At 46.7% G+C, this 72,089-nt stretch overlaps 2 protein-coding genes across 2 annotated transcripts; one reads left to right on the forward strand and one right to left on the reverse strand.

Annotated features, from left to right (window-relative positions):
* The first annotated feature begins 10,898 nt into the window (after positions 1 to 10,898).
* Positions 10,899 to 15,006, forward strand: LOC147974692 (uncharacterized). The gene is made up of 2 exons (XM_087517701.1): positions 10,899 to 11,175; positions 14,645 to 15,006. Exons 1-2 carry the CDS (start codon positions 11,021 to 11,023, stop codon positions 14,718 to 14,720), a joined length of 231 nt encoding a protein of 76 aa, XP_087373827.1. The 5' UTR covers positions 10,899 to 11,020; the 3' UTR covers positions 14,721 to 15,006.
* Positions 15,007 to 19,839: 4,833 nt separating this feature from the next.
* On the reverse strand, positions 19,840 to 30,560 carry LOC147974693 (uncharacterized). Its single transcript, XM_087517702.1, has 5 exons — positions 30,206 to 30,560; positions 28,555 to 29,947; positions 26,760 to 27,145; positions 25,566 to 25,626; positions 19,840 to 20,864 (listed from the first exon to the last, which is right to left on the reverse strand). Exons 2-5 carry the CDS (start codon positions 29,869 to 29,871, stop codon positions 20,322 to 20,324), a joined length of 2,307 nt encoding a protein of 768 aa, XP_087373828.1. The 5' UTR covers positions 29,872 to 29,947; positions 30,206 to 30,560; the 3' UTR covers positions 19,840 to 20,321.
* Positions 30,561 to 72,089: the final 41,529 nt, after the last annotated feature.

A 72,089-nucleotide genomic window follows, 5' to 3' on the forward strand; every position in this document is an offset into this window, starting at 1 on the left:
AAGTTAGACGTCCTCTAATTGTTGTTGCAAGTTTTACGTGGCTGAAATAGGGTTCTAGCAAGAACGTTTTCTTACCTACGTGAAAGCCACAACGTGATTTGTCAACTTCTATTTACCCTTCATAAGGACCCTTTTCATCGAATCCGCTCCAACTAAAATGGGAGAGACAGACACCCGCCAGCCACCTTATGCAACTAGTGCATGTCAGTCGGTGGAACCGGTCTCACGTAAGCATACGTGTAAGGTTGGTCCGGGCCGCTTCATCCCACAATACCGTTGAAGCAAGATAAGACTAGTAGCGGCAAGAAAGTTGACAACATCAACGCCCACAACAAATTGTGTTCTACTCGTGCAAGAGTACTACGCATAGACCTAGCTCATGATGCCACTGTTGGGGAACGTTGCAGAAAACAAAAAATTTCCTACGGTTTCACCAAGATCCATCTAGGAGTTCATCTAGCAACGAGTGATCGGATTGCATCTACATACCTTTGTAGATCGCGAGCGGAAGCGTTCAAAGAACGGGGATGAGGGAGTCGTACTCGACGTGATCCAAATCACCGGAGATCCTAGCGCCGAACGGACGGCACCTCCGCGTTCAACACACGTATGGTTAGCATGACGTCTCCTCCTTCTTGATCCAGCAAGGGGAAGGAGAGGTTGAGAAAGATGGCTCCAGCAGCAGCACGACGGCGTGGTGGTGGTGGAGCTGCAGTACTCCGGCAGGGCTTCGCCAAGCTCTATGGAGGAGGAGGAGGAGGAGGTGTTGGAGAGGGAGAGGGAGGCACCAAAGGCGTGGTGTGAGAGGCCCTCCTTCCCCCACTATATATAGGGAGCCTAGGGGGGGCGCCTGCCCTAGGAGATGCAATCTCCTAGGGGGGCGGCGGCCAAGGGAGGAATCCCTCCTCCCCAAGGCACCTAGGAGGTGCCTTCCCCTTTTAGGACTCTTCCTTTCTTGATCTTCTGGCGCATGGGCCTCTTGGGGCTGGTGCCCTTGGCCCATATAGGCCAAGGCGCACACCCCTACAGCCCATGTGGCCCCCCGGGGAAGGTGGCCCCACCCGGTGGACCCCCGGGACCCTTCCGGTGGTCCCGATACAATACCGGTGACCCCGAAACTTGTCCCGACGGCCGAAATAGCACTTCCTATATATAATTCTTTACCTCCGGACCATTCCGGAACTCCTCGTGACGTCCGGGATCTCATCCGGGACTCCGAACAACATTCGGGTTACTGCATATACATATCCCTACAACCCTAGCGTCACCGAACCTTAAGTGTGTAGACCCTACGGGTTCGGGAGACATGTAAACATGACCGAGACGACTCTCCGGCCAATAACCAACAGCGGGATCTGGATACCCATGTTGGATCCCACATGCTCCTCAATGATCTCATCGGATGAACCACGATGTCGAGGATTCAAGCAACCTCGTATACAATTCCCTTCGTCAATCGGTATGTTACTTCCCCGGGATTCGATCGTCGGTATCCCAATACCTCGTTCAATCTCGTTACCGGCAAGTCACTTTACTCATACCGTAATGCATGATCCCGTGACCAGACACTTGGTCACTTTGAGCTCATAATGATGATGTATTACCGAGTGGGCCTAGTGATACCTCTCCGTCATACGGAGTGACAAATCCCAGTCTTGATCCGTGTCAACCCAACAGACACTTTCGGAGATACCTGTAGTATACCTTTATAGTCACCCAGTTACGTTGTGACGTTTGGTACACCCAAAGCACTCCTACGGTATCCGAGAGTTACACGATCTCATGGTCTAAGGAAAAGATACTTGACATTGGAAAACTCTAGCAAACGAACTATATGATCTTGTGCTATGTTTAGGATTGGGTCTTGTCCATCACATCATTCTCCTAATGATGTGATCTCGTTATCAATGACATCCAATGTCCATAGTCAAGAAACCATGACTATCTGTTGATCAACGAGCTAGTCAACTAGAGGCTTACTAGGGACATGTTGGTGTCTATTATTCACACATGTATTACGATTTCCGGATAACACAATTATAGCATGAATAAAGACAATTATCATGAACAAGGAAATATAATAATAATGCTTTTATTATTGCCTCTAGGGCATATTTCCAACAGTAGAAGCCCTCCGTGATGACGGCCCTCTTCCGGCGGAGCTCCGGAACAGGCCCCAAGATGGGATCTCGTGGATACAGAAAGTTGCGGCGGTGGAATTAGGTTTTTGGCTCCTGTTCTGATCATTTGGGGGTACGTGTGTATATATAGGAGGAAGGAGTACATCGGTGGAGCACCGAGGGGCCCACGAGGCAGGGGGCGCGCCCTAGTGGGGGGCGCGCCCCCCACCCTCGTGACCACCTCTTTGATCCCTTGCAGTAGGGTCCAAGTCTCCTGGATCACGTTCGGTGAGAAAATCACGTTTCCGAAGATTTTATTCCGTTTGGACTCCGTTTGATATTCTGTTTATCCGAAACACTGAAATAGGCAAAAAAACAGCAATTCTGGGCTGGGCCTCCGGTTAATAGGTTAGTCCCAAAAATAATATAAAAGTGGAAAATAAAGCCCAATATAGTCCAAAACAATATGGAGCAACCAAAAATTATAGATACGTTGGAGACGTATCAGGTTGCTCCCACAGAGCCCCTTGTCGACGAACCAATCTCAGTTGCTCTTCCTGCGTCCGAACACCAAGAGCGCTAGTTAATTGTTCACGAGCCTAGTACCACAGAGGTCGACCCCAGTGCAGCTGAAGACATTGGTCCCCAAGACAATGTAGAAGATGATGAAGTCCTTCCTCAGATCGAGCACAACATGGTATCATCGCCTGTTCTCACGAACAGCGAGCTCATCAGAATTGGTCGTCCTCTGACGCCAATTGCTCAGGATGATTCATGGGCTGATCGCCCTCAAGACTCCCCCCGTCAAGCATCCCCAAGTACTCCCCCACCTCAAGCCACCACTCAGGTGCCTAAAGTTGATGACTTTGTGGTCCAGCCGACTCTCTCTCCAAAGGCGTCGCCCACACTCCGCAGGCTTCACAAAGGACCAAGGCCACAATTCACTCTGTCGAGCGTTCTAGAAGGAGAAGAGCAACATAACTTAGTGGCACGACAAGTGTTCCCTGACGCCACTCGAACTGTGAACGTCTCTGAGTCCGAAGCAAAAGTTGCCGAAGACATTCCGGCTGCATCAGCCGATGAACAAGAAGAACCAAGAGAAGAAGAAGAACGTGTTGCTACACCCCTGTCCAACCCTGAAGTTGTTCTCGAGGAGAACGAGTCTGTGCCCGACCCTCCAGCTACTCAAGTGGAGGTTGAAAACACTGAGGCGGCCACCCACAACACTACTGAAGCCAATGACGTTGTCATGGCCGAAGCTAATGTGGCGCCTGAAGCTAATGTGATGCCAGAAGTGAATGCACCTGAAGCCAATGTTGCACCTAAAGCAAATCTGCATCTCGAAGACAATGCCTCTGCTCCTGTACCACCTCCAAGACCTCACACCATTGAGCAAGCATATGATCGTGGTCAGCTTATTACTGTACGCTGGCCCATTCTGGTTCCTCCGCCTGCTCCCGGACCTCAGTTTGACTATCATGTGGAGCACAGGCCTCAGGTCCAGAAGCCAAAGCCAAGGCTGCCAAGGTTTCTAGGTACTGCAACTTCACTAGGATCTTTCAATGCAAATGGCTTCATTGCACACAACACTTTCTTTGATAGTGACAAGAACCCCTACTCCAAGCCAAGAATTTCATCTGATCGGTTCTGGAGCTATCAGCAGCGCAGTTACTATTCATGTGTTCTCGATGATCAAGGACGCATCTTTCCCCATATATGCGTCTAGACAGTGAAGCTATTGTTGGACTGCCCTACTTAGAAGAAGCTCTTGACTATTTCCGTGATGCTGGTCTCCTGAACTTTGTGACTGATAAAGAGCATTGGAATGAAGAGCTTCTGCTACAATTCTATGCTACCCTCCACATTCGCGGCTACAACAGGGATCCGAAGACTTGGATCATTGAGTGGATGACAGGCGATGTACACCATGAAGCCAAAGCCCAAGACATCATTGAGCTTACTGCCCTTCCCACTCCTGATGAACACTATGAACCAGGTTGTCAGCTTCACCGCAATGCCTCGGAGAGCATTTTTCACAAGCTAGAGCCCAACATGAGCCAAATGTTGAGCATGATGAAGCCACTGCCCCAAGACGTTGAATATCTAAAGGAGTTCTTTGTTGAAGACCTAGAGTATCTACCCCGCACTATTTATCACATTATCAGGCGAACTCTCTGGCCTGTCAAAGGACATTCTCCTGCAGCGAAGCTTGAAGGAGCAATGAAGACATTGGTTTTCTATATCTTCAATGACATCAGCTTCAATGCTCAAGACTTCTTCATCAGGCAATTGGCTGCATCTAGCTCCGATATATTTGGTCTGAAGTTCTATGCTCGCTGGGTAATGCGCCTCATCAAGCTTCACTCTGCTATCAACTATTAGCCTTCTGCGCGCAATCATCTCATATTATTGCTAGAGGTTGATCTCTCTGTCGAAGCCATATACCCAGAGCCTGCCAAGGAGCCAATTTATCTTCACAACGTCGATCGTCAAAGTTTCACCCAGCCCATTGAAGGAGTTCAGGCCATCACTCGTGTTTATCCTTTGGCTGACAATACACGTGCCCCTCGTGCCCAAACTGAAGCCACTAAAAGCATAATTACCCAAAGTCCTCAGAAGCGATCTCGTGTTCTCAATAACCGAGAGCTTCTCGTCACCGTGCATCAGTGTAACACCCTCGATGCGACTATAGCTCCCACGTGTCGAGGCACGACTTAGAGACATAATCGCATTGAAGGCATATGTCGCAAGTTAGGCAATCTAAATGCAATGAGATGAACATGCTACAACACCCAAACATGACAACAAAATACATGGTAGGGATGCATTCAAGATGCTTAACAAAAGTCTAGCACTAAGCTACGGCCAATTCATCCATTAACAGGTTTAAACAATCATGGCAAAAATGCATATGACAAACAGATCTCAGACTTCCAAAATAAAAGAGAACCCAACATGCGACACATGCCTTCAATGCGATTATGTCTCTAAGTCGTGCCTCGACACGTGGGAGCGATAGTCGCATCGAGGGTGTTACAATCAGAAACGGGATAAGCATCATGACTGGCTCAAGCGTCAAATGCAGAGCCTCTTGGTGGATGTTAATTGCATCCGCAACCTTGCCACCAAGAATGCATTTGTCACTCATGAAACCTGTCGCCGGTCGTGGAAGAGTCTGACATTGCTGAGCTCTGAAGATGATCTCCAACAGGATGGCTTCGCTGAGAGATTCAAGTTTGATTCCACTCCTCCCAGGAATGCTCACCTACGTCGGACTCCCTCACTTGAAGACTCTGACTACTCATCCTTAGCGGCAACTGTCAATGCCAGAGTCATTGATGACCAAGATGATGCTACTTCACCACCTCCAACTTCGGCGCGCATCAACACTGCACCAAGTTCTTCTGCACCACCAAACCTCAACGACGACCCTGCTGCTTCACCTACTCCTCATGGGAACGCGTAGAGGCTCTCTGTCTTCAAACCTTTTTGGTCATTACTGACAAAAGGGGGAGAAGCATATGAGTTGATAGTCTTCAAGCGGGTCCATATGGGTGGTTGCTATACTTTTGCTACATTTGTCAAGTGCTTACAACTCTCGCTTTTGATACATTTGGTTCTTTGAGTTGTAACACTTAAACTTGATGGTCGTCTGCTACCTTTGCTGTCAACTATGTGATGCAATGATAAATTCCGCACAAAGTCATTTTGCATACGTCCATTTTTCATTATGCATGTCATTATCTTCGTTATATCTCTTCATGCATGATGAATTGTCTTCATAAGTTGAAGAGGATCTCCACAAGTACAACCTGCCATGTGCATTTGCATTTGAAAGCAAAATACTTATATGCACATCTTCAGGGGGAGCCTTTTGCTACTTACGAAGACAATACCTCAATCCTTTACAATTTCACATACTTTTATCCCCGTTGAAAACTTCAACCAGTTTGTCATCAATCACCAAAAAGGAGGAGATTGTAAGTGCATCTAGTGCCACCCCTAGTTGGTTTTGGAGTATTGACGACAAACCTGGTTGAGGGACTAATGTGTTTGTGAGAATTGCAGGATAACACAGGTAGTAGTCCCTCATTGATTCGGTTTACCTACCGGAGATGACCCCTAAAAATGTGTGAAGACATTGAAGATAATGGTGGTATGTGAAGATATTCACATTGAAGACTATGACATGAGAAGACATCACATGAAGTCTTTGGAGCGTGAAGACATAGTTGTTTCGTAGTTTCATTTTTCTTCCTTGTTGAGTCATAGGAACCACCGTACTGTTAAGTGGGGTCCAAGTGAACAAAGTCAGAGTGACTAAAGTGATGCTCAACCAAATCCTAAGTCTTCGAGCAAAGACAATGAGAGCAAATCTTATCCAGAGTTGGATGAGTCAGCTTTACTTGTATCCCAAGTCAAGTTGCCGCGTGTGTTTGAAATCTGACCGTTGGAACACGTGTCGGTTCCTAAGTGACCCAGGGTCATTTCAGACAAATCAGGTCGGGTTGCCTAGTGGCTATAAATAGCCCACCCCTACACCATAAATTGGTGGCTGCTCGGAGTTAGTGCACGACTTTTATCGTTTGAGAGCAACCCACCTCCGAAGCCTTTGAGAGAGAAATCCTTGCGAGGACAAAGCCCTAAACACCCAGAGCCAAAGAGTGTTAGGCATCACTGAAGTCTTTCTGTTTGTGTGATCTGAAGACTTGTTACACTTGAGGATTATGAATCCTCCAGCCGGTTAAGCGTCGCGTTCTGAGGATCCAAGAGTCATTGTGGATCGCCGGTGAACGAAGTCTGTGAAGGTTTGGAAGTCTACCTTGAAGACTTACCTGAGTGATTGGGCGAGGACTGGGTGTCCTTAGCTCAAGGGGAATAAGGTGAAGACACGATCTTCTGAGTTGAATCTCGGCCTCCCTAACCAGACGTACAGTTGTCACAGCAACTGGAACTGGTCCAACAAATCCTTTGTCTTCACCAAGCAACTGGTTCTGTCTCTTCTTTCTCTTTTACATACAGCTTGTCTTCGTGAAGTCATTGACTGCTTGCATTATCTGTTTGACTTCACTATGTGACTACTTGTCCTGATTGGCTTCATACTATCTTCCATCCTGATCCTTACTGCCTAGCTGCTAATAGTCTTCGTGCTTTCACTTCATTGAATACTTGACTATGGCTTGCCTAGTGTAGTCTACCTTCCGCTACATGTTAATATGTTCATTTCTATCGTTTGTCTTCGAAACTTCCGTGTTTTGAAGACTTTCATAAAAATTGCCTATTCACCCCCTCTAGTCGATAACTAGCACTTTCATCCATAAACCTCGGGGTGACAATAATCGGGATACTTTCCGGTGATGACCGTAGTTTGAGGAGTTCATGTTTTCACTATGTGTTAATGTTTTGTTCCGGTTCTTTATTAAAAGGAGGCCTTAATATCCCTTAGTTTCCTTATGGCCCCCGCTGCCACGGGAGGGTAGGACAAAAGATGTCATGCAAGTTCTTTCCATAAGCACGTATAATTATTTACGGAATACATGCCTACATTATATTTATGAACTGGAGCTAGTTTTTGCATCGCCCTAGGTTATGACTGTTATATGATGAATATCATCTAATGAATCTACCGATCCAATGCCTACGAATTTCCTACATATTGTTCTTGCTAAGTTACTACTGCTGCTGTTACTATTACACTTGCTACAAAATCATTGCTATCACTGTTACTGTTACTATTGTTGTCACTACTACTATAAAAACTTTCATATTACTGTGCTATTCATCACTTTACTGTAGATATTTAATTTTCAGGTGTGGTTGAATTGACAACTCAACTGCTAATACTTGCAAATATTCTTTGGCTCCCCTTGTGTCGAATCCATAAATTTGGGTTGAATACTCTTCCCTAAAAAACTATTGCGATTCCCTATACTTGTTGGTTATCAAGACCTTTTTCTGGCGTCGTTGCCGGGGAGCATAGCTATATTTCTTTAGTCACTTGGGATTATTATCTATTTGTCACTATGAAGAATCTGAAAGATATCAAGACTAAGATTTTTCCCTCTAAGACGAGGGGAGGTAAGGAACTGCCATCTAGCTCTGCACTTGATTCACCTTCTATTTTAATTAGACTCGCAACACCACGGCAATGCTATTAATCCTGATATGTCGCATGTTATTGATGATGCTACTTCTATGAATGCTACTCATGATGATGCCAATGTTGGGGATATCGCTTATCGGAAACTTATCGGTCGACCCATGATAAGGGGTAAATCGGCCAGTTTATCAGCATATCGGCTGATTTATCGCCATATCGGCTGATTTATCGGCCGATTTATCTTATCGCTCTGACAGTGGTAAGCGATAAATCGGCCGATTTATCGGCATATCGGAAGATATCTTGAACAATGGATGATGCTAGTACCTTGTTTGATAATAATATGCCACTAGGTGAATTTCTTGATGAACAATTGCTAGAGCTAAAGATATGGAGCATGTTGAAACTGATGAAGTGCTTAAAACTGAAAATCTTGAAACACCTATTAGACCTAGCTCTCCTAGATATGAATTTCCTAAGGTACTTGAATGTTATGTTATGGATGAGGAGACAGCTAGAAATTTTCTTGCTTGCAATGATAGAGACAATCTTAAGAATTATTATGCAATCTTAAAGAAAAATCTTTGAATGCTAGAATGAAAATGTGATCCTAAATTTGCTACTTCACCTATCTTTGTTGATGACAAGGATTATGAATTCTCTGTCGACCCAGAGTTAATTACTTTGGTTGAATCTGATCCTTTGCATGGCTATGAAACTGATATTGTTGTGGCACACCTTACCAAATTAAATGATATAAACCGCTTTAGATCTTTTTTGTTTGCTTTCACTTTATCTGCTATTATTTAGTGGGTTTCTATGTTTTTCTTTTTCTCTTCTTTTTTGTTTTCGTTTTATTTTCCTTTTTCCTTTTTTCCTTTTCTATTTTCTATTTTACTCTTTATTAATTTAAAATTTTCAAAAAAATGTTCAAAAATTCAAAAAATGTTAATAATGTGAAGAAAGTCACTTCTTTGCAAAAATATTCGAAATTGAGATTAGGTTATTGTTTTTAAAAATGTTCAGTTTTTTAAAGAAATGTTCGGGAGTTTCGACAAAAAGTGTTTATATGTTTTTTCGGAAATCCAGAAATTGTCCACATTTTTCAAAAAAATCTTCGAGATTTCTTTAAAGAATTCAAAAATTGTTTGGAATGTCAAATATTTGTTCACACTTTAAAAAGCAGTCATGATTTAGAACATTGTTCATTTTTTCAAAAGTTTCCCTTAAAAACGTAAAAAACAAATTCATGTTTAAGAATTTTGTTCTTGTTTTTTTAAAAACTTTTCAGTTTTTTAAATTTTGTTCAGGTAATTCAAAAACTATTTCAGTTTTTCATTTTTCAGATTTGCATTTTTTTCATGTTTTCTAAAATGTGTTCAAACAATAGAATATTTGTATGCTACAGTAAACATGATGTTGCAGTGAATATCCCACTATAGTGAGATTTTAAATTTTATTCATATTGTCATCTATCACAAGCAACCATAAGGTAGCATCACATGTAGTTTTTCTTTTAGGAAAACTCGCTCCACTTCATTGCTCACATATAGAGCTCCCTGAAATAGGACCGTCCCCAAGTTCTTGAGGACTATTTCCGACCTGGCCCACTAGCGCCATAGAGAAACAAAAAAGTAGCAGAATATGAGCGCGCAAGGGGATTCGAACCTAGGTCGTTTCGATATTGCGTAGTGCCTTGCACGACTTTTGACTTCGTGTTTACATAGGAGTCGCATTCTAGCTAAGGTAATAGACCAGAGGTGTTTTTTTATTTCTCCTTTCTTTCCTTTTTTTGTTCCTTCCATTCTTTGTTTGGTGTTCTTATGTTTCTCTGGCTTTCTCTTTTTTGTTACTGTAATTCATTTTTTCTTTTGGTTTCCTTTTTTTCATTCTACATTCTTTCCTTTGTTCTTAGTTTTTTTCTTCAGGTTTCTTTTTCTTTTTCATTTTTTATTCTTTGTTTCGTTTTGTTTTTATTCTATATTCTTATATACATAATTAACATTTTTTTCAAATACTTGTTCAACATTCTTAAAATACTTGTTCACCATTCTTTTATACATGATCAATATTTTTTTTAAATACTTGTTCAATATTTTTCGAATACTCTTTCAACATTTTTCAAATACTTGTTCAACATTTTTATATACATGATCATCATTTTTTCAAATACTTGTCCAACATTTTTTTAAATACTTGTTCAACATTTTTATATACATGATTAACATTTTTTTCAAAAATGTGTTCAACATATTTATATACATGATCAAAAAAATTCAAATACTTATCCAACATGTTTTTTCAAATACTTGTTCAACATTTTATATACATGATCAACATTTTTTCAAAAACTTGTTTAACATTTTTTAAATACTTGATCAACATTTTTCAAATGCTTGTTCAACATTTTTATATACATGTTCAATATTTTTTCAAATACTTGTTCAACATTTTTCAAATACTTTTTGAAGAGTGTTTTTTAGTATATATATATATATATATATTAAAGTAGAAACAAAAGTAAAAAAAAGAAAAAAACATGAAATAAACAAAACAGAAAACAGGCTGGTGTTTACTGTCTCGTTTAAGGAGCTGCACATTGCGGATAATGGCCCATCATAAGGCCTTTAGTTGCTATAGGTGGGCCTAGCTCAGCTGGATCTTGCGAACAATTCCAGAATCTGAATTATTCGGCCTCCCCCACGATCCAGGAAGCAGGAAGGCACGAAGCGCAGGCAAAGGGGGATTCCAGTCCGGCCGCCGCCACGACACACCGGACCGGCGAAAGCGAGAGACGGAGATGGCGCTCACCAACTTCATCGTGACGGCGGCGGTGGTGGGCGGGGCGCTGCTTCTCTTTACTACCGACGTCCGCAAGTCCGGCGCCGTCTTCCGCCGCAACGCCCGCCAAATCCGACAGTGGCTCGAGGAGGACACCGCCTCCGCCGCATCCAAGTATCGCTACCAAACCGCCCCCTCCCTTGCTTGCCTCCCTGCTTCTGTTCTTGTTCTACTTATTAGGACTTAGATGTGGATGCTAATTTTAGCACGCCTGTTAATTGGACTAGGGTTCGCCGCCTAGGTTTAAGCATGGTAGTCGTTTTAGAATCGGGGAAAAAAATAGAAGTTGGGGTGATCCTGTTTTTCTACTGTCTAATCTTGGTGTAGCTGTTCGAGTAGACGTTCTGAACTAATTTGCAGCAACTGTTATTAGGGGGGATTCTAGTCAGTTAATATTCTTGAGGCAACCATGCTGTTATAAAGCTGATTGATTGGTGGATTTGAATTCTGGGTGGCTAGGCGCATTGCGAGGAGCTAGGGACCAAGACAGATGAGGTTGAATTGTCTTGATCCTGCCAAAGAAATTTACTTCTATTCTGAAAAACGGAAGCATGTTTTTAGAAGTTCAGGGTTAAACTTCCAAATCTGAGCTTTATAGCAAAGCAAAGAGGATCAAGACAAGTATAGTCTGTGACTTCTTCGATCCACTTGGGTTAGTTGGTGCTTTTGCAAGCTTTTTGCCCTTTCAAGTGATTTTGCTGATTGGCCTGATATGTCCAAAGTTTATACGTTAATGGCTCAAGGGGAATACTCATATTAATGCTTTAGGAATGACAACAATGATGTATTTGGTCATAAGGCTGTGGAAAGATTTCTAGATTCAGAAGTGTCTCCACATATTGTGTCACATCATGGTACTGTGCCGAGTTTGAGCTGGGTTGAGCTAGGCTTTCGTTTATGTGGTTCTGTCTGGTTGGACTTAGCTAGATAAGGCTGGGAGGGATTTGCGCTGTCCCTGGTCTTTGATCAAATGTCATACTCCCTCTGTTCACTTCTGTAAGACGTTTTAGATAGCCGAAATTGAACTGTTTTAGGTGTTGTCTTAAATGTCTAAAACGTCTTACATAAGTGAACGGAGGGAGTATTACTCTTGCAACAGTACATGCTAAATACATGCTGGTGCCTACAGAAAGAAACACTCAATCTGTTACATTTACAAAGAAACTATGTTTCAAGAAATTTGTGTATTATCACCTAAAAAATGTTCTCGTGCTCTATGGTTAGCAGTTGAAATTTTACCCCGTCAGTTTTAACGATTAGGGATTTAAATTAACTCCACTTATCATACTTACAAATGAGCAATTAATCAGTGTTGGAAAAGATATGCAGCTCTCCTGCGTGTCCGAGAAAAAAAATGTGTAGGAAAAGTATGTATGACTGTACTGTACACTTTGGCTATCTTAAACCTATTTTAATGTGTGGTCCTGACTGATATAGTATTTTTCTTAGGTCTTAGTTTGGCCTTTACCATTAAATCTACATTTACACTCTGCATATGGCAACATCTTTACATAATTACACTGTGTGTGTTTGACTGGTCTCACTTCTTTGTTAACCATAATTACTGAATTATACCTGTGGGATGGGAAAAAACCAAAAAAATAGTTCAATTGTTTACTAGCTATAAAACCCATGATTGCATTCCATCCCTGAGGCTAGTTCTTGCTCTATTTTAAGCTACTTGTAGATCAACTCTACTTAATTTTTGTATAATTGCATCAACTTGTAAAAGCACATCTAAATATTACATTATCATGCAGTTCATGTTTTTTGATCGAGTTTATAAGGGAGATCAGTTCGAAAACCAGACATAGCGGCCCAGTTTATAAGGAAAACTAGGCCAAGAGCCGCACAAGCGACGAAGCCTTGTCGATCACACGACACAAGCCTACAGCTGTACCAAGAACACCCCCAAATCCGGAGGGCCGGCCGACGTCCCCCGCTTGCAGGCGAGCCGCAACGTTGCACGGCACGGACGCCTTATAGCCCTCGCTACATGAGACAACTGTCTGCAGATCACAAACGATGCGCCAAAAGTCCGAGGCCGCTGCCTCGACGTGCCAGCCAGATCGATCCCGTGGGTCGTGTCAACCGGGCCGACGATCTCGCTACCCTTGCAGCACTAGGTCGTCACCCATGTAATGCAGACCCATGGGCCAACCTCATGGACTGCCGTTGCATCACCATCTGAGGCCACCGCCTCGGCGCACATCCACCGCCCGGAACCGCCGCTTCGGCATCCACAAACCCAGATCACAATGCAGCCATACAAACTGTCATGAACCAGCCTGACCAGATAGCAGCACCAAGAGAAGAGAGATTGCTGCACAGTGATGCCCATAGGCAGCACCACTGGACTCCAAGAGCCATTGCCAGCCGAGCACGACAACCCAGATCAAACATGAGGACACGGATACACCAGCGATGCCTTCAAGAAGGGAATGGACACACACGAGCGCCCTCATGGCTGAGCTTTCGCTCGATCCATGTATAGCGCAAGCAACCAAGAGAGCGAGGAGCCGAAGCCTGCTCGGAGTAGTATCTCCACAGCGACACCTTCAACAAGAACGTAGTGCCAGTCACTCTCGAGCAACTCTGGAGGCACAGACGCTGCCACCCAAAAACTTCTGCCCACCATCAAATCCCTCCTCTGCTGGAGGAGGCTGATTCAAGGTGGATGGCGGGGGCCTCTCTCTCGTCTCCTCGGCTCTCCTCCATCCGTCTCCTCTCCACCCGGCTTCTTGTCGTCTGTCACCGGCCAGCCTCAGATCCAGTCCGCCCCGGTGGCGCAGCCTCCCTTGGCCCACCGGCGCTGCAGGTTTCCCGCGACCTAGGACCGACGTGCGGAGGTGTCGGGCGCATCCTTGCAGGTTGTAAGGATGCCTCGGCCTGTTGCCGCATGCTTCCGGCCCGTGCGGGGGGGGGGGGGGGGGGGGGGGGCATTAGGGAGGATGACCGCATCCCGGCCTTGGCTGCTCTGCTGTGGTGCTGGTGCACTCCTGGAGAAATTCAAGCTCAGATCCCTTGTCTGAGCCAACAGCCGCAGCATGGATGCGCCGCTAACCTCCATGGAGGCGTGGCCGCGGAGTTGCACCTCTGCTCCCACCGTTTAGTCAGGCCTCATCGAGCTTCTGCTCTGCAAGACCTTGCTCTACTCAACCCGCTGTGAGCCCCGACCTTGACCATTCTGCTTCGGCCTGCTCGGGTCTATGTCTCCAGGAGAAATCCTATGATTTAGTATTCCAGATCGGGCAACGGTAGTGTCCGGGAGACGGCTTGAAACAAGAGAGATCATGCAGTTCATGTGTGATGTGTCTGTATGCTACTCTTAGTTGGCCTTAAATCATTTCTCGGTACAAATAGTTTGCTTTGCAGCAGCATGCAGCAAAAAAAAAATTCCTTGTTCCTCGTACCACATGATGTGTTCGGAACAATGCCATCTTCACCTAATTATCGAGATGATCTTACTGAACTAATGGCCATTGGTTAATATACATAGCACTTGTTGTACTTCGGTTGTTTAGGAATAATACTTCTACTTATTGTTTACTGCAATTGATCGTTAAATTAAACAATGCTGCAGGTCTGCAAAAGAAGCAGTTCCGCCTCCCAAGAAGCTGGATACAGAGGTTCCCAAGGACAAGCCAAAGGATCACTGAAATGGACGACAAAAATATGTTTCCATTCTGAGAGAAGTATGTTCAGCCAAAGGGTCACTGAAATGGACCGCTGGATCGCATAGATATAACTTTTGTCGAAGTTAGTCAACCTGTTCTACCCTTGCCGAGTGATAGAGATCTGTAGCTCATAAATACACGCACGGCGAAATATGTTTTCGTTCGAGATAAGCATTTTGGCGCTTGTGTAGATGCAGAATAAGAACGGAGCAACCGATTGGCAGTTACTTTCTTTACGACGACCTAACTATCAAGAGTTCTCTTTGAAGCCTTTGATGTGTGGATCTTCTATCCACTCCTTGGAGAGGGTTCTTACATAGTTAGCGCACATACTGAATGATTCCAATTTTCAGCAGTGAACCACTTTGCAGAGCTGCCAAGCTGTGGTTTGTGAACCGTTGGCGCAATCACCTGTACGTGGGCGTACTGGACTGCCTAGCATCTCGTCATAATTGATTGAAGAAATTACGGAGGACCCTGGCCTCTTGAGATCGACACAGAGACAGAGGTCATCCACTGACGTTTGATTGGTGGAGAAGTAGGGGCAGCAGAGCGGATGTGCCCCTCCCTAAGGCCAACTCCACCGCGTGACCCTATTCTGTCCGTGCTTGTCCGTTTGGGGTAAAAAGGACAAACGAGACGGCCCAGCGCGTGGGCGCAAACGGACTTTTGTCTGCTTTGTGTCCGCTTTCGACCCATCCCCGACCCAAAGTTGCGCCGGTTTTGGGGTGAAACGGACAGCGCGTGGATGGGCGGGACGCGCGCGTTTGTCCTTCCCTGGCCCGCCTGTCGGTGGGAGAAACCAAACCTCATGCTTGGCGCGGCGCGGCGAGGAGTTGGAGGCCGCGCGGCGCAAGGCCGCTGCCGACGAGAAGGAGGACCTCGTCAACAAAGCGCACGCCATCCTCATGCTTGGCATGGGCCGTCCGGCGGGGTTCCATGCAGCGGCCGTCGGCCCGGCGAGCACAGGCTCGTCGATCGCCCGGCCTACGCACTGCCAGTCGCCGACGTCGCGCGCCGCGCCCATGTCGCCCGGCTTTCCTCCGCCCAGGCACGACGGCCAGACCCGTTTCTCGGCGTCGCCGGACGTGGGCTTGTTCGCGCCGTCCACACCACGCCCCGCGGCCGTCATCGACCTCAACGTCACGCCTGGGTCCAGCAGCGGCGGGCGGCCGTCCGTCGAGATGCAAAGAAAGCAGGCGCGTGCACCGTTCACGGGCACCATGCCGGCCCCCCGCGTGTTGTTTGACGGAATGCCAACCTCAACGCCGACGGTGGACGACCCCTTCTACAACCAGTACATGGAGGACGTGATCTTCCAGGGTGGGCATGGCCGTGCCTACGACCCCGAGGAGACCCAAAGTCAGGATGGCCGCGCCCAGTACGTGCCCGATGAGGAGGCCGACAACCGTGCTGACTACGACCATGGTGATTCATGGCATGAAGACGACGACATCTATGTCGAAGGTGAAGATGAAGATGAAGCCAATGATGTTGATATTAGTGGCGCTCCATTGTTCATAGACGAGCTCACCCAAAGAGCGGAAGCACAAAAGAAGCGGAAGAGCATTCGCACCGGTTCATATACACAAGATGAGGACAAGTTGATTTGTCAATGTTGGATGGAGATTAGCCAAGATCCAAGGACCGACGCGCAACAAAAGGGCATTGTTTTTTGGACGAGAGTCCACAAAACATTCTATGAAAGGAAGATGTTTGAGCCCTACCAAATTCTAAGGAACCGTGGCATCGGTTCGATTCAAAAAAGATGGTTGTTCATCCAACAAGAGTGCAACAAGTATTGTGCCGCATTTGAGAGCGTTGAAGCACGGACCGTGAGTGGTCTCGGCGTTGGGGACATGGTATGCTCTTCTCTTTCTAGCCCTTTCCTTGCTACGGCCATGATACTTCGACCGTGTATATGTTTGCATGTTCACTTGTTGTTGATCATGTGGTGTAGGCATTTCAATCTTTGGAGGCATTCAAGGCCCGGCACAATGACAAGCCATTCACTCTTACGCATTGTTGGACGCTCATCAATAATTGCCCTAAGTTCAAGGATCAATACCGTGAACTTCAAAGGAAGAGAGGCAAGAAAACGACCAAGTTCGCCGGAGGTGGGGATGGCGAGGCGTTGAAGAGGCCGAGGGCCAAGACCAACTCCAAGATGGACGACATACGTGTCGCCTCAACCATGGCCTTGCATGAGATTTTGCATGGCATGATGTCACATAAGGATGTGAGGGACGAGAAGAAGCGGCAAAGCAAGGACGAGCAAATGAAGCAATACCTAGACCTCCAAAGACAGAAGCTTGAGATGGAGGAGGCGGCCAAGAAAAGGAAGATAGACATGGAGGAGGCGGCCCGGCAAAGGCAGCTCGACATGGAAGAGGCCGCCCGGCAAAGGCAGCTCGACATCGAGGCCGACAACGTCAAGGCCAGGCAGAGGCAGCTCGACATCGAGGCCACCAATGCCGCCACCAAAGCGAAGGAGGTGGCCCTTGCGATCATGAGTGTGGACTTGTCGAAGATGAGCGACAAGACGAGGGCCTGGTTCGAGGCCAAGCAGAAGGAGATGCTCGACGCCGAAGGCCTGAACTAGGTCATCCGATCGGCGTGGCCGTTCTTTTTGAAGGTTGGCATGGGTGCCGCCCGCCCGCTGGGCCGCTGGCAGTGTGCCGGCGAAAAAACATTCACTTTGGAGGCCGGCTGTGTTGCCGGCGAGGACAACTATTCATTTTGGAGGCCGGATGTGTTGCCGGCCGCTGGCTGTGTTGCCGGCGATGGTCGTGTAGGCCGCTGGCTTTGTTGCGGGCGTGATGAACTGGGGTCGTGAACTGGGGCTTCGCATTTGAAACGTCCCTTTTTTTAAAATAGACGCGAACAGGATGAGGCAAAAGGATGCGTCCGCGCGGTGGGCGCACGGCCACCGCATTCCAGGACAGGCCCGGACACAACTCCAAATTCCTATACAAAGAGAAAAAAAAGAGCGGCGTAAGGTTTTTGGTGGCAAAGCTGGCTGAAAAGCAAGGGCTGCAGTCCAGTCCAGTCGAGGCCATGAGTGAAGTGTCCATATAGGGCTGCAATCATCACGCCATTCCTTGGGCAGCAAAGGTAGGATGCATGATACAGGATGATATGCATTGATATGGACAAGACCCGCACGTGAGCGGTGAGATGAGGCTGACCGTCGTGGCAGGGATACTGTTGGAACAGCAAAATCTGAGGAAGTTAAGGGCGTCGTCGTCGGCATGGATGGAGACATGTCCTGGATGCGGCGAGTTGCGCACAGTGAATCGGGTGGCTCTGGCTCCACAAGCACCATGTTTGACTAGATGATCCTGCGGTCAGGCAAGCTAATGTTTACCTGGTGCTCCTAGGTTGGTTGCTAGGACACTTACACTTGCCACTTAGTATTAGTGTAGGTTAAGCTCCTCAAAAGTGGCCTCATCGCTATGCGCATGCTGCAACGAGAAGTTGGCATCACCTAAACATGCACGCACGCGCGCCCTCTGCTCGACACCTCGATCACCTTAGGCCAACTCCACCGCACAATCCTAAACAGACGTCCGTTTTGTTTGAATTTTATCCATTTAAGATGGCAATAGATGCGAAAAGGGACATGTATGGCTTTTGTTGGAGGCGCCCAACGCGGCAGACGACCCCAACTTGTCCGTCTGCACTACGCTCGCCACGCCCCGGCCCCCAGCCAAGCGCCTGCCGCCCCAGAGCCTGCGCCGCCTCGCCGCTCGCTTCAGAAACAGCAGGGTTGCGAGCACAACAGTTTTGCTCTTGCTGCAATTAGACACCAGCCGTCCGTCCATCGGCAACCAAAATGCCGATCTCCCCCTCCATCCATCACACAAGCGGGTCGATTAACCACACGCCCCATCCATCATTGACCGACCCGCTGTCCTCGCGGCCGGACCGGAGGAGATGGGCCGACGGTTCTTGGACGGACGGGTGGACCGACCGACGCACTCATTGATTGATTGATCCGCCTGCTTCCTCTGGCAACCAAATCTACGTCCCTGTCGCCCGTCCGTGCCGATCGAGCGAGCGAGCGCCCATCAATCAACCACAATTTCTCGCATTAATGCACCCGAACCCCATCATGTCGGCGCCGCGTCCACGCAGCAGTACGTACGCCCCCGCCGTACGCGCGTCCATCGATCGGCCGGCCGGCACCGCCGCACCGGCGGCCCGGGCCGGCCGGCGATCTCCGGTCGCCTAGCTTCCCGGTTCGCACAGCGTGTACGTGGTGGTGCAACGGCAGGGAAAAGGCTCCGGCCACCTGAGCGTACGCTGCTCCGTTCCTTTCGAAATTTCTTCTCTTTTTTCTCCGTGCTCACGGGGGAAGATTGCGTGCCTCCTGCCGGTCCTAGCCAGCGTGCCAACCTACTGTACCGTTTTCGTTTCGGTTGCCAGCCCCATGTACTCCCTCCGTTCCGAATTACTTGTCTTGAATTTGTTTAAATACGGATGTATCTAGACTCATTTTAGTGTTAGATACCTCCGTATCTAGACAAATCTAAGACAAGTAATTCAGAACGGATGAAGTAGCTAGCAGGCAGCATCTCCTTCCAGCGGTTGCTTGCTCCATCGATCAGCTAGCCACGATAATTGGGTCCATCCATCAGTGAACAACTCAGTTCCTGTACGTTGCTAATTAGTAATCACTTCAACTGGATGCCACTTACGCACTGATGCATGATTGATTGATCGGCCCGACCGACAGGTGAAGTATTGATCTAAACACTCTTATATTTTTTTATGGAAGGAATACTATTGTACTGCAATTGCTTGTACTACGTACCAATCCTGTAAGTAAAAACTAGCAGCAGTTGTTCTCGATACTGCATGCTATTTTCAGCAGAAAAGCTTTCCCCGACACGGCATCAATTGGATTCCCCAAAAGGTGGGGCAAAATCAAAGGAGCCACGCACAAGTTGCAGGTACATATGCCAGCCAGCCAGCCGTGAGTGAGTGTGAGTGACCACACTTGTACCCGCCCAAGTGTGTATGCATGTACGTACTATACATCTCTTCTTCTAGCCCACATGCATATAGCCATGTGTATATGTCGAGATATTTACCAATATATGCAATCATGTATGTATGTATGTATGTTTCTCTTATGTTTAGTTACAGATGGAAAGGAGAAGAAAACAATGGTACACCAAGACTAAAACGGACAAGAAACAGGACATGGAACAGAAGAACAGGAGAGCCAAAAAAAGAGTGTGACTAAAACAAATCTATAACATACACTTCCTATCTTTCTTTTCCTGTATACAGATTTTCCTTAGCCCCCCCAACAATAATGCCTACCGAAAGGAATTAATCTAGCTAAATTAAGAATCATCTGAGGAAGAAGAAAATGAAGATGATGATTTGTCTCGTATTAATATATTCCCATCCCATGCACCACCTCCAGAGGCACCATGCAAGTTTATCTCTCTAGATCTCTCTCTCTTCTCCGGTGCTTTCTTTCTTCTCTCTTTGAATCTCCTCAGTGCTCCGAATAATGCAATGCATGCATGAGCCATGAATGAATAATCAATATATATGTGTAGGTAGGCATCAACAACCACTGTAGTCTCTCAAGGAGAACCGGCCGCTGCCGTCCGGCCCCTGGTTGCCGGCGCCGGCGTGCTGCAGGCCCAGCGTAAGCGACACATCGCCGGAGACCGCGCCGGTCGTGGCGGGCCCGTACCTCATCCTCACCCCTGGCTCGAACCTCCCGTACAGGTCGTCCGCGGCGCCCACGTGCGCGTCGCCGCCAAGGAGCTCCGCCGGGTCAAGGCCGACGAAGGCGGCGTCCGCCACCGAGGGCCCCGCGCCGGGGTCGAGCTTATGGGGGTGGACGCCGGACATCCCGTGTTCTTGTTGGCCGTACCTGCCGCCGCCGTGCTGCATTACTACTTGCTGCTGCGGGTGCTGCTGCGCACCGGTGGTCGTCGGGGAGTGCAAGTCGTCGGCGCCGGAGGGGTCGTTGCCGGACTCGGGCCCGCCTCCGCCGCCGCCGGCGGAGGAGCCCTCCAGCTCCTTGGTCTCCTGCTGGTACATCTCCTCGATCATGGGCTTCCACAGCCGGACGCGGGCGTTGATGAACCAATTCGAAACCTGGAGTTGATCCAAACGAAATTAACCAAAGGAATTATTGCAGACATAGAGAGGGTCCATAGCGCAATGGCGCCATGCGTGCATGCATGCATGCATGTGTGCAGGGACGTGTAGGGTAGCTAGCTAGCTAGCTACCTTTGTTCAGCAGTCCGCACTGTCATTTCGGTTTTTACCTTGCGCTTATTTGTCCTGTTTCGTTTGTAACCAATGATTTCGTTGTAGTAGCCAATTAGTAGTTCCTTTGCAACATGAATTCTTTTAGTACTACCTTCATTTCTAAATATAAGTCTTTTTAGAGATTTCAATACGGACTACATATAGAGCAAAAAAAGCAAATCTACATTCTAAAATATGTTTATATACATCTGTATGTAGCCCGTATTGAAATCTCTATAAAGTTTTATATTTAGAAACGGAGGGAGTAGATGTTTATGTATGTACTGTCTCTGGCTCTCCCATGATTAAATGGTAAACGGGACTATTCGCAAAAAGAATGGTAAACAACTAAACTGACACTATCATACTGCCAGGCTCTCCTAACATTATTTCTTGACATGTATGCCACTGAAAACTACATAGAAAAAGATGCTTAAAGCTAGATTTCTTGCTCCAAGTATGCATCTATAATTCCTGGAAAATTGTTAAAAAACTTCCTTCTATATATAGCCTCCCATATTTTTTAAAATACTAAATCCGCAACAGTAAGTACATATTACTAGAAAAACCGAGAGACTGTTTAGAATAATCACATAAGTTTGTACCTATTTTTTGAAGATACAATGAACAGTTCTAAATAATACAAACATGAGAACGACAAGTTTTAGCACTAGATCATGAAACTGCATGACCCATCCAAATAACGAAATACTAAATCCCCACTCACATATGTCTTAGTTTTCCATTTAACCACTAAAATGCTTTTGAAAGGGCAAGATCATGCCAATTTAGGTGTGAATTCTACATAGCTTGAGGATATATCACGGGTCATAAGAAATCTTGCATTATGTCATTAATTATTGGTTTAAACAGAGCATAATGCCAGATACAATGAGCAAGAGGAGCTAATTTTCTCATTGCAGATTCATACATTATCATGCATGACAAAATGGCTTATGTAATTGTATAGGGTGCATGTATATGTTACACAGAAAATATTTTTGGTGTGTTAAAGCACTAGTTCTATTGATACCAATCTGCACTAGTTTGAATCATATTAAGTCCAAAAAATATCCGTGGAAAACAAGACGAACGGATTAAAATTCGACCATAACTCGGTAGCAGTGGGACCAGGTGTATGGAGAATAGATAACTTAGCGCAATTTAAACCATGCATATATATTATCGAAACTTAGGGCGATCCATTTTGCTATCAATTAATTCTGGTGAGTATTAAAAAGTATTTTTATTTTGCTATTTTGGGGGTACTTGAAATTGTACTCCTCGGTCCTGCAGTTTATTTATCATTTTTATAATTTTGTGTTACTATCTCATAGTTGCAACCTAAGTAAAAAAAGGCTTTTCTATCTTAAAAAGACATCACTAACTTGTTAAGTACCCCAATGCTCCTAGCTACTTTAATTATTTGTGTTGCAAATTCTGAGAACAAAGGCAGCTAGCCAATGGTCCATAAAAATCAGATAAACTGAAAGAGACCAGATTGGACGTGTTGCTTCAAGATGAAGCCACATGCAGTTGGGCAGTTGGTTGCATAGAAGGTACTGGACAGTTTAGTTGCATATTGATTAAGTGTTTGCAGATGCATACACGATTTCAACAATGTTGATGTAATCAAAGCCTTAGAAAAACAACAATTAATTGACTGAGAAAGTTAGACCAGACGATAAATTTAGAATCAGAGATTCTCCGTCTAAATCAAAGTAGGTTCACCGGTCAGTTTCTAGCTATACGTGAACAAGATAGATGGCTTGCTTGGAATAATCGATGTACCTACTGGCCGGAGCCGGACATAATGAAAGTGTAAATAAAAGTACGGTGCTAACTAGGGGAGGAGCTAATTAGATCCTAAATTAGCTCTACTCTTATTGAGCATGACAAGTTTGACAGTTACCGTCAGTTGACTAAACACATTCAGGTTTTATCTGGATGAAGGGCTTTCCTATGTGAATCTTTGGGAGGGTAAACCTATGTAAGATCGAGTAGCATCAGATCACAGACTCTTTTTTTTTTTAAGAGTAGCATAGCTAGACCACAGGTTTGCATGCACAGAGTCTCTTCACGAGTCCCGCAAGAGGCATCGCACGACAAAGGGAACTGAGGAGGGACAGGGTCTGCGTTGTCGCATTGGGCAAACAGCAAACGAAAATTTTGTACCAAGAGGGCCATGGGTTAACTAGGACATGCATGAGGGGGCACCAGTGAAGGGACCACGCCCAGGAAGATACAAAATAGAGAGATAGGTGAACTGAAAGCTAAGCTGATTCTCCAAAAACTGAAAGGTAAAGGTAAGCATATATACGATGGAACAGCAAGAATATTGAGAGTACCCTTCGAACATATACATGCCTGATATATATGTGGACAAGCATACACCGTTGTGAATGCTGCAATAAACCCGCAAAAAAAACATGGTCTGCATTGAAGTAGATAGTATTGCATGCCGGTGGTCCATACATATGAGATATATTAAATATAAATTAATCTTGAAATTTACATTCACTTGTACTAGTAATGATGTCAAAATGGACTAAATTCACTCAAAAAAAACAATTTAAACCTAGTTTTTTTACTTTTGATTTAACATGCATGGGTATTTTCATTTAGATGCTTTAGAATTTATTATGCTTTACCAGCATTTGCTGGGACCATTTTGAGCACCTGACAAAATGGAAGCATCTTGTTGTGCAATTTAGTTTTAAATGGAGTGACATTAGAGATTCATCTCTTGATTTATTAGTGACTTTTAGTTTCTCTAATTTATTGTCACACATATATATGTTAACTATACTTTTTTATAAATATCCATAATCCTATATTATTATATCTAAGTAAGCAATCCCATTTAAATGCACATCCAACCATCCACATCATCAATTGCATGCAACCCTTCCAGTTTCCATTTTTCACTTTCCACCACATGCAAGCCCTCCACATCATTAAGCAAATGCAAGCCCTACACATCTTTTTTTATCAACAAATAATTAAACTTGGATGTCACAAGGCAATATGGCATGCATCCACCCTCCATTATCCTCTAGGTTTTCTACCATTTATGCAATGAGAATGTGGTGCAATACTATTATGTTCTAATTTTAGTTTTGATAATTTCATTTCTACATCAATGCTAGAAATGCGTGGAAAGCTTAGGGAGGGTTGGGGTGTTACGGTAACATTCAAAACCAAAAACAAGAAAAACATATCCTGAGAAAAGCAAAGTTGCATGCCATAACACTCCCAAGCCTCCCTAAGCCTTTCCACGCACAATTGGGTGTCAGACACATGCCAACACCAAAGTTGATCACTCATCATTGTTTTTTCTTCTAGAATTGCACTTGAAATATATGTAGATTGTGCAGTTCGAAAGCGTCCACAAATCGAGCAGGGCCATCGACAACACGCTTTGCAGTCATGAGCTAGTGTACTGAGATGCTTGCAAGCTAGTCGAAGTGATTTATTACCAGGCTATGATCCAAGGCCGAAGGAGCGAAGCCTAGCTCGTGCCGCCAATGGGATGAGAACAAACCATGCACTAGGCCCTTAGGTCACGAGGTGCTCGTCCGTTTTCAGATTGCACCAACAGGGCGGACAAAGTAATGAGGCATGTGCCAATCGGGGTAAGCCTATAGGAGTGGCTCGATATCGGCTTGCACGTGCTCAATCTAGTGTGGCCAGCCTTCGGGGAGACTAACTATGCACGAGATATATGTTTTTGTTAGAAAGGAAGTTTATGTTTTATCTTTTAGAAACAAATTGCATTCAACCATTGCTTAAATAATGTAGAACATTATAATGATTTCTCCATACATGCACTGTTTAGCTTTATTTAGCAAAGAAAGTACATGTGTATTCTCCATGTTTTATTTTAAGTTGATTATGCCAGGATGTTGCATTGTCAAATTTTGGATATAAGTTTGCCGCGTCATATGTAAATTGTGCATACTATACTCGGATTGAGTATTTAGGCAGTGAAATCTTCTCGGAGTATCTATTTGAGGAGTTTGTACAATTTATGGGGTAATATAGTAGTATATGGCTCCTCTATTTGTTCCCAGCATCACATTATGTATGTGTTACCCTGCATGATTGCTAAGCAACTAAAATCATTAACTGGATGCTATAAGTCTGTTTCACTGCGAAGCTATCAAGTTTTTAGATATTAGCCATTGATCTACTGCCCACTTGGTGGCCTTTCTTCTTCTTTGTTTCAGGCATGTTAGCATGTTGGTGTTGCTGCCTCGACAAACTTATCTTTATTTTCCAAGCAATTGAACTTATTGCATGAACTCGGTGTTTGTTTTATCTATAAAGCAGGGCGAAAATCTGTTTCGAGAGCTTTTAGATACCGGAAGAGAGACAAAAATGCGAGACCAATCAAAAAACAAACAAAGAGCACAATCAGGGTATGGTCAACAGTGTAACATCCCACGCGCATACAAGAAAAGTCTGAAGATTCCATGTACTATATGGTGTATATGCATGCATGCATGCATGCACAGCGTGGTAGAAAGTGGTAGAATTACAAACCTGGTTCCTGGACAGCCCCGTCTGCCTCGCCAACAGGTGCTTATCGGCGTCGCTGGGGTACCTACGCACGTTACGACGAAGCCACGCATCAGCAATAGCGATACTCCATGCAAGATGCTACAAAACGGACTGATCATTAAGGCTGCATGCACTCCTTCCTGCCTGCCTGCCTGCTGCCTCACTGCACAAGCAGCACGCAGCAGTGGCGCCAAGCAGCAGGAACAGCACCACCACTGCGGGCAGCAGCGCACTGTTCACCAATCATATACGAATTATACGTGCACTGCCCATATGAGCAACATATACCTCGTTCTACCTACCTACGCGTGCATGCATGCATGCACGCACGCACGCATAAACTGCAGGAGCTAGCCAAAAAGAAGCGGATTCCTAGATGAGTATGCTCTGATGGACGGATCATCTTTTGATCTCTCCCAGAGCATGGCAATGCTGGCATCGTGCACGATCGTGCGCGATCGCAGAACAAACTTGTAAAGCTAGCAAGCTCGCCCATGCTAGCTGATGCTACATGCAGCAGAAGCCAGAAAAAGGCTCCAGGGAATGAAGCAGCAGGCGATGGCAGCGCTATAGCTGAAGCCTTTGCGCGCGCGTGAAGAGCTTTTGAAAAAAGATGGGCAGAATTCCTGACAGCCAGTATCCAGCCCTGCTGCAGGCACTAAAAACGGGCAGGGCGGTAAAAAAACTGGGCTGGGGAGAAAGTTAAATTTCTGCAATGATGGGAAAGTAATCCGGGAGAGGGCAAAAGGGAAGGAATATGCACAGTGCCCGGCATGGCGCCTGTCCCTGCCGGTTTTAGCGTGGATCTCGAAAACAACTACTGCTTTTGCGAAAGCAGCGCGGCAGCGCATCGGCTAGCAGCAAACGAGAGAGAGGGAGGGAGGGAGAACAAAGCAGAAGCTGCCCGTGATGAGTGCAGTCCCTGTACGTACGTAGTACCCCTACCATGTCGACGGATGGACGGCATGCATTCGTCGACCCCATCCCATGCATGGAGCATATCGCAAATTCCATGCCAGGCTAGCTACATATCCTAGCTAGAGAAGAACAGTCGCATGCATGCATGCCCACCTGATCGACTGGCCTCAGCGTACTGCATGGACATGTACCGACGTAGGGGTAGTACGTACGGAGAGTTGATAATAATGTAGGCGAGGATGAGGGTGTGGTACGTACGGGTGTAGGAAGTGCTCGAAGAGCCAGGAGCGGAGGATGCTGACGGAGCGCTCGGGGAGGCCGCGCTGGGGCCGCCACGCCTCCTGCTCCATCATGCCCATGTGGTGGAAGGCGCGCTGCTGCCGGAGGCTCTGGTCGATGGCGCGCAGCCGCGGCGTCTCCCCCTTGGTCAGCCCGGAGCTCGTGCCGGCGTCCTTCTCGCCCAGCAGCTCGCAGGTGTGCCGCAGCTGCGCGGCGATGGCGTCCTTGAGGCACCGGAAGTGCCGCGACATGGCCTTCTGCGCCAGCGCCGTGTAGGGCGTCGCCGCCCCGAACCCCATCACCGAGTCGAAGAAGTTCACCACCATCTGCATCTGGTCGCAGTAGTGGTTGTACCTCCGGTCCACCTGCGGAACAAAACACATGCACAATTTTTGAGCTAATTAATTAACCACATCGATCGATCTTGAAGTTCTGTAAATTAAATTAGAAAGAAGTAGGCATTGGTCGTTTTACCCGATGGTAGGAATGAAAGTAAAAAAGAAAAGGAGAAAGAATCACAGGCAGCTATATCGACTGAGAGATTAGTAAGATGCATGCATGATCGTGGGTGGATTGTGAAGAAGAAAATTCAAAGTTACTCCTAGACACGAAAGAAAGAAACAAACTTTGGGTGCGGGCAATTAAGAGATGGGCATGGCGTAGCATGTGTCGCTGGCACAATTATGAGCGGGAAATGGGTGGAAAGAACAAGCGCAGCCGAGGCCCACGGCCGTTTGGCAACAGCAAAGCCATGCGCAGAGGCATCTAACTTGCATGTGCCGATTTTGTTCCTGTGCTGTGCTCGTGCTGTTGATCGCCGATCTCTCTTTCCAATTATGTAGCAGGAGTAGTAATTTATAGTATCCGGGGACACACATGTGAGTGCTACCTCTCGTACTTGCTCACTGTGCCAAATTCTAACAGCTCCCACACAAATCTACCTGAGCCAACGCATGCACCTATCTTTCTCCAGCCATTTTGTCCAATCGCTTATAAGTACTACATCGATCATGTACATATACTAGCCAGATATATTTGCTACTACTCGATTAGAATCATGAACTTTCACACACACTAGCTACTAAAGAGACTAGAGTAGTAGCACATGATATTATATGGGGAAATTTGACGTGGTGACGTGACACAAATCGTAGTCCAAATGCGTGTGCGGAGAAGGATGGAAATATAATAATCCCAACGGGTGGCCGTACTCTCTTTCCCTTTGCGGGGGAAGAGATATGGAAAGAGAGAGTCCATGCAAGCAAGCATAAAGAAATGGAGGCGATGAATGCTGCGGCAACAGCTGCTATCACGGCATTGCGGCACCAACAACCGCACAAAAAGAAAGAAATCGGATCGTGGGACGGATGGATGTTACTATGATTGGAGACTCATATCGCCCTTGGAGTTTGCGTCGTGACGATCCACCCAAAAGCTCGCTACCTCTGGCTGCCCCAGCCTGCGCTGCCATTGGCCGCCGCCTCGCTGTGCATGCCACGTCCCGGTCCGAGTGAGTGACTGAGCTGGTGGTAAAAAAAACAGGAGCCAGTTCGCTCGTTCGTTGGTTCTGAAGCAGCTGGGCGGCCGTACTGGCTAGCCAGCCCTACCGGCCAGCCACCTACTGTCTGTTGCACTTCAACCTACCTAAACTTTGCCGGCGCCATGCCGCCGCGCCGGCCGGAACTAGCTGCTAGTTGGACGCCGCCATGCATGCATGAGAAAGACAGAGGGATCGAAAGGGAGAAGTGCGTGGAATGTGTTTGTGGGTACGTGCCTCGTCGAGCATGGAGACGAGCTTGGCCTTCTTGCGCTGCTGCTCGAACCGGTCGGCGGGGGACAGCTGTGGGGGCTCCTTGGACGCCGACGATGGCGACTGGGCGGCGCCGGAGCTGGAGGGCCCGCCCTTGCTCGCGTTAGGGTTGGACGAGGAGCCGCCGGCGCCGCGCCCGCCTCCCTTGATCGTCTGCCCGCGGCCCACGCTGCAGAATTCGTCGAGGAGCTCCTGGGCCGCGCGCGTGTACTTGGAGTTGCGCAGCACGCCGGCGACCCCGGCGGGGCCGTACCCGACGTGGAGCTGCTGCCCCATCGCGCCCACCTGGCCGTGCAATGCCATCGGGAGCTGTTGCACCGACGGGGCCTGCTGCTGCTGCTGTCGGTTGAAGTAGAGCACGCCGTCTCTCACCCTTAGCTCCTCGGCCTGCTTCGCCATCTCCAGCTGCTGTAACGACGGCGACAGGGAGAGGGAGAGGCCCTGGCCTTCCACCACGCCGGCCCCGCCGCCGCCGAACGAGCTCGCAGCGTTGCCGTACGCCTGGAACGCCTCGTGGTGCTGAATAGCCGACTGCGCGTCCGACGGCGGAGGCGACGTCGGCGACGACCTTGACTGTTGCTGCTGCTGCTGCTGAGGGTTCATCAAGAAGAGCTGCATCGCGGCGGCCGGGTCGGTGGCGAGGCCCGCCATGCCGCCTGCTTGTTGCTTGGGCGAGGACGTCTCACCTAATAAGTTTGCCCCGCCGAGGACCACGCCAGCGCGGCCAGGCCCGCCGCTGCCGAACCAACCGCCGTCGCCGGGCAAGCCGGCTACTACCGCTCCCGGCGCCTGCTGCCGGAACCCGAAGCGGTAGTTGGCGTTCATCTGGCTGGCCAGCAGCTCGGTGGCGGAAGGCCCCGACGGCGTCTGGGCGGAGAAGTTGAACATCTCGGCGAGCATGTTGGAGGCGCCGGCGGCCGCCGCGTGGTCGTACATGGCGCCGGGCTCGACGTGCTCATCGCCATCGATAGGGAGCAGCCCGTGGGCAGCGGCGGCGGCCGGGTCGAAGCCCTGGACCCTCATCTTGTCGCGTCGGCTCTGCTGCGCCACGTGGTGCTGCTGCTGCTCGTGCTCTTGCTGCTGGTCCTGCTGGCTGGATCCCGGGCGGTCGAAGCCATCCGAGGAGAAGCCGTAGACGCCGCTGCTGCCCTGGTGGAATCCCTGGGAGTGGGACATAGAACTCGCCGTGGCCGGCCGGCCGTCGTAGATCGCCGCACTGCTCCTGGGTGCGCCCACGTGCTGCGTGGTCGTCTGCTGACACGGTGGCGCCGCTATCCCCATGCCGGCGGCGCCACTGTCATCATCGTCGTCGTCGGCGCCAAGAAAAAATCCCCTTCGATCGATCTCCCGCAGCGACCTGAGACAAGTTCATCATCGGCAACAACCGCGCGCGGCATCAGAGATAAAGGAAAGAAAAAGAACCCAACAAAGAAAAAGATCAAGAATCCAAAACCACAGAATTAAAAGAACTTCAAACAAACAAATTAAAAATCAAAAAGATCCCAATCTCTTCCCCAAGCTCCTCAGCACGCAATCGAATTACGCACGGACAGCTCGATCGAATCGACGCGCTGGCTAGCTAGCAAACACGGCTTAGCCTTTGCGTCTCACTTACCTAAGATGAGGAGGAGCACATCGTTATCTTGTCGAGGGAGTGAAAGGCTTGCCTCCGAGCGACCTCCTCTCCATCTCTGTCTCCGCTTGTCTCCCTCCCTCTCGAAATCTCTTTATCTCTCTCTCTGGTGTGGGTGACTATCTCTATATTTTTTACGCTTGTCCGGTCGGGTGCAGCAGCAGTTCTTGGTCGCCCTGTGCAATCGCCTTCTGAAAGGGAAGAGCGACGCAAAGGGGAAGGGCGGGGAGGCTAATATACACCCCGGCCGCCGCTGCACCTCGCATATATAAAAAAAAAAACCTCAGCTCAGTTTCTCTCTGCTGCTGATCCCTCCTGCCGCCGCCGCTGCTGCTGCCGATATGTATCGGAATTGGACAGAGCCCGAGGTTAAGGGGAGCGCTGGGTCTTAGGAAAACGTCGCTGTTGTCGTCGCCCTCTCTCACCTCCTCCTTTGGTATCCCCCCTCCCCTTTTCTGTTCCTTTTTCCTTGCGCGTTTAATAACAAGCGTCGTTGTTGTGCTGCGGTTAAGTTATTATTTGCTGGTGCTGCTGATGTCGTGCCCTTGTTTTTACTTGTCTCCCTCCCCTTGCTTTCTCCCCTCCACCCTTCTCCAACTCTCTACCACTACCGTCTTACCACTCCTACATCCGTTTCGGCGTCAACTAATTCAGTGTAAAAAATACTCTTATATTATGAGAGGGAGGGAGTAGTTGATAATATGCTAATCCAGACATGTGATCTAGAAGAATGCAAGTAGAATTACGGCTTCATGTATCATCATGTTGCCATACAACATCGGCATCTAGATGACATATATAGATGTTCATGGAGATGTGTTTTTCATTATCCGGCAGAAGGAAGAAATAAATTGGCCGTAAAGCAGAGAGGAGAGGGGTGTGGGGGATCGGATGGGAAAAGAAAGAAAGCGAGGAGGCTGGAGGAGTCCCTCTCCGTGTCTTTCCAGCCTTTTCTTTTTCATTTCGAAATTGACCAGCACTTGAAAGGCCCGGGGCCGGAAGCAAATTGACCCATGCCTGGCAAATTCCGGGGCTTTTTTCATGTGCCTTGAACGGGCGCGCGACCCATGTCCGTCACGCTCCGTTCCTCCTTTAGGTTTGGATTGGAGATATAAAATTTTAAAAAGACAGGAAAAGGAGTGTAGCCTAGCCACAACTGATTTTTTTTGGTGGGTGCAACCCTCCCGTCCCTCTCTGTTTTTTTTCCTTTTCCTTTTTTCTTTTTCTCCGGCTGATCGACGACGTGGGCCGATCTACGCCCTCGATCTGTTGTTTTGGTTGACAGTGTTTCATGTGCATCGCATGCCGCCGGGCTAATTAATCCATCTCCCTAACAGCCCGTACTTGGTTAATTAATTAATTAATTTGCTCAACCGGTAGGAGGAGTACTATTTTTTATTGCTCGCGTCCGTGTTGACCCGACGGGCTTGCTGAACTTGAGCTTTGATGATTTTTTTTTGGTGGGAGTTGCGTTAACAGTGGGGCAATTAAGAGGCAGTTGGGAAAGAGAGACGAAGAGCAAGACACATAACGGAGGAGGAGGAGGCCACATTTGTCCCGGCCGTCTCTGACTTTTCTCCGTGGCAGGACCAAGCGGAGGCTGATGGACCGGGGGGCAGGTTAGTCATTTTAATTTTTTGAGTGGTTTTTAATTATTATTAGGGGGCTTAAAAGGGAAGAGGAGATGAGGTGGCCGGCGCGGGCCGTGGAGGGAGGCTGGGCCTGGCTGGAGGCTTGCTCGCGCCTCGCGCGTGTGCTTGCCTTTGCTGGTGCGTCTTTATCGGGCCGCCGCGGCCGTCGGATGGGGATCGTGCGGCCGCCGCGCGGTGGTCCAGGCGCGGGATAGCGGCCACGGGCGGGCCTTGTCGGCCGCTGGGAGCGGGTGAGGCGAGGCGCCCATTTCTTCTTCCTCGCTTCGCTTCCAGTGGCGTCCCGATCAATTATTGGGCCGCTGTGATTTGGACCCGGCACCAACTCGATCCTAGTCTCGCACAGTGATGATCATGCAGTGCAGCCATCTCCCTCCCCCGTGGGCCCCCGCCCCGCCCCGCCCCGCGGAAAAGATGTCCCGCTCCCGCTCGCTCTCTCTCTCTCGCGCAACCATTTGCTTGCATGCATGCATGCATGCTCCACCATGGCCTTGGCCACCATCGCCATGGCCATGGCTAGGCTAGCTCGACCCAGCCCAACGACCGGCTTAGGCAGCGTAGTCCTCCGTGCGATTAGATTAGATTAGAGAGAGACTCGCTGGTAATCTTCAAATGGGGAGCGCTTTTTGCTTATTCCTCTTTCTCCTCGGCCTTCACACGGGGACCTCACTCCTGTTACTTTCTTTCCTTTCCTTTCCTTTCCTTTCTTTTCTTTCTCTTCTCACGTTGCTTTTTCTTGATTCCTCTCCCCGGACGGGTCGACGACGATCCTGCAATATAAACGCGGATGCTTGACTTCTGGAAAGCAGCGTGCGTGCATGGTGCAATACCGTCATGTACCCTCGCTCGCAATGCTTCTTGCAGCAGATAGGAATTTATTTATGAGATACTATTATATACTTTAATAAGTATAAGCATGCATGAATGCACGAGGGCACACAATTTCAGTAATGATTGGCTGAGACTGGGTTCAGGGGTGACAATATATTGCCATGCCACTCTTAAAATTGGAGTACCAACATGAACTGCTCACCTATGAGCAGTGGCGATTCCACTAGGAAGGCTTCAATAGGCTTAAGCTTACCCTCCAAAATCATATTTAAGCTAAACATACCGCTTGACAAATATATTCTGATGCTTTACATGCAACAATTGCACTGCATTTGCTAATTAGACTTAGGAAATTTATGTTTTAAGCCTACCCTTCAATGTCCTGCTAGATTCGCCACTGCCTATGAGAGATGGTGACTACAACAACTACTACTAACTACTGAGGTGCCATATATATCTTGTTCAAAGAGGCAGGCAGAAGAACACAGTAAAGGCTGAGATGTCACGTATCCGATCAAAGCCCCTGAAGCGGATGCCCCTGAAGGATGAACTGTAGCTGGATCGCTAGAGGTGTACGTGATATTTTTTGTGGTTGACCCTGCCTGCAGATGGAGGGAAGAAAGACAAACGGATAGGATAGATTCTGTCTGTGAAACGGGCAGCCAGTGAGTCAGTGAGGGTAGGTCCAATCAGCTGGGCATCTATGAATGGCAGTTTGAGGATTCATTTAAGGAGGAGGGAGATCCATCTATTCCTAGCTGAAAGTTACTAGTAAAAGGCAATAGTGTATGTAGCTTGATGGTGGCAGTGGGAGGGGAGGAGTCGCTGGCTAGCTCCGTCGAATGAGATGCCCTCCCGGCATGGGCAAACATTCTGCCCTCGCTCGCTACTCTACACAAGATCGATTGGTACACATCTGGAGCCTAGCTAGCTTCAGCTGATGTTCACCATCTGGTTGACTTGAGCCTGAGGGTGCCGTCACGTCTATCAGAGGTAGGTTTCCTTCTGTTTTATACCAATATAAAAACTCCCATCGTGCGATGATTAAAAAATGAACAGGGGTCGATCTCACCAACACAAAGCCATTCGTTCGTTCACGAGCTGACGCCTAGCTAGGAACTATACTATATAAACTGTACTTTGGAATTATAAGATGGCAGGAGTTCATATGCTCTTTTTTATCAGAACAACCATAGATTGTGACGTGTACTTTTCTCTCTCACTCAACAATTTCGCCGAGAAAATTGCGAGAAGGAAATGGAGAGAAGAGGACCACAGCGCCAACAGCATCCAAGAGCGTTGCCCACCACTGTCCTTTGGGCATCATCTGGTCACGTGAGGACCCACGTGCGCGTATAGGCCGGACGGGCCTCCATCGGCTCAGCTCTGCCTGTTCTTTCAAGCAACCAATTAACCTGCCCCTTAATCAAGCCTGGCGTTGGCGTTGGCGCTGGCGTTGGTCAGCTTGGCCACCACTCACTCACACACCTGATATTCCCGGCTTTAGACGGCGTCCAGCTTCACAAAACGGGCCCCGGCCACAAATTGAGAGCTCGATCGAAAACCGCACATGCGCTGTAGACTAACACTCCACTTAATTTTTTATTCGGTTTAATCCAACCAACCTTCTCAAATTGTAGGTGGGCTTTCTCTAAAGCGTCGACCAGCCCATCCATTAATGGACTTGAAGCTGGTGATATATGCTCCTCCTCCTGACAAGTACGTACACCTATCTGCTGAGGGAGAGACTGGCTAAACTTTGAGCACGTGCTCCCTAGAGGATTGAGGTGGCAGTACCACCTAAGTTAAGTTAAGCACGCCTTAAAAGCCACGCTCCAAGTCTATGGTAGCACCAACAGTTGAGGACCCTAATGACCGATCGGGTCGCACGCACATTAACGCGTACGGATGGTGCGGCGTACGGCGCACACGGCGACGTAACGCGCCGTGCGTGTACGTGCGCCTTCCGATTCTGATCGTACGCCTACCGTGCCATGCGCTCTGGAGTTCAGAACGACTAGGGTCCCTTTCGGTCTAGTACGTCCTAGCCTACGGTACAGTTGGGACTCGGGATCCCGTTGGCGTCGCCGGCCGGCCGGCCGATCGACCGCTGCATATGGATGCTCCGGCGGGTGGAGCAAATGCATGCGAGCTACCTGTAATCAAGGTACTATGGTACTGAAGTTGGTTTGCACCAGAGGATACTAATTATTAGACATAAGTAGGCGGCCAGCGCTGAAACAACACGTTTCTAGTTGGTTAGTTGGTTGCTACGACTATTATGCGCAAGATATATGCTCTGCTTTCAGCAATGCTATGTGTTTGTGTGGAAGAACATTGGTATACTTCAGTATGAGAAATTGAGAATTCACCAGCCAGGACTAGCTTATGTTCAAAATTAACACCACAAGAATATGCAAGATAAACAATATACTCCCTCCGTTTCAAAATTCTTGACTTAGATTTGTCTAAATACGGATGTATCTAGTTAATTACGTTTTAGTATTGGATACATCCATATCTAGACAAATTTTTTGAGACGAAGAAAGTATTATCTAAACTTTTGGTGGGTTTCCTCAAAGGGTCCACTGGCCAAATACCACTTTGACCTCATCCACGTCAACAAACCAACCGATAAGATGATTTCTGAACGGTATTGCATAGGTCAGGGGTTTAAGAGAACAGAAGAAATAGCCGGCGGTTATATGAACCATCCATTTTATTTAGGGCAGTAAAAGCATATACAACCGAGCGCCTCAATCCCGCATCATACGTCTGGTCGCTAAATTTTGACCCAGACGGGCGCCTCAAACGGCCCTCAAACGCCCGGACTGACCGGCACCCCTCATATCCAACTCAAATATGGGGCGGATATGGGCACGCCCGCCACGTCGGACCCGGCCAAAGCTGGCTCGTCCGACCGCACATATATTCCTCCCAATCCGCTTGGCGGACTAAACTGATGTAGGATGGAACCCTAATGGCCGATCTTTCACGAAATTGAGGGGGATTCCCGAAGAACACGATGAACACAAGAGAGGAGAACATTCAAGTCAACTAGATCCAATCACACATGTGCTAAATCCACATACACAAAGGGGAAATAAACGATTCAAAGTCAACAAGGGAGGATACACGGTAACTATTTCATCCCAATCCGTGAGGAAAGAGATCTTGAATCCTTGGAGAATCTTCCCACAAGGGGGTTTTGAATCCACTTAGGGGATCTTCTCCTAGGAGGTCTTGGTCCCCATAGGAGTAGTGATAAGTGGATGAGCAAAGCTCTATCTCAATCTTGAGCTATTACAATGCTAACTCTACAATGGAGGAGGGGGATGTCTATCTATAGTTGTCCACGAGGTAGGAGGGGTAAGGAGGGATACATGAGCCTTCGGCCCGTTCTCTGTGCACACGCAGGTGCCGGATGTCCAGGCCTTCAAGTCGGGCCAAATGTCCAGGCTGGCTTCGGCCGATTCTGGACGTTATCTGGACAAGAGGTGCCGGACTTCTGGGAAGGGGATGGATGTCCGGGGTCATCGGGACGGATGTCTGGGCGCTGTAGCTTCCGCGCTGTTGGGCTGCTAATGTTCTCTTCAGGGGCCGGATGTCCGGGCCAGGGGCCAGATGTCCGGGTTCTTGGAGCTTCTCTGGTTCCTCTCGTCATCCTCCCTCATCCATGAACTTCAGGGATTTTCCATCATCTCGACCATCTTCGAGGTGGTCTTCTTCATACCTAATAACACATAGCATTCCGGCTTTAGGTAGTAGCCATGTCTCACATGGGTCATACGGAATATCACTAAGGAGAGATGTCACCTCGGCCTCGATAGTTCTTGCACATGCTCGTGTCATCGGTCCACTTGGCACTTGGGGAGACATAGGTAGGTCCATGGGGATGACCGTAGGATGCTCCACATCATCTCCCCCATGGGAAAGATCTGACCTTGGATTGAAAACCTTATCACCATGGTAGGGAGAGAGATCCTTGATGTTGAAGACGTCGCTCACGTTGTACTTGCCGCGTGGTATGTCGATCTTGTATGCATTGTTGTTGTAGCGTGCGATCACCTTGAAGGGTCTGTCGGCTCGAGGTAGTAGCTCAGACTTGCGCTCGTTGGGGGAAGCGGTCCTTGAAAAGGTGTAGCCACACAAGATCTCCAATGTTGAATCTCATGGGTTGCTTATTGATATTGAGCTTGGTCATGAGGCAGTGTACTTGGCGCTCGATTGCTTGTCTTGTATCTTCATGCACCTTCTTGAGATATCTCGCTCGTGCACTCACGTCCATGTTGATGCGCTCTTTTAGAGGTAGCGGTAGAATGTCCAATCGAGACATTGGATTCCATCCGTAGACGACTTCGAAGGGGGACTTGCCAACAGTTGAATGTCTTGCTCGATTGTAGGCGTACTTGGAGATGGGTAAGCATTCCTCCCACTCCTTGATGTTTTTCTTGATCCACACGCAGAGGAGAGTCAAAAGCGTCTGGTTGGTGACCTCCATTTGGCCGTCGGTTTGCGGATGGTATGCCGAAGAGAAGAGTAGCTTGATTCTGAGCTTGGCGCATAGCATCTTCCAAAAGTAGCTAAGGAACTTGACGTCGCGGTCCGATACAATGGTCTTGGGCACTCCATGTAGATGCAAGATTTCCCTACAAAAGAGGTTTGCAACATGTGAAGCATCGTCTATCTTGTTACATGGAATAAAGTGTGCCATCTAAGAGAATCAGTCCGCAACAACAAATACCGAATATTTTCCATGTTGAGTTCTAGACAAACCAAGCACAAAAATCCATACTAATATCTTCCCATGGGTGATACGGAATAGGGAGTGGCATATAGACACCATGGGATTGATCCTTAGACTTATCTTTGTGACATGTAGAGTATCGGTTGGTGTGGTGTGAGACGTCACGCAACATCTTGGGCCAAAAATAGTTCTTGGAGAGCGTAGCAGATGTCTTGTTGCGTCCGAAGTGGCCCATAAGTCCTCCACCATGAGCCTCTTGACAAAGCAACAAACGAAGAGGAGACTCGGGGATACGAAGCTTGTTAGCTCTCATTAGATAATCATCCTTGATGTAATATTGCTCCCAAGTGTTATGCGTTAGACATTTTGCATAAATGATAACCCACAAGTATAGGGGATCAAAATAGTTTTCGAGGGTAGCGTATTCAACCCAAATTTATTGATTCGACACAAAGGGAGCCAAATAATATTTGCAAGTATTAGCAATTGAGTTGTCAATTCAAGCACACCTGGAAACTAAACATCTATAGCAGAATGATCAGTAACACAGTAGTATGGTAATTTGATAGTAATAGCAGTAACAGTAACGGTAGAAACAATAGTTTTGTAGCAATTGTGACAGTAGTGGCAACAGTAGTAACTTAGCAAGAAACATATGTGCAAAGCTCGTAGGCATTGGATCAGTGACAACATTGGATAATATTCATCATGTAATAGTCATAACCTAGGGCGACACAGAACTAGCTCCAATTCATCAATGTAATGTAGGCATGTATTTCATATATAGTCATACGTGCTTATAATAAGAACTTGCATGGCATCTTTTTGTTGGAAATATGCCCTAGAGGCAATAATATAATATTATTATATTTCCATTAATTATAGTTAAGATTCCATGCTATAACTGCTATGATCCTGGAATATGTGATTCAGTGGAAAACTCATATGCACGTGTGGAATGATAAACGGTAAACAATAGGTTCCCGGTCTCGCCTCTAAGATCGGCACAAGTGTTGTTGACGATCACGTTTTCTGGATCTTAGGATATCGTTAAGTGTAACGATATTCCTACAACAACATTGAGGGTATGACGTTAGAAGAACGATCATATTGAATCGATCCAATACTTGTCTGTTATACTATGTGATCGAAGGGAAACGTAGTAATTTCAAAAAAAATTCCTACGCACACGCAAGATCATGGTGATGCATAGCAACGAGAGGGGAGAGTGTTGTCCACGTACCCTCGTAGACCGAAAGTGGAAGCATTAGCACAACACGGTTGATGTAGTCGTACGTCTTCATGATCCGACCGATCAAGTACCGAATGCACGGCCCCTCCGAGTTCAGCACACGTTCAGTCCGATGACATCCCTCGAACTCCGATCCAGCCGAGTGTTGAGGGAGAGTTTCGTCAGCACGACGGCGTGGTGACGATGATGATGTTCTACCGACGCAGGGCTTCGCCTAAGCACCGCTACAGTATTATCGAGGTGGACTATGGTGGAGGGGGGCACCACACACGGCAAAAAAGACCAAACGATCAATTGTTGTGTCTAGGGTGCCCCCTGCCCCCGTATATAAAGGAGCAAGGGGGGAGGTGCGGCCGTCCTAGAGGGGGCGTGCCAGGAGGAGTCCTACTCCTACCGGGAGTAGGACTCCCTCCCTTTTCCTTGTTGGACTAGGAGAGGAGGGGAAAGAGGAGGGAGAGAGGAAGGAAAGGGGGGCGCCACCCCCTCTCCTTGTCCTATTCGGACTAGGGGGGAGGGGCACGCGGCCCTGCCCTGGCCGCCTCTCCTCTTCTCCACAAGGCCCACTATGGCCCATTAAGCTCCCGGGGGGTTCCGGTAACCTCCCGGTACTCCGGTAAAATCCCGATTTCACCCGGAACACTTCCGATATCCAAACATAGGCTTCCAATATATCAATCTTCATGTCTCGACCATTTCAAGACTCCTCGTCATGTCCGTGATCACATCCAGGACTCCGAACAACCTTCGGTACATCAAAACATATAAACTCATAATATATCTGTCATCGAAACGTTAAGCATACGGACCCTACGGGTTCGAGAACTATGTAGACATGACCGAGACACGTCTCCGGTCAATAACCAATAGTGGAACCTGGATGCTCATATTGGCTCCCACATATTCTATGAAGATCTTTATTGGTCAGACCGCATAACAACATACGTTATTCCCTTTGTCATCGGTATGTTACTTGCCCGAGATTCGATCGTCGGTATCTCAATACCTAGTTCAATCTCGTTACCGGCAAGTCTCTTTACGCATTCCGTAATACATCATCCCACAACTAATTCATTAGTTGCAATGCTTGCAAGGCTTAAGTGATGTGCATTACCGAGAGGGCCCAGAGATACCTCTCCGACAATCGGAGTGACAAATCCTAATCTCGAAATACGCCAACCCAACAAGTACCTTCGGAGACACCTGTAGAGCACCTTTATAATCACCCAGTTATGTTGTGACGATTGGTAGCACACAAAGTGTTCCTCCGGTAAATGGGAGTTGCATAATCTCATAGTCATAGGAACATGTATAAGTCATGAAGAAAGCAATAGCAACATACTAAATGATCGAGTGCTAAGCTAACGGAATGGGTCAAGTCAATCACATCATTCTCCTAATGATGTGATCTCATTAATCAAATGACAACTCTTTGTCTATGGTTAGGAAACATAACCATCTTCGATCAATGAGCTAGTCAAGTAGAGGCATACTAGTGACACTCTGTTTGTCTATGTATTCACACATGTATCATGTTTCCGGTTAATACAATTCTAGCATGAATAATAAACATTTATCATGATATAAGGAAATAAATAATAACTTTATTATTGCCTCTAGGGCATATTTCCTTCAGTTATTACATCATCTAAAATCATCTATTATAACATGGAGTGTTAGCATGTGTTTTAGTTCCTCAGACCATGAGAGTATCGGTCACTTCCTACCGGACGATGGGCTTTGATACATCTCCATCGTATCTACTTTTCCTAATGCTTTTGCTCTTGTTTTGGACTCCAATTTGCATGTTTTGAATGAAGCTAATCCGGACTGATGTTGTTTTCGGCAGAACTACCATGGTGTTATTTTTGTGCAGAAATAAAAGTTCTCGGATTTAGACGAAACTTTTTGGAGAATTATTTTGGAATGAATAAAAAATATTGAAACCAAGACCCACTGGAGGGGGGGCAGCTTCCCACAAGGCACCAGGGTGCGCCACCCCCTTGTGGTGCACCCTGGTGGGTAGTGGGGCCCAGGAGGCTCCGCTGACCCTAATTCCAACTCTATAAATTCCTATTTTTGGTAAAAAATAAGAGAGGAAGTTTCATCGCATTTTACGATACGAAGCCGCCGCCACCTCTCGTTCTTCACCGGGAGGCCAGATCTGGAGCCCGTTCGGGGCTCCGGAGATGGGGCTCTTCGGTCTTTGTCATCACCAACCATCCTCTGATACGTCCATTTTACATCATGCTTATATTGATATTTATTGCATCATGGGCTGTTATTACACATTATGGTATAGTACTTATGCCTTTTCTCTCTTATTTTACAAGGTTTACATGAAGAGGGAGAATGCCGACAGCTGGAATTCTGGACCGGAAAGGGTGCAAATCTGAGAGACCTATTCCGCACAACTCCAAAAGTCCTGGAAATTTACGCAGAATTATTTTGGAATATATAAAAAATATTGGGTGAAGAAAATACCAGAAGGGACCCACTAGGAGGCCACAAGCCTGGGGGCGCCCTTGTGGCTTGTGGGCCCCCTGGCAGGCCTCCGGTGCCCATCTTGTGCTATATGATGTCTTTTGACCTGGAAAAAGCTTTCGAGACGATGCGCCGCAGTCTCGAGGCGAAACCTGGGCAGGCAAAGCGTCGTGGCGGGATCTACATGTGAAGCGGAGTACATGGCAGCCTCGGAGGCAGCACATGAAGCAATCTAGATGAAGGAGTTAATTACCGACCTAGGAGTTATTCCCAATGCGTCAGGACCGATGGCTCTCTTCTATGACAACACTGGAGCTATTGCCCTGGCCAAGGAGCCCAGGTTTCACAAGAAGACCAGGCATATCAAGCGTCACTTCAACTCCATTTGTGAAAATGTTCAAGATGGAGACATAGATATTTGTAAAGTGCATACAGACCTGAATGTCGCAGATCCGTTGAGTAAACCTCTTCCACGAGCAAAACATGATCAACACCAGAACTCTATGGGTGTTCGATTCATCACAATGTAACTAGATTATTGACTCTAGTGCAAGTGGGAGACTGTTGAAAATATGCCCTAGAGGCAATAATAAAGTGGTTATTATTATATTTCCCTGCTCATGATGATTGTCTATTGTTCAAGCTATAATTGTGTTAACCGGAAACCGTAATACATGTGTGAATAAATAGACCGTAATATGTCCCTAGTAAGCCTCTAGTTGACTAGCTCGTTGATCAATAGATGGTCGTGGTTTCCTGAGCATGGACATTAGATGTCGTTGATAACGGGATCACATCATTGGGAGAATGATGTGATGGGCAAGACCCAATCCTAAGCGTAGCACAAGATCGTGTAGTTTGTTTGCTAAAGCTTTTCTAATGTCAAGTATCATTTCCTTAGACCATGAGATTGTGCAACTCTCGGATACTGTAGGAATGGTTTGGGTGTACCAAACGTCACAACGTAATTGGGTGGCTATAAAGGTGCACTACAGGTATCTTCGAAAGTGTCTGTTGGGTTGGCACAAATCGAGACTCAGATTTGTCACTCCGTATGACGGAGAGGTATCTCTGGGCCCACTCGGTAATGCATCATCATAACGAGCTCAATGTGACTAAGGAGTTAGCCATGGAATCATGCGTTACGGAACGAGTAAAGAGACTTGCTGGTAACGAGAATGAACAAGGTATAGAGATACCGATGATCGAATCTCGGGCAAGTAACATATCAATAGACAAAGGGAATTGTATACGGGATTGATTGAATCCTCGACATCGTGGTTCATCCGATGAGATCATCGTGGAAAATGTGGGAGCCAACATGGGTATCCAGATCCCATTGTTGGTTATTGGCCGGTGAGATGTCTCGGTCATGTCTGCATGGTTCCCGAACCCGTAGGGTCTACACACTTAAGGTTCGGTGACGCTAGAGTTGTTATGGGAAATTGTATGCGGTTACCGAAGGTTGTTCGGACTCTCGGATGAGATGTCGGACGTCACTAGGAGTTTCGGAATGATCCGGAGGTGAAGAATTATATATGGGAAGTCCAGTTTCAGTCGCCGGAATAATTTCGGGGGTTATCGGTATTGTACGGGATCACCGAAAGGTGTCCAGGGGTCCACCGGGTGGGGCCACCTGTGCCGGTGGGCCAAGTGGGCTGAACAAGGGTGGGAACCAGCCCCCTAGTGGGCTGGTGCGCCCCCAAGGGCTCAAGGTGCCTAGGGCTGGAAACCCTAGGGGGTGGGGGCGCCTCCCACCAAACATGGGGGGCAAGTTCCCCCCCTTGTCCGCCGCCCCCTCTAGATGGGATCTAAGGATCTAAGGGGGCCGGCCTCCTCTCACCTTCACCCTATAAATAGAGGGGGGAGGGGGGAGGGAAATAGCACCCTTCCCGGGCGCAGCCCTCCCCCTCTCCAACACCTCCTCCTCCGTAGTGCTTGGCGAAGCCCTGCCGGAGAACTGCAAGCTCCACCACCATGCCGTCGTGCTGCCGGAGCTCTCCCTCAACTTCTCCTCTCCCCTTGCTGGATCAAAAAGGAGGAGACGTCCCGGGCTGTACGTGTGTTGAACGCAGAGCACTGTCCGTTAGGCGCTAGAGCGGATCTTCCGTGATTTGAATCACCGCGAGTACGACTACATCATCCGCGTTCCTTGTAACGCTTCCGCTTAGCGATCTTTAAGGGTATGAAGATGCACTCCCTCTCTCTCTCTCTCGTTGCTAGCATCTCCTAGATTGATCTTGGTGACACGTAGGAATTTTTTTAATTATTACTATGTTCCCCAACATTTTCGAATGGAATGTTGAAGAGTGTTTTTTGTAATACACAAAACGAGAACAGAAAATAGAAAAAATAATAGGTTGTGGCCTCCCGCGCAGCATGGCTGGCTCATCTTGGGCTCCCCACGAAGTGAGGCTTCCCCTACCTCACTTAAAGTGAGACATAGGGGCGCCCATTGATCGCTCCCGTGGTTTCAGGAAGAGCGAGTCATGAGAAAAGAGCAGGGCATGCTGCAGGATAACTAATTCTTGTTGGGAAACGCTTTGTTTCAACCGACGGATCACACCAATTCATTCGCCGCATCGTGTGGAAGCCATGTGTCCCATCACACGCACACAACAATCATATCTTATCTCTTTCCTGGTTCCTTCACAGTTGTTTCTCGCCCATTCTTCTTCCTCACACATCCCGTGCGGCACTCTCCATCTTCCCCAGTCATCTTCAATAGTTTTCTGGCGGAGCTTTCGAGACGAAGCACCGCCGTCTCGAGGTGAAACCTGGGCAGAAGCAATCTAGGGCTCCGGCGGAGCTGTTCTTCCGGGGAAACTGTTGGGAAACATAGCATGCAATTTCAAAAAAAATTCCTACGCTCACGCAAGATCTATTTAGGAGATGCATAGCAATGAGAGAGGGTGTGTGTCTACATACCATCGTAGACCGAAAGCGGAAGCATTTAACAACGCGGTTGATGTAGTTGAACTTCTTCTCATTCCGACCAATCAAGCACCGATCGTACGACACCTCTGAGTTCTGCACACGTTCAACTCGATGACGTCCCTTGAACTCTTGATCCAGCAAAGTTTCTAGGAAGTAGATGAGTTCCGTCAGCACGACGGCATGGTCACGGTGATGGTGATGTGATCCACGCAGGGCTTCGCCTAAGCACTACGAGGATATGACCAAGGGTGTGCTACGTCTTGAGCACTGCGTTGGTTTTCCCTTGAAGAGGAAAGGGTGATGCAGCAAAGTAGCGTAACTATTTCCCTCAGTTTTTAGACCCAATGTATCAGTCCAGTAGGAGACTACACGTAATTCGCCTCACACTTACACAAAAAAATAAGAACCTTGCAACCAACGCGATAAAGGGGTTGTCAATCCCTTCACGGCCACTTGCAAAAGTGAGATCTGATAGAGATAATAAGATAAATATTTTTTATATTTTTATGATATAGATTGAAAGTAAATATTGCAAAGTAAAATAGATTGGAAACTTATACGGTGGAAAATAGACCCGGGGGGCATAGGTTTCACTAGTGGCTTCTCTAAAATAGCATAAGTATTACGGTGGGTAAACAAATTACTATCGAGCAATTGATAGAAAAGTGCATAACTATGAGAATATCTAGGCATGATCATGTATATAGGCATCACGTCCGCGACAAATAGATGGAAACGATTCTGCATCTACTACTATTACTCCACACATCGACCGCTATCTAGCATGCATCTAGAGTATTAAGTTCATAAGAACAGAGTAACACATTAGGCAAGATGACATGATGTAGAGGGATAAACTCAAGCAATATGATATAAACCCCATCTTTTTATCCTCGATGGCAACAATACAATACGTGCCTTGCTACCCTTGCTGTCACTGGGAAAGGACACCGCAAGATTGAACCCAAAGCTAAGCACTTCTCCCATTGCAAGAAAGATCAATCTAGTAGGCCAAACCAAACTTAATTCAAGAGACTTGCAAAGATAACAAATCATACATAAAAGAATTCAGAGAAGAACCAAATATTGTTCATAGATAATCTTGATCATAAACCCACAATTCATCAGATCCCGACAAACACACCGCAAAAAGAATTACATCGAATAGATCTCCAAGAAGATCGAGGAGAACTTTGTATTGATATCCAAAGAGAGAGACACTAGTAGAAAACGGAGCTTTAAAACCGGTTCGTAAGGGCCTTTAGTGCCGGTTCCATAACCGGCACTAATTGGTGGGCACTAAAGGCCCCCCCCTTTAGTACCGGTTCGGCACGAACCGGCGCTAAAGTGCCACCACGTGGCGTGAGCTCGCGCCCTGGTATGGGGACCTTTAGTACCGGTTGGTGTTACCAACCGGTACTAAAGGTTTTTTTTTGAAAATTTTGGAAAAAAAATTTGATTATTTTTTTTTCGATTTTTAATTTTTCTAAATTATTTGGTGATTTAGTCTCTAATCACCTCTCTTAACTGCTCAAGTGTGGATCACTCATTCCAAATCATCTAACTTCCCAACCGGTCACCCATCCCTCTCACTACTCCAGCCCGAGCACGCTTAACTTTCGAGTTCTATTCTCCTTCGTTTCCAAGTCTGCACTTGTTGTTTTCCTGACAATAGTAAGATGCCAATCCTATTAACCCTCAGGAGTTTAGCTTGAGCATGAAGTCACACATTTCACTGTTTGAGTTTGAAACTATTATTCTAAAAAACAGTAATTATTTAGTAACACTAATATTTCTTGAATAAGTTTGACCATAGTTTGACCATAGTTTGACCACAGTTTGACCATAGTTTGACCAGATTTGACCAAAATTCAAAAAATTGAAATAATTATTTAGTAACACTAATATTCTTGAATAATTATGTAGTAACATTAATACTTCTTGAATAAGTAGTTTGACCAGATTTAACCAATTTTTTTTTAAAAACTGAAATTTGACCATATCTTTTTTTCCTTTTGGAATTTGAGGATTCTAAAAAATTCCAAACAGGCCGTAGGCCGTCTCCATCGGATGCGGATTTTTGTGCTGAATTTTTTGATATATTATACGTTTTTTCCAACATCGTATGCAAAAGTTATAGCCGTTTTACATTTTCCCTACACTTTTTGCAAAACATGTCCAAATTTAAGTTTTCAAATTTTCCTAACTAGTAGATGTAGTAATATAACTACCTCTCGAAGGATTTTATTTTTTGAAGTTTTTATCATTTTCTTTTGATTTTTTCAGAACTGAAATGGCGACACACGGGGGGGGGGGGGGGGGGGGGGTAGAGTTTGAAAATTGCCCTATAGTGCCGGTTTGTGTCACAAACCGGTACTATAGGTCAGACCCCTTTAGTATCGGTTCGTGGCACAAACCGGTACTAAAGGTTAGCCCTTTAGTACCGGTTCGTGGCACGGACCGGTACTAACCGGTACTAAAGGTTCAACACGAACCGGCATTAATGCATAGTCGTTCGAACCGGCACTAATGGTACCATTAGTGCCGGCTCAAATTCAAACCGGCACTAATGTGCTTCACGTTTGAACCTTTTTCTACTAGTGAGAAGAAGCCATCTAGCTAATAGCTATGGACCTGAAGGTCTATGGTAAACTACTCACACATCATCGGAGAGGCTATGGTGTTGATGTAGAAGCCCTCCGTGATCGATTCCCCCTCCAGCGGAGCTCCGGAAAAGGCCCCAAGATGGGATCTCTTGGGTACAGAAGGTTGCGGCGGTGGAAATAGGGTTTCGTGGTGCTCTCGGATGTTTTCGGGGTATATGAGTATATATAGGCGAAATAAGTCGGTCAGGAGAGCCACGAGGGGCCCACGAGGATGGGGGCGCGCCTCCCTACCTCGTGGCCTCCTCGATGCTTCCTTGACGTCCACTCCAAGTCTCCCGGTTTGCGTTTGTTCCAAAAATCACTATCGTGAAGGTTTCATTCCATTTGGATTCCGTTTGATATTCCTTTTCTGCGAAACACTGAAATAGGCAAAAAAACAGCAATTTGCACTGGGCCTTTGGTTAGTAGGTTAGTCCCAAAAATAATATAGAAGTGTATAATAAAGCCCATTAAACATCCAAAACAGATAATATAATAGCATGGAACAATCAAAAATTATAGATACGTTGGAGACGTATCAAGCATCCCCAAGCTTAATTCCTGCTCGTCCTCGAGTAGGTAAATGATAAAAAAACAGAATTTTTTATGTGGAATGCTACCTAGCATAATTTTCTATGTAATTTTCTTTATTGTGGCATGAATGTCCAGATCCAAAAGATTCAAGACAAAAGTTTAATATTGACATAAAAATAATAATACTTCAAGCATACTAACTAAGCAATTATGTCTTCTCAAAATAACATGGCCAAAGAAAGTTCAACCCTACAAAATCATATAGTTTGGTCATGCTCCATTTTCGTCACACAAGAATGCTCTCATCATGCACAACCCCGATGACAAGCCAAGCAATTGTTTCATACTCTAGTAATCTCAAACTTTTTTCAACTTTCACGCAATACATGAGCGTGAGCCATGGATATAACACTATGGGTGGAATAGAGTATAATGATGGGGGTTATGTGGAGAAGACAAAAAAGGAGAAAGTCTCACATTGACGCGGCTAATCAACGGGCTAGGGAGATGCCAATCAATTGATGTCAATGCAAGGAGTAGGGATTGCCATGCAACGGATGCACTAGAGCTACAAATGTATGAAAGCTCAACAAAAGAAACTAAGTCGGTGTGCATCCAACTTGCTTGCTCATGGAGACCTAGGGCATTTGAGGAAGCCCATGGTTTGAATATACAAGCCAAGTTCTTTAATGAAAAATTCCCACTATTATATGAAAGTGACAAAACAAGAGACTCTCTATCATAAAGATCATGGTGCTACTTTGAAGCACAAGTGTGGAAAAAAGGATAGTAGCATTGTCCCTTTTTATTTCTTTTCTCTTTTTTTGGGCCTTTCCTTTTTTATTTGGCCTTTCTCCCTTCTTTTTTTATTTGGTACAATGCTCTATTAATGATGATCATCACACTTCTATTTATTTACAACTCAATGATTACAACTCGATAGTAGAAAAAAATATGACTCTATATGAATGCCTCCGACGGTGTACCAGGATGGGCAATGAATCAAGAGTGACACGTATGATCAATTATGCATGGTGGCTTTGCCACAAATACGATGCCAACTACATGATCATGCAAGGCAATATGACAATGATGAAGCGTGTCATAATAAATGAAACGGTGGAAAGTTGCATGGCAATATATCTCGGAATGGCTATGGAAATGCCATAATAGGTAGGTATGGTGCTTGCTGTTTTGAGTAAGATATAAGGAGGTTTATGTGTGATAGAGCGTATCATATCATGGGGTTTGGATGCACCGTCGAAGTTTGCACCAACTCTCAAGGTGAGAAAGGGCAATGCACGGTACCGAAGAGGCTAGCAATGATGGAAAGGCGAGAGTGCGTATAATCCATGGACTCAACATACTTATTGCAAAAATCTACAAGTCATCAAAAACCAAGCATTACGCGCATGCTCCTAGGGGGATAGATTGGTAGGAAAAGACCATCGCTCATCCCCGACCGCCACTCATAAGGATGACAATCAAAGAACACCTCATGTTTAAAATTTGTCACACAACGGTTACATACGTGCATGCTACGGGACTTGCAAACTTCAACACAAGTGTAAGTGCATCTAGTGCCCCTTAGTGATTTTGGTGTATTGAAGACTTATAGGTTAAGGGACTAATGCATTTGTGAGTGTACGCAGGTCTATAAGTCTATGAGGAGTTTGATATTTACAGAGAAAGTTGACCCCTAGAAATGAAGTTCTTCGACTAAAGACTTTGGATTTCTGAAGACTTTCTGAAGACTTTGAAAGTGAAGAAATTGGTGTAATCCTAAAGACCTGGTATTCATTCAAGGAACATGAAGCATGAAGACCTTTGTTTTCTTTGTTTTATTTTCTCCTTGTTGAGTCATAGGAGACACCGTACTGTTAAAGGGGGTTGAGGAAATACTAAGGAAAAATTTCCAAGTGATGCTCAACTCAAATCCTACATCTACCAATCCCTTCGAGTGAAGCCATTGGAAATCTCATATAGTTCAGTCAAATTTCTTCAGTGACAGAGACGAAGTTCTTCTGGTCTCTGAGGAATTTGTTTAGGAATTCTCCAGTGCGGATTGCCTACACAGTGAGGAACATGATAGCTCTGAGGATATTTGATACTCAAAATTCCGACCGTTGCTGTGCTATGCGCCAGCTGTCCCAAAATATCTACCCACCTAATGGTCATATCATTGAAGGGCATTTACCGTTGCTGCGATACCCTAGGCTATAAATAGCCCCCCCCTACAACCACTAGATGGTTGGCTGCTCCAAGAGAAACAAACACTTGTCATTTGAGAGCATCCCATCCTCTGAGGACTTTGAGTGAAAATCATCAAGTGAGGAAAACCCAAACCCAAACACCTACAAACCCAAAGTGATTGAGAATCACTGAAGAGATTGATCCTGCGTGGATCTGACGCTTGTTACCTTTGAAGACTGTGCATCTTCCAGATGGTTAGGTGTCATGGTCTCGAGCATCCAAGAGGAAATTGTGGATCGCCGAGTGACCGAGTCTGTGAAGGTTTGGACGTCACCTGAAGACTTACCACGAGTGATTGGGCGAGGTCTGTGTGATCTTAGCTCAAGGGGAATACGGTGAGGACTGAGTGTCCTGAGCTGCGTGTTCAGGACTGGGTGTCCGAAACTGTGTGTCCTCAGGTCTAAATACCTAGCCACCCTAACCAGACGTACAACTGTCACAACAGTTGGAATTGGTCTACCAAATCATTGTCTTCACCGAGCTAACTGGTTCCATTTCCTCATTTCTGTGTTGTGTGCTTGTTCATATCTGGTTGAATACTTTGACTGAAGACTTTCTCTAATTCCTCAGCTCAATTTCTTCAGCCTGTTGGTCTTCATTCTGTTTGTCCTGTGTTTACACTTTCTGTACTCTGTGTTTGTTTTCATTTCATCATGAAGACCATGCTCATGTTTTGTTATGTTTACTTCTGAGTACTTATTCCGCTGCAAGTAGTTATTCATTCAGGAATTTCCTCACCTGCAAATTCCTCAGTGAAGAATTCATAAAAATTGCCTATTCACCCCCTCTAGTCGATATAATGCACTTTCAATTGGTATCAGAGCAAGGTACTCCCTTGTTCTGTGTGTTTTTGGTTTAACCGACTGGAGTTTTAGTTATGTCGACCGCAGGTATGATCAAGGTTTCTGCTGGATGTCCTACCTTTGATGGGACGGACTACCCTTACTGGAAGAATAAGATGCGCATGCATCTTGAGGCAATTGACAATGATCTCTGGTACGTTGTGGAAAATGTCGTTCCCTCTGTCACTCCCACTGAGGGAGTCCTGGATTAGGGGGTGTCCGGATGGCCGGACTATACCTTCAGCCGGACTCCTGGACTATGAAGATACAAGATTGAAGACTCCGTCCCGTGTCCGGAAGGGACTTTCCTTGGCGTGGAAGGCAAGCTTGGCGATACGGATATGTAGATCTCCTACCATTGTAACCGACTTTGTGTAACCCTAACCCTCTCCGGTGTCTATATAAACCGGAGGGTTTTAGTCCGTAGGACAATAGACAGCACAACAATCATACCATAGGCTAGCTTCTAGGGTTTAGCCTCTCCGATCTCATGGTGGATATACTCTTGTACTACCCATATCATCAATATTAATCAAGCAGGACGTAGGGTTTTACCTCCATCAAGAGGGCCCGAACCTGGGTAAAACTTCGTGTCCCTTGCCTCCTGTTACCATCCGGCCTAGACGCACAGTTCGGGACCCCCTACCCAAGATCCGCCAGTTTTGACACCGACATTGGTGCTTTCATTGAGAGTTCCTCTGTGTCGTCACCGTTAGGCTTGATGGCTCCTACGATCATCAATAGCGATGCAGTCCAGGGAGAGACCTTCCTCCTCGGACAGATCTTCGTCTTCGGCGGCTTCGCACTGCGGGCCAATTCACTTGGCCATCTGGAGCAGATCGAAAGCTATGCCCCTGGCCGTCAGGTCAGATTTGGAAATTTAAACTACACGGCTGACATCCATGGGGACTTGATCTTCGACGGATTCGAGCCACTGCCGAGCGCGCCGCACTGTTACGACGAGCATGATCTAGCTCTACCGCCAAACAGTGCCCTGGAGGCCGCACCCGCCGGCTTCGACCCTTAATTCGGAGCCAATTGCGCCGATCGAGGATGGGTGGTTGGACGCCGCCTCGGGGGCTGCGATCCCAACGGCGATCGAGCCAAACACCAGCCCCGCACTCCGCGAGACTCGTGACTCGAAGGAGCCGGACTCCTCTCCGGACTCCGAACCCTCCGCGCCCCTGCCGATCGAATCCGATTGGGCGCCGATCATGGAGTTTACTGCCGCGGACATCTTTCAGCACTCGCCTTTCGGCGATATTCTGAAGACACTAAAGTCTCTCTCTTTATCAGGAGAGCCCTGGCCGGACTACGGTCATCAAGGTTGGGATACAGACGATGAAGAAATTCAAAGCCCACCCACCACCCACTTTGTAGCCACTGTCGACGATTTAACCGACATGCTTGACTTCGACTCCGAAGACATCGACGGTATGGACGCCGATGAAGGAGACGATGAAGAACCAGCGCCTATTGGGCCCTAGAAAGCCACCTCATCATATGACGTATACATGGTGGACGCACCAAAAGATGACAACGAGGAGCAGAAGGACGCACCGAAGGCTTGTTCCCTCGAGAAGCAGTCAAAGCGGTGACGCAAGCGCCGCCCCAAATCCTGCCTCGACAAAAATAACGATCACACAGACCCAGCGCTGGAGTAGGGCGAACCGCTGCCGGACAACAGCAATCCGGATAATCAAACCGAACAAACAAATTCTATCAAGGATAATGGTCCGGACGACATAACGCCGGACAGGCACCCGGAGCAGCAGAATGCCCGTAAAAGGCTTGTTGCCACCGCGAGGAGTCTTAAAAAGTAGAAGCAAAGGCTCAAGGCTGCGCAAGACACACTCCAAATCAGATGGAGTAAAATACTCAACACAGCAGCGAGGTACGGCGACAATCGCCCCTCCAAGAGCTACCCAAAGCGGAAGCTGCTACCTGAATTCGATGAGGAGGCCTCAGACCCCCCACAACCAAATATCAAAGCAGCCACCTGGCCGGATAGACGACCCCTCTTCCAACACAGAGCGGCATACAACACCACTCATACAACACACGACCCATGCGAGGGCTCGCACCCAAAGGACGGCGCAACAAGATCCATCTATGGACCACGCAAGCGCGCCCCAACATACAATGCAACACAACAAACATACGAACAACGCGGTACACCCAGCTACAGGGGTGCCGCACACCCCCTATGTTTCACCGATGAGGTGCTGGACCATGAATTTCCAGAGGGATTCAAACCCGTAAACATAGAGACATACGACGGAACAACAGACCCCGGGGTCTGGATTGAGGACTACATCCTTCATGTCCATATGGCTCGAGGAGATGATCTCCACGCCATCAAGTACTTACCCCTCAAGCTCAAAGGGCCAGCTTGTCACTGGCTTAAAGGCCTCCCCGAAAGCTCCATTGGAAGTTGGGAAGAGCTCAAAGACGCCTTTCGGGCAAATTTTCAAGGGACTTATGTCCGACCTCCGGATGCGGACGATTTGAGTCATATAACTCAACAGCCCGGAGAGTCAGCCCGAAAGCTTTGGAACAGGTTTCTTACTAAAAAGAACCAGATTGTCGACTGTCCGGACGCCGAAGCCTTGGCAGCTTTTAAGCATAGCGTCCGTGACGAATGGCTCGCCAGACACCTCGGCCAAAATAAGCCGAGAACGATGGCCGCATTAACAAGCCTCATGACCTACTTTTGCGTGGGTGAGGATAGCTGGCTAGCCAGATGCAGCACCAGTGACCCCAGTACATCTGAAGTTAGAGATGGAAACGGGAAATCACGGCGCAACAGCAATAACAAATGCCGGAATAAAGAAGACATCACGAAGGGCACGACAGTAAACGCCGGATTCAAAAGCTCTCGGCCAGGTCAAAAGCCGCTCTCTAAAGGCACCAAGGATGAACTTTCCAGCCTCAACAAAATTCTGGACCAAGTATGTCAGATCCATAGTACCCCTGGTAAACCTGCTAATCATACCCACAGAGAATGTTGGGTCTTCAAGCAGTTCGGCAAGCTCAATGCCATACACAAGGGGGAGGATACACCAAGTGAAGACGAGGACGAGCCTCCCAAGCAAGACACTGGGGAACAAAAGAAATTTCCACCAGAAGTCAAAACAGTAAACGTGTTACACGTGATCAAGGGAAAAAACAATGAGGCACTCCCAGGAAAATATACCCAAGTGCCTGTCACCGCGAAGTCCTGCCACTGGTCGTCTCAACCGATCACTTTCGACCATCGCGATTACTCAGCAAGTATCCGATGCGCATGATGGGCTGCCCTGGTATTAGACCCAGTAATTTGTGGATATCACTTCACACGAGTCTTGATGGACGGTGGCAGCAATCTAAACCTAATATATCAGGATACAATCCGCGGGATGGGGTTAGACCCAACACAAATTCGCCATAGCAATACTAGCTTTAAAGGAGTAACGCCAGGCCCAGGGGCTCGTTTACGGGCTCCCTCCTACTACAAGTTATATTCGGCTCCCCTGATAACTTCCGTCGCGAGCATTTAACCTTCCACATCGCTCCGTTCCAAAGTGGCTATCAAGCACTGCTCGGACGCGAAGCTTTCGCTCGCTTTAATGCAATACCACAATACGCCTCCCTCACACTCAAGGTGCCCGGTCCACGTGGCATCATTTCAGTGAACGGAAATATCAAGCGATCTTTGCGCACCGAAGAGAGTGCGGCCGCCTTGGCAGCCACACACTAAAGGCGCCCGGACCAGCGAAAGCATCCAATAGGTCATCAAGACCTCAGACATAACTAATCAAGTCCGACGCCGCTATTTATACCGAATAAATGGTCACACCCCTATTTTTCAATACAAGGGGCTCAACGCGCGCAGACAAGTGGCAATTTCTTCTCATCTTGAATTATACATGGTTTCTTTAAAAACTATCTTTTTGCACGACAACTTTTTCACCTAAATTCCTCTCTTTTACAGACGATCATCGTGCTACACCCGTCCAGGATACGGCACAACGGAGAACAGGCGCAGACGTGCAGCAGGGACCCGCTCCAAGGATTCTTTTTAGATTAAGACCCTGCGTAAACCTTTTTTTACTGTCTCTTGTTGATACATATCCACTGTTGAGAAGGATGCTGACGTCTTGGCATGTGGCCATGCCAGAACAATGCATGTACCTGGACACAAGGGGCTTCTTACAAAGGCCATTATTTAGCCCCGGTTTATACCACAAAGACCGAATACCTTAGGGAGTGTTCGGCGTCGCGAGTTTGGCCCTATATGCATCAGCTCCGAGTCATTGTCTTTGGTCAAATGTTGGGTTTGCCCGGCTCCTGTGTTTTGGTGCCTTACGTTCCGCTTTACTGGCTAAGGTAGCACCAGGAGAACTACTGCGATTGTGCCCTGGTTCATCCGGACGAGCACCTCAGTAGAGAAAGCCGAAAACTGACTGTCATGATATAGCGTGAGACTGGTCAACCACTCGATGACCTGTTGGAATGTTAGAATTCCTCCGCCTTAATGAAGGGCCGTTTTCCGGCCAGGCATGTACGCACCCCGGGATCGGGAGAGTGCGGAGCCACCAGGGGCTATCTAGTAGCCCCACTGTCAAACTCCTATGGCTAAGTGAAAGTGCTAAAGCATTATAGTCCGGTTGCCTCGCTCGCTCCGCTATCACCTCCTTAATAGGACCAAGACGTTGGGTTAAGTGTGAAAGCGTGTTTTTTGCGAGCACCTCCGCATTATATGCGTGGGGGTTGAAGCCGACGGCTGCAATCTTTCAGGTTATACACACGTCTACATAAATGGCCGCCCAGGAGGCATCATATTACTTTCAGGCAAAAGTATAAAACTAGCCTTATAAAAATTTATAAAAGCATTTCGCTTACAATGAGATTACATATCACTCAAACATAATATTTTTTGAGCACTGGGTCTCTATCAAATGAGCACCCTCAAGAACTTCTTCAAAGTAGTGCTCAGCAGCCATTCGACCTATGGCCGAATCCCGCGCTGCAACAGTGGTAGCATCCATCTCCGCCCAGTATGCTTTAACACGGGCAAAGGCCATCCGTGAGCCCTCTATGCACGCCGACCTCTTCATCGCATTAATGCGCGGCACCATGTCAAGGAACTGCTACACCAAGCTGAAATAGCTGTTCGGTTTTGGCCTTTCCGGCCATAGCTGATCCACAACAGACCTCATGGCGAGTCCGGACAACCTATTCAGTTCGGCCCATTCGGCTAATTGGTCAGTCAATGAAAGCGGACGCTCGGGAGAATGGAATTGTGTCCAAAACAGCTGGTCCACTTCACGGTCCGTCTGACCCTGGAAGTACTTGGCCGCATCGGCAGCGCTCGCCGCCAAATCCATATACACATCCTTCGAACTCCACAGCCAATCCAGAGAGGCATACCGTGGATCTCCGAACTTCCTCCGCAACATAAAGGATTTCCCAGCTACAATATCCCCGGCTTCCCGCAGCTCCTCCTTCTTCGCCCTCATAGCAGAGCGGATGTCTTTTCTCGTCGCAGCAGCCTTCTCAAGGTCTGATGCCTTCGCTAGGTTTTCCTTTTCAAGAACCCGGCAACGGTCGGCGGCGGCTTTTAATTCTATGGCCATCTTGGCCATCTTATCTCGGCTCTCGCCATGCGCGGCCTTCTCGGCTTTCAACTCTTCAGCCGCCTTCAAAGCAGCCGCATTACCAAACCTCGCTTGTTCCTTGGCTCAGGCAAGTTCTGCCCGCAAGGCTTCAACAGTGGCAGCTCCATTTGCAGTCACAACATATTAAAGATACTGGCACCATGCTGCTCTTACTATGTGGCATTTACCAGATAATGACACTTACCCTGTGCCTCGTCAAGCCTTTTGTTAACAAGCTCGATGTCGGCGTCTGCCGCATCCAACTACCGTTTTAAATGGGCAAAATCGCTAGTCCGGCTAGCCACCGGAGCTTCCATCACCTGCACATCGAGGCAGTATGGTTATTACCCAGGAATATGATCCTCTGTTCGTCGTCGTTTCCGACGACAACCAGAGTCTCAGGGGCTACTATCTACACAGGGCACACCTAGCATGTGCAGGACTATCATACATTATTTTATGTACCTCAAAGCCTGTTAGTAGACTCATAAAAGCTTCATGCAATCCGCTTTCGGCGGATGAGATTCTCTCCATCATCGTATTCATCAGCACATGGTGTTCATATGAGATGGCCGCTCGCCCCACCAACTCCCTCAGAACATCCGATCGCACACCAGACGATGCCGGACTCTTTTTTCCGCTCTCTTCGGGAGCCGGACACTGGGAGCTTCGGGGGTCAATGGGATTATCTTCTGGCCTCACCGGACTCGGAGAGGCCCTCCGCGACGACACTTCGGGGTCGCCGGCTTCTGGAGCAGAGGAGTCCGGAGGAGGCGTTTCGCTCTCCATCATCTCTGGAAGAATATCCCCCGAAGACGAGCTCATTTGAGAGGGGCTAAGGCCCGAACTGCAAAGATATATGCAGTGGTTATTTTCTCAGAAGAAAAAGATGGCATACATGTACTATTAAAGTATTTCGGGTCAATTACGACTCACTGGAGAATTGATCCCCCCGCGGACTTTGTGCGGCAAAAGCACCCCCAAGGTAGGACCCTCTGTGGGAGACTTCTTCTCCCGTTTGGAAGCTTCGGCTTCTGAATCCCCGGGCGCAGTCCTTTTCCTCCTCCAGTCGTCTTCCTTCATGGAGACGCTCGCTCCCTCGGTTAGAATGGGCAGTGTTGGGGGCCCGCGTCCGCCCGTATTATCCTCCCCAGTATCTTCCTTCAAGGGCTCCGGGCAAGGTGCGACCTGGAGCATCTTTTCCAATACCGGATTGTCCAAACCCTCAGGGAGGGGGGCCGAACACCGAATCAACTTCGCCTTTGTTAGCCAGTCCTGGTCAAAAAGCAAACTCTCAGAAATAACTTCGTAACAAATGAGAGATAGTATGTTCGGCCGGAAGATTCCTTACCTGTTCGGTGGCGCGGTTACTGCTCATGCCCACGTCCTCGGTGATTTCCGGACACTCTACCTGAGGTCCGAAGAATGACTTGTACATCTCCTTGTGCGTCAGGCCGAGGAAATTTTGAATGACACGCGGTCCCTCGGGATTGAACTCCCACAAGCGAAGGGGCCAGCGTTTGCAAGGCTGGACTTGACGAACCAGCATAACTTGTATTACTGCAACCAAACTAAAATCTCCATTGAAGAGATCTCGAATGCGGCTTTGCAGTATAGGCACGTCCTTGGTTGGACCCCAGCTCAGACCTCTGCTGATCCATGACATCAGTTGTGGTGGAGGGCCCGAGCGGAAAACAGGGGCGGCCGCCCACTTGGCACTTCTAGGAGCCGTGATGTAGAACCACTCCTGTTGCCACAATTCAGACACCTCTGGAATGGAACCTTTGGGCCATGGAGCTCCCGTCATCTTGCATATTGAGGCACCTCCACACGCTGCATGTTGCCCCTCGATCATCTTCGGCTTTACTTCAAAGGTCTTGAGGCACAGGCCAAAGTGAGGGGTAACCCGGAGGAAGGCCTCACACACGACAATAAATGTCATGATATGAAGAAAGGAGTCTGGAGCTAGATCATGGAAATCTAGCCCGTAATAAAACATCAAACCCCTGACGAAAGGATCCAGAGCAAGGCCTAGACCTCAGAGGAAGTGGGAGACGAACACGACGTTCTCGTTGGGTTCGGGGGAGGGGACGGCCTGCCCTCGGGCAGGCAGCCGATGCAAAACCTCGGCGGTCAGATATCTGGCCTCCCTCAACTTTTTGATGTCTTCTTCCATGATGGAGGAAGGCACCCATCGGCCTTGAAGGCTAGATCTGGACATGATTGAAGGTTCGGAGCACCTGACCTGAACTTTGGGTGTTTGAGCTTGAGGTGGGGGAAGGATTCGATTGAGCACAGGATGGAAAAAATAAAAGCCTTGTCCCTTTATAAAGAGGGTGAATATCAAGCGTCCTCTCCGTGGCCGTTTGGACTTGCCTATAGTCTAGGAGTCCTAGAAGCGGTTGGGTCACCCACGCCCGTATTGATGAGAATCCCGGAATAAGGGGACACGATCTCTGCTTCGACGAGACGTGCCAAGGAAACCGCCTCGCATGACACGCTGAGGTGGGACAATAAAACGATTCGAATAAAGGCTTGGCCGTGGTGCGATGTCACACTACGGAATACGTCAGCAGATTAGATTTGTGTAAATATTATTCTCTCTATGGCAGTATGTGGAAACTTATTTTGCAGAGCCGGACACTATCTTTGTGTTCAAAATCTTCTATGAAGTACTTGGAGGAGGAACCCGCCTTGCAATGCCGAAAACAATCTGCGCGCCGGACTCGTCGTCATTGAAGCCTGGTTCAGGGGCTACTAAGGGAGTCCTGGATTAGGGGGTGTCCGGATGGCCGGACTATACCTTCAGCCGGACTCCTGGACTATGAAGATACAAGATTGAAGACTCTGTCCCGTGTCCGGAAGGGACTTTCCTTGGCGTGGAAGGCAAGCTTGGCGATACGGATATGTAGATCTCCTACCATTGTAACCGACTTTGTGTAACCCTAACCCTCTCCGGTGTCTATATAAACCAGAGGGTTTTAGTCCGTAGGACAATAGATAGAACAACAATCATACCATAGGCTAGCTTCTAGGGTTTAGCCTCTCCGATCTCGTGGTAGATCTACTCTTGTACTACCCATATCATCAATATTAATCAAGCAGGACGTAGGGTTTTACCTCCATCAAGAGGGCCCGAACCTGGGTAAAACTTCGTGTCCCTTGCCTCCTGTTACCATCCGGCCTAGACGCACAGTTCGGGACCCCCTACCTGAGATCCGCCGGTTTTGACACCGACACCCACCATCAACGCTGCTGATGTGAAGAGATTCAAGCAACTCGACTCTCAAGCGAAGAATATCATATGTGGCCATCTGAGCAAAGGGTAGTATGGCAGAGTGAGTGCTTTGGAGGCAGCAAAGCTTATCTGGGACAGGCTTTCCAAGGTCAATGTGGGAGTCTCAACATAGCATGACTCTCGAGTTGACGTTCTTCGCAATCTCTTCAACCGCTTCAAAAGACTCGACAATGAAAACAGCAATCCTTCGATCGCCTCACTGACATCTCAAATGAGCTTCAAGCACTTGCTGCCACTGATATCACCGACCATGAGGTGGTGAAGAAATTGCTGAGATCGCTTGATTCCTTATTTGATACCTTGGCATTGATGATACAATAACGTGGAGACTATAAGTCACTTGATCCTGCTGATATCCTTGAGAGACTAAACACTCATGAGTTCCAGCTTGCTGAGAAGAAAGATCTCTATGGACCAAGCTATGGTAGATAACGGGCTCTGAAGGCCAAGGCAGTGTCTGAATCTGAGGGTGAAGATTCTGGCAGCAGCCTTGGTGACCCTGAAGAACTAAGACAGGAGCTAGCAATGCTCGTGAGGAAGTTCCAGAAGTTCTGAAGACGTGGTCGCTTTGGTAAATCCTCAAGAAGTGGTGAGTTGAGATCAGATTCCTCATCCCATGATTACAAGAAGAGACTCTGTCACAAATGCAAGAAACCCGGACACTACATTCAAGATTGTCCTTAGTGGGAAAAGGAATCAAAGAAGAAGAAGTACAAGTATTACAGTTTTGATGATTCAAAGAAGAAGAAGAAATCTTCAAAGTCCTCGTCATCAAAATCTTCAAGGTCCTCATCTCACAAGAAGAGCATCTCCAAGAAGGCTCGGGCATTCATTGGCAAGGAAATGGACTCTGAGGCTGAATTTGAGGAAAGTGAGGAATAGGAGGAATCTAAGGAGTCAGACTCTCGTGTGGCGAGCCTAGCCCTCGCTACCGCGTTCGTCAGCAAGTCCATCTTCAACTCTGAAGAAAAGGACCTCCCCAACACTACTGATGAAGGCAATGAGGACTACGCTCCCACCTATTGCTTCATGGCAAAAGGCTCAAAGGTACTCAAATATCCCTCCTCTGAATCTAGTGATGATGAATCTAATGAAAACCTCAAACCCAACTATTCTAAACTTGCTAAGATTGCTGTGAAACTACAAAAGGCTCTTGAAAAGGTTCAAAACATGCTAGATAAGAGCGATGATATGTTGGGCGAGGAAATGGATCGCACTAAAATTTTGACTGAAAATCTTTAGAGACTTCAGTCCAAGTTTGACAATCTTCAAGGTCATCATAACACTCTTCTATCTGATCATGAGAAGCTCTCTTATGAATTTCTTCAAAGAAAGCAAGATCTTGAGCAGTTAAGAGTAAGTTATGAAGATCTTCAGAAGGAGCGTGATTCATTACTTGCTCAACAGATTAGCGCTACTCAGAATGAATTTATTCCTCCATGCTTGAAGTGCATTGAATGTGAAACTGCTAATTCTTCACCTGAATGCTCAAATGCTTCCATTGTTGCAAATTCTTCAACTATCTGTGCTATCACTAATTCCTCATCTGTGGACATTGCTAGTATCACTGATGATGCAGGGCTGAAGGAATTGTATATGACAGACATGTACAAAAGCCTCAAAGGGCATCAGGCTCTTTGTGACGTGCTTAAAAAGCAGATCATCAACAGGAACCCTAGGAAAGAGGGTATTGCCTTTGAGAGGAAACTTAATGCTGATGGGACCTACTAGAAACTTGAGCAGTATCCCAAAACCTCATGGGTTGATGCGAAGGGACCTTCAGTGGATCCATCTACTTTATCTGGCTTTACATGTGAATCTTCATATTCTTCTGATGAGTCATCTGACTCCAATTATAAACTGTTCAAAAATCAGAATGGTGAAGTATTTGCTAGATATGTTGGCACTAACTGCAGGAACGGTTCTCCTATGAAGAAAATCTGGGTTCCCAAAAGGTGCCTTGAAAATCTTCAGGTGAATGTCATCATGACACCACCTGTGAAGAATAGGAACCTCAGATCAAATTCTTCATATGGATCCAAGTCCTCATACGGACCAAACTCCTCACGTGGATCAAATTCCTAAAAAGGATCGAAGTCCTCATATGAACATCATCATGCTAACTCGTCTATTTCGCAGGGAAGATCTAAGGATTATGGATATGTGCATTATTCTTCAAATCATTATGTTCATAAGTCCTCGAAGAATTTCTCTGCTTACTCCTATGCTTACCCTAACCCCTCTTATGTGAAACGAAGTGGATTGGCATCTATGCCACCTTTCTCTTATGGAGCTCGCAGAATGATGAACTATTTGCCACCCCTTCAGATGTGGGTGGTGAAGAAAAAGAACTAACCTCTTATGCAGGATGAGGTCTCCAAACGAACTTAATCGTCTGAAGAGTTTGCTGGAGACCTGAATTTGCTTGAAAGGACGCAAGCTAATCATGAAGAAATGAATTTTCATTTCTCACGTCCTCATACTGATTTATCTGTTCTATTGCCTGATGAAATTGATCTGATGAAGTTGATACCATATTCTTCACTTCTGAAGTATATGAGATCGTAAGTTGCACTAATTCATCTACAGGATGATCAACCCAAAGCCACTGAGTGGGTCCTCGATAGTGGATGTACAAATCACATGACTAGTGACATGAGCTTATTGATGGACTCTACTTTATCTCCATCACATCTGAAGCATATCACCTACGCTGACAAAGGCAAAAGCAAGGTATTGGGTCTAGGTAAGGTTGCAATCTCAAAGTATCGACACATGGACAAAGTCATGCTTGTCGAGTCCTTAGGGTTCAACCTCATGTCTGTCTCAATGCTTTGTGATCTTGATATGGTTGTTGTATTTGGCAAGTATCGTTGTGTTGTGATCATGGAAGCTGACAATTGCAAAGTCTTTGAAGGCTTTAGGAGAGGAGATTTGTATATTGTTGATTTCTCTACAGGACCACAACCTGCTACATGTCTACTTGCAAAAGCTTCAGAAGGCTAGCTATGGCATCGACGACTTGGTCATGCAGGCATGAGGAATCTACACACGCTTGCGAAGAAGAAGCATGTCATTGGCATTGAGAATGTAAAATTCCTCAAGGATCACTTATGCGGAGCCTGTGAAGCAGGAAAGATGACCAAGGCCAAGCATCCAGCGAAGACTATCATGACTACTACTCGACCATTTGAATTGCTTCACATGGATCTCTTTGGCCCTACTCACTATGCCACTTTTACTAATGCTGCATCTTTATATGGCTTTGTCATTGTTGATGATTATTCTCGATGTACATGGGTGCATATCATCACTTCAAAACTGAAGTGCAGGAAGTCTTCAAACGATTTTCCTCGAGGGCTTCAACCAACTTTGGTGTGAAAATCAAGCACATCAGAAGTGATAATGGAACTGAGTTCAAGAACACTGGTCTTGATGACTATTTTGATGAACTTGGTATTACTCATGAGTTATCTGCTCCTTATACTCCTCAGCAAAATGGCGTCATGGAGCGCAAGAACATGACTCTTGTTGAGATGGCCCGCACTATGCTTGATGAGTACAAGACGCCTCCTCGCTTTTGGCCTGAGGCAATTGATACTACATGCCACAGTCAACACGGTATATCTTCACAAATTCTTCAAGAAGACTGCATATGAACTCCTCACTGACAAGAAACCCAATGCGAGTTATTTCAAAGTCTTCGGTGCTAACTGTTGGATTAGAGATCCTCATCACAATTCTAAATTTGCACCGAAAGCACATGAAGGTTTTATGCTCGGTTATGGTAAGGACTTGCACACCTACAAAGTCTTCAACACCTATCACCACAAGGTTGTTGAAACTGTAGATGTGCGGTTCGATGAGACTAATGGCTAGCAAAGAGAGCACCCGCCTCCTGTGACAGATGAAATACCTCCTGAGGAATCTATTAAGTTCAAGGCTACTGAGGATGTCATTCCTACCGAAGAATCTGCTGAAGAAGTCATTCCAGAACATGATGAACATCATGCTGATGCACCTGAGGAAAATGGTGCTGAAGAAAATACTGATCAAATTCCTCAACGACAACCCGCTCATCCTTGCGTTGCAAACAAAGTGCAAATTGAGAAAATCATCAGCGACATCAACATTCCAGGCCGTCTCACACGCTCAAGAGCTTCACATTTATCTAACTTTTGTGGGCACTTTGCTTTCATCTCTATCACAGAGCCCACTAAGGTAGATGAAGCATTTATGGAGCCTGAGTGGTTTCAAGCTATGCAAGAGGAATTACATCAATTCGAGCTCAACAACGTATGGGAACTGGTCAAACGTCCAGATCCTCGCAAGCACAATATCATCGGCACAAAGTGGATCTACCGCAACAAGCAAGATGAAAATGGCCTTGTGGTGAGGAATAAGGCACGGCTTGTAGCTCAAGGCTACACACAGGTTAAAGGAATTGATTTCAATGAAACTTTTGCACCTGTTGCTAGACTTGAAGCTATTCGCATATTAATTGCTTATGCTAAGCATCATGATATCATCTTATATCAAATGGATGTGAAAAGTGCATTCCTCAATGGTAAGCTTGAGGAAGAATTATATGTTGCTCAGCCCCTAGGTTTTGAAGATCCAAAGCATCCTGACAAAGTCTTCAGACTCAATAAGGCCCTCTATGGCCTTAAGCAGGCCCCACGGGCGTGGTATGATACTTTGAAGGAATTCCTCATGAAGAAAGGCTTCAAAGCCGGTTCACTTGACCCAACTCTTTTCACTAAATCTTATGATGGTGAATTGTTCGTGTGCCAAATTTATGTTGATGATATCATTTTTGGCTGTACTGACCAACGTTACAGTGATGAATTTGCCTATATGACGAGTGAAGAATATCAAATGTCTATGATGGGAGAATTGAAATTCTTCTTAGGTCTTCAGATTCGTCAACATCGCAATGGCATATTAATATCTCAGGAGAAATACCTCAAGGATGTACTAAGGAAATTCGGCATGCAAGATTGCAAAGGAGTCAAAATCACTATGCCCACAAATGGCCATCTATGCACTGATGAAAATGGTATTGACTTCGATCAAAAGGTATACCGCTCCATGATTGGTTCTTTATTGTACTTATGTGCATCTAGGCCAGATATTATGCTTAGTGTTTGCATGTGTGCCCGATTTCGAGCTACACCAAAGGAATCACACCATAAGGCTGTGAAGCATATTCTTCGATATCTAGCTCATACACCAACACTTGAATTATGTTATCCCAAGGGCTCGGCTTTTGATCTCATTGGATATTCAGACTCTGACTATGCTAGTGATCATGTGGACCGCAAGTCAACATCTGGCACATGTCATTTCCTCGGACGATCCTTGGTCTGTTGGTCCTCGAAGAAACAGAACTGCGTATCACTGTCTACTGCTGAAGTTGAGTACATTGCTGCTGGTTCTTACTGTGCTCAACTGCTATGGATGAAGGAAACTCTCAAGGACTATGGCGTCAACGTGAAGAATGTGCCACTCTACTGTGACAATGAGAGTGCCATCAAAATTGCTCATAACCCAGTTCAGCACTCGAAGACAAAGCACATTCAGATTCATCATCATTTTCTTTGTGATCATGTGTTAAAGGGCGACATCTCTATTGAGCATGTGAAGACTGAAGAACAACTAGCCGATATCTTTACTAAGCCCTTGGATGAGAAGAGATTTAGCAAGTTGCGGTGTGAGCTAAATATCCTAGAATCTTCAAATGTTTTTTGAAAAGGACACTCATCCTAACACTTATGCAAAATTGACGACTTAGATGTGCAACACATGAAGAAACGTTTTTCTTCAATCAATGAAGAATAACACTCTAAGTGTGAAGAAATTAACGAAGAATTTGATTCTCAGAACCCTACGACAATTGTACGCGGTGTCTGAAATCATCATTCTTATACGGTGGGTCTCGCCACCACCAAAAGTTGAAAAATCTTCAATTTAAGTTTTTCCTCAGCTTTGAAATTCCTCTGATGTTTTTCAACTTACATTGTCTTCACTCTTTCTGTCGTCTTTCTTCATTGGCTATATATATATATGAGTTTATGTCCTTTACAACATTCACTTATTGCTATTTCTTCAAGTTGCTTGTTCTGCTAAGTGAATGTGATCGGACCCTTCCCCCTCTATGCTTAACTCAACTTAGTCTATTCACAATTTCTTCATGTGTGTTCTATTTGAAACTCATTCAAAATCTTCATTGTGTCCTTGTCAGCTGAAGAAATTGCGAACAGAACTTTAAACTTATCTTATCAGAATTTCCGGCCTTTGCCGCTCAAATTGATACACATTCCACGATAATACTTATCCTATTCACCCACGATCGGACACGATCGTCACCTCTCAGTACGTGGGTGACACACATCAAGCGAATGAGAAGGGTCAGGGGCACGTTCGTCCTATTTTCTCGGGCGAGCAGTTTTTCACTTCGGCTATAAATACCCCTCTCCCTTCCTCACTTCACTTTTACTCTGCTCGACCTCACTCCCTCGCTCGAGCTCTCAAACCCTAGTGCCGCCACTACTTGCATCGTTGCTGGTGAGGAAGAGCTTCACTGCCTCAACCTCGTCGCCGACGTACTCACGCCGGACGCGGATTTCTTCACTCCGCCGCCACCGTAGCCGTCTTCCTCACCAAGTTAGGGCGTGGAAGATCTGAACCGACGAGCTTCAAATCTACACTTCCTAGTTCGTCGTGTTCTTCATCCAGGGTAATTAAAAGTTACTTTTACTACCCTTCTTGATTCGGATGTTTTTCTTCAAATCTTCAAAAGGTGTTTTCTTCAAATCCTCACACACTGGACACCTCACATACCATCTGTTCTTGATCTATTTCTCTAAGCAACATTTTTCTTTAATATTCCTCAATTGTGTGGATTTTCAAATCTGTACAACTCTGGAACCTAAGTCAAAGAACGCTTAGTGAAATTCTTCGAGATTCATTCGGTCAAATTCCTCAAACTTGTTCTTATTGCAAAATCTTCTGAGAACGCATATGGCCTCTCCAAATTTCTTGCAACTATACTATGTTCATAGGTACACATGTCCGCTGCTGAATCATTAGGTTCTCATCAACTTAACTCATTTGCAGCGTTCCTCGAAGAAAAATTGCATACCTCTTCACAGAACTCAATCGTTCAAAACCCCCAGCTGAAGAAAATGGCAGATGGCAAGAAGCCACAGAAGGGAGGAAAGAGGCCTGAGGTCAACACTGCATTTGAAATCCCTGAGGATATCTACAAGGATTATTGCACTCCTGATGAGGCCAAACATGGCAAGGAGGAAAAAAATCAGCGCAAGGTGCGCATACAAATGATAGAGAGGAGATGGGAACGGGAATGGAGGGAGTACACATATGTTACTCCCAAGTATATGAAGAAATTCGCTCTTAATTCTCCATGCCCAAGACCTCCATTGGCACCTGGCTAAGAAGCTGATCCCACCAGCCTCAAGCGTGGTGAGGATTATCCTGATGAATGGGCCAAGCGCCAGGCCAAGCTAGCCAGAGTAGCTAAGGAAGCAGTGAGGAAATTTAATGAAGACTCTGCTGCTGCTGCCACTGCTGAGGCCTCTACAAGCAAGCCAAAGAAGGCCATGCCAAAGAAGCCTGCTCATAAGCCAAGTGATTCAACCCCAATGCCCTCACGACCAAGTTCCTCAGCTATGCCCTCACGGCCAGATTCTTCAAAGCCCTCACGTCTAATTCCGCAAGCCGCACCAGCTCCTCCAAAGTCCTTAGCTCCTCCGTCAAAATCCTCAGCACCTGTGCATCTCGCCACGTGCCAAAGGACAACAGGCATCTCTATTGCCTCAGGAGCTTCTGCTAGTTCTTCAGCTGCACCAAATTCATCAACTGACCCCTCTCTGCTGAAGACAAAGGCCACTGCTGGACGAGCCTCTCGACCAAGTCCTCACAAGAAGCAGGTAGCCTTTCAAGTGCCGTCTGATGAAGACGAAGCTGATGATGAAGAACTTGCTGAAATCATCAGGGACAGGCAACTCAAGGCCGCTAGAGGCAAAGGCACAAGTGTGCCTCTGCTTTTGGATCCAAAATTGATCCTTGATTACATTGATCTCTGGCACAAGGACCCCAACACTCCTATGCCTGACTTCAAGCTGACTCCTGGCCAAAGTCATACGTTGACTCACTTCATTCAGGAAGAAAAATGGAAATTTGAAAAGGCCAGACAGTTGAAGAAAGCAAAGTACAAAAAGGAGCGCTTCCTGAAGAAAAACATTGTCTCTATGACAACTGAAGAACTTGTCACTATTCAATCTGAGATCAAGAAACTCAGTGATGAATTTGACGCATACCGCGTTGATTGGCTGGGAGCCAAGGTCCGTTTTGTGAAACTAACTGAACAGTTCACTTCCAATGTTGCAGCCCCAACGCAATAAGAAAATCCTCAGGCCGAAGCATCTGCTCAGCCTACTGAAGAAAATGCCAGCACCGCTGATGATACTCAGGCTGCTGAAGAAAATGCTAGTACCAGGGCTGATGACTGCATTCCAGCCACTGAAGAAATTGCCAGGGCAACCACTAGTGTTGCGCTCGAAGAAAATGAAGAAGTTAGGGCAACTGCATCAGTTGTGCCTGAATATCTTGAACCAAATTCCTCTCCTCCTCCTGTGCCTACACCATCTCTGAGCCTTCCATGTGCATCACATGTGAAAAAGACCAAGGCTGCAGAGCGTGCAGCTGTGAAGAAAAGGAAGGCATCAATTGCATCAGATTCTTCAGCTCCGAAGAAAATGAAGCCACTGACCAACTCATTTGAAAATCCAATTGATGCTATTCCTGTCTCATCTATGCCATCAAAGGACCTTGTTACTTTTGATGAAGAATACGTAATCCCAAGCAGATCCGATGAAGACATTCCTTCTGCTGCTTCCTCAGAGCAGTTGGATGAAGAAATTGAAGCAGATGTGATCCCTTCAACCCCAATAGTCTCATCGCCCACGTCTCAGTTCACTGCTGAAGAGGCTGGCGTTGAAGAAATGAATGAAGACGAATATGTGGACATTGGATGCACAACTCCAGTGTTGAACGATGACTTTTGGGAAAGTCAGCATCCCAATTCTCCTCTGTTCACACCCCTACAACAAATTCCTCAGTCCCATGTCGCTACTGAAGTACAAATGGGTTCTGAAGAACCTCATGCCACACCGTCTGTCCATGAAGAGATTCCAGCCACTAGTGCTGAAGAAAATGTAAATGAAGAATTGAAGTCCCAGGCTGCCACTGAAGAAGAACCTGAAATTCCTCTGCCCGCGGAACCTGAGATTGAGATCCCTGAGGTTGTAATGCAATTGATGGACACTCCTCACCCCAAGCCAAAGGATCCCTTCTCAAAGAAGCAAAAATTCAAGGCTGATGACTTTTTCGGCGAGCATGCATTCTTCACGGACTACAATCCTTATGACTTTGCTCGTCTTAGGAGGAAGCGCTTCTGGACTACCAGCTAGGCCAATTTGTATTCTTCACTGCTCTTCAACAAGGATAAAGTCTTCTACCATGAGCATATTCCTCACGTGGACATGGAATCACAGCCTTGCTTCTCTCCTGTCCTCAGTGTGCTTCATGACACCGGCCTCCTCAACTTTTGCTCTGATATTGTTGATTGGAATGAATAGCTTATTCTTCAGTTCTACGCTACACTACACATCACACGTGATCCTGATGATATCAACACTTGGGTATTGGACTAGATGACCGATACCACTCATTATAAAGCACCGGCCTCTAAATTACTTCACGCCCTGCCCATCAGTCCACCCCTTGAAGGAGCTCGTTGTATGTACCAGGAGCCTGAACTCACTGCCCATTACATGCAAGTGCTGATGAAGCCACTGAGGCCCGGTCAAGCGCCAAGGTCCAAATTCCTCGTGAAGGAATTGCTATATGTGTCCAGAACAGTCTATCGCATTCTGGCGAGGACAGTGAGTTGAAAGTGCGTTATATCGACTAGAGGGGGGGGGGTGAATAGGCGATTTTTACGAATTCTTCACTGAGGAATTTCAGGGTGAGGAAATTCCTGAATGAAGAACTACTTGCAGCGGAATAAGTACTCAGAAGTAAACATAACAGTGCATGGGCATGGTCTTCATGAAGAAATGAAAACAAGCACAAAGTATAGAAAGCGTAAACACAGGATAACACAGGATAAGACAAACAGACTGAAGAAATTGAACTGAGGAAATAGAGAAAGTCTCCAATCAAAGTTTTCAAACAGATATGAACAAGCACACAACACAGCCATGAAGAAAAAGAAGGGTTGAGGAAATGGAACCAGGTAGCTTGGTGAAGACAATGATTTGGTAGACCAGTTCCAACTGCTGTGACAGTTGTACATCTGGTTAGGGCGGCTAGGTATTTAAACCCGAGGACACACAGTCCCGGACACCCAGTCCTAAACACGCAGCTCAGGACACTCAGTCCTCACCGTATTCCCCTTGAGCTAAGGTCACACAGACCTCGCCCAATCACTCATGGTGAGTCTTCAGGTGACTTCCAAACCTGCACAGACTCCGTCACTTGGTGATCCACAATTTCCTCTTGGATGCTCGGTCACTTGGCAATCCACAATTTCCTCTTGGATGCTCTAGACCATGACGCCTAACCATCTGGAAGATGCACAGTCTTCAAAGGTAACAAGCGTCAGATCCATGTAGGATCAATATCTTCAGTGATGCTCAATCACTTTGGGTTTGTAGGTGTTTGGGTTTGGGTTTTCCTCACTTGATGATTTTCACTCAAAGTCCTCGGAGGATGGGATGCTCTCAAATGACAAGTGTCAGTTTCTGTCGGAGCAGCCAGCCAGCTAGTGGTTGTAGGGGGCGGCTATTTATAGCCTAGGGAGCAGCCCAACATGATAAGACGTAAATGCCCTTCAATGATATGACCGTTAGGTGGGTAGATATTTTGGGACAGCTGGCGCATAACACAGCAATGCTCGGATTTTGAGTATCAAGTTCCTCAGGGCTATCATGTTCCTCACTGTGTAGGCAATCCACACTGGCGAATTCCTAACTCCTCAGTCAGAAAAAATTCCTCAAAGACCAGAAGAACTTCGTCTCTGTCACTGAAGAAATTTGACTGAACTGTATGAGATTTCCAATGGCTTCACTCAAAGGGATTGGTAGGTGTAGGATTTGAGTTGAGCATCACTTGGAAATTTTTCCTTAGTATTTCCTCGACCCCCTTTAACAGTACGGTGTTTCCTATGACTCAAGAAAGAGAAAATGAAACTACGAAAACAAAAGTCTTCATGCTCCATGTTCCTCGAATGAATACCAAGTCTTCAGGATTACACCAATTTCTTCACTTTCAAAGTCTTCAGAAAGTCTTCAGAAATCCAAAGTCTTCAATCAAAGAACTTCATTTTTAGGGATCGACTTTCTCTGTAAATATCAAACTCCTCATAGACTTATAGACCTGTGTGCACTCACAAATGCATCAGTCCCTTAGCCTATAAGTCTTCAATACACCAAAATCACTACGGGGCACTAGATGCACTTACAATCTCCCCCTTTTTGGTGATTGATGACAATATAGGTTAAGTTTTCAACGGGGATAAACATATGAAGTGTAAATACTGGAATTGAGGAATTTGATTGCAAGATATAGAAGAACTCCCCCTGAAGATGTGCATAGTGAGGAATTTGCTTTTGACGCAATGCACACTTGAAGAGTAGAATCATGGAGATCTCCCCCTATATCTTGTAATTCATACACGCATTTAACATATAATATGAAGAATTTGAAATGCATGATGAAATATGGTGACTGATGTAATTCATCATGCATGCATTAATATTAACGAGGAATAAGCATGCAGGAAAACACAACAAAAGTATCAGGCCACCATAGAGTTTAAGTTTACAACTTGATCGAATAAAGTCTCAAAAGAACGAGAGTTGTAACTTAGAAAAAAAACGCCCATAAAAGTAGACCCGCTTGAAGACTAACTCAATTTCTCCCCCTTTGCCATCGAATGACCAAAAGGATCGAAAATGAGGACTAACGCCCCTGAGGAATATCAAGTTGATGGAGGAGCGCCAGCGGTGTTGGGGTCGTTTGTCGTTGTAGGGCCTGCCGCAGTGTAGTCCAAGTCTTCGTACTCATTGGTGTCGCGGGATGAAGAATAATAGCTGGCCACCAAGGAAGGAACCTTGACCTTTTTTAATTTCTTCGGTGGAGGTGCAGACCAGTCAAAGTCTTCCTTGAGACCCATTTTCTTTAGATCTTCTTCACCATACAGATGTGATAGGACAGCCCAGGTGCGACCGAAAACTTCATGGAGGTAGTAATGGTTTTTCTTCACTACATTATGTGTAGCAGTCATGTTGTGAAGAATAGAACCAAACTAACGCTTAACCCATTATGGCTGCGATCCACTATAACGCCCTCGATGCGGCTATATCTCCCACGTGTCGAGGCACGACTTAGAGGCATAACCGCATTGAAAGCAATGTCGCAAGTCAGGAAATCATCACACATCCCATGTACATAAATAATATAAAGGGGAGGTACATAGTTGGCTTACACTCGCCACGTCACATCAAAGTTCATAAATAACATCCATCATACAAATCACTCATGGCCCGACTACGGTGCCAAAATAGAAAAGACCCCCAACATGCGACAAGGCCCTGAATCGATAACCCCAACTAGGCACCACTACTGATCGTCGGGAAAGGAAACATAATAACGCTGAGAGTCCTCGTCGA

Source organism: Triticum urartu, chromosome 4A, assembly GCF_056163025.1.
Source record: "Triticum urartu cultivar PI428250 chromosome 4A, HENAU_Tu73, whole genome shotgun sequence".
Lineage (NCBI taxonomy): Eukaryota > Viridiplantae > Streptophyta > Magnoliopsida > Poales > Poaceae > Triticum > Triticum urartu.

Excerpts from the sequence above, each read along its gene's own strand:
- LOC147974692 (XM_087517701.1), top strand. The coding sequence starts at position 11,021 with ATGGCGCTCACCAACTTCATCGTGACGGCGGCGGTGGTGGGCGGGGCG. Across the intron at positions 11,176-14,644 it reads ACCGCCTCCGCCGCATCCAA|GTCTGCAAAAGAAGCAGTTC; the intron begins GTATCGCTACCA and ends ACAATGCTGCAG.
- LOC147974693 (XM_087517702.1), bottom strand. The coding sequence starts at position 29,871 with ATGGGGATAGCGGCGCCACCGTGTCAGCAGACGACCACGCAGCACGTG. Across the intron at positions 25,627-26,759 it reads TTCGAGCACTTCCTACACCC|GTACCCCAGCGACGCCGATA; the intron begins GTACGTACCACA and ends TAACGTGCGTAG. Across the intron at positions 20,865-25,565 it reads CGGGGCTGTCCAGGAACCAG|GTTTCGAATTGGTTCATCAA; the intron begins GTTTGTAATTCT and ends GATCAACTCCAG.